Raw genomic sequence first — 71,267 nt, forward strand, 5'->3', positions numbered from 1 at the left:
CCATAAGATACTTCACACTCCGAAGCTATTTCCGACAAACTGATTCATGCTGTCGTCAGAAAGGTGTGTTCTAACATGTCCTCTGACAGCCATGAACATCTCCCTACAGAGAAGGGAGCCTCCTCATACAGTTTCCCAGCATGAGCATTTTCTCTGGTCCTGCCAGGACTTTGGCTCCCTCAAAGAGAGCCAGCACAGAGCTAGCCCTTGGGAACCCAGGGAGGCTTTAGAGTCCAGGTACCTGGGCACAGAGACACGCCAAGTACCTGGTACTGTTGAGCGTGTCATAAATTCCAAGGCCCTTCAAATAAGGGAGTTTGGGCCCCATAATCTAGGGCTTTGGTAGCAGGTTAAGGCTTCAAATTCCTGGGGGTTGATCCCCTGCCAAAAACTCCTTAACAGGTGAATGCATTCTGAGAGGGGGCTCTCACACCTCGGATATATGATCCATCCTCCTAGCCCTCCATCCAGCATTTTAAAAGCCTTCAGAGGGGATGGTGGCCATGGAAGAAAACTGGAACTTTGACCTCCCCTAGCCTTTGGGTCTTAGCTTAGGATCAAGTGACTCTTTGAAAAGCTTCCCAGGGGGGAGAAAAGCATTTAGCGGCTAAGCCGGAACAAAACAAAGTTCACCGAAACCAGACTGAGGAGGCTGGCCCAGGAGAGTTTGAACCGGAGACGGAGCCTTTTCTAAAGACATAGGGTGCACGCTTGCTTGGTACATGTCATAGGACATCAGCAGAATGCACCTGACATTTACAGGAAGTGTGCAGAACAGTCCGTGTGCATTTTAGTAAAGACGTCACACGCTTATCAGGAAGAAAGGGCTTTAGAAAAATCTAAGATCTACATATGAAGTTCAGAAGGGGATGGAAATTTGGAAACTGGATTTGCTCATTTCTTTTTAAAATATTGTTATTTTTGGTTAGCCACAACTCACAGATCCAAAGGTCCAGGCCATGCTAAGAAGGGATTCACAATGGTGGCTCACACCCGCTCACAGGCCTTCTCATTGGTTAGTCTTCCAGGTTTTCTCTGGGGAGATGCAAACAGCTCTTCACTGATTTCTTCCACAGTGAGTGGGGAGAAAGGTGGGTAGAGTTTAGACATGGTCAGAATTCTAAGTGGCCGAGATGAGCAGGTTATGTGGGCACCATTCCACCTGGTGGTAATCATCACCACTGAAATGGAGTCTTCAAGCCAGCGCAGAGAGGCAGGCCCGGTCCAGAGCTCATGAGTGATTGTTGGAAGTCATAGACAATTCTCCAAGGAACCAGGTAATGAGCTTTCCGTTCCAATTTCAATTTTTGGAGACTAGAAACTTTTGGTCTAAATCTTTGTAGAGTTCTGGAATAAATAGAACAACCTTTTCCAATCTAGTCACCCCCAAATCTCAGTGTTTGAGATGCTCCCCCAAGCTGTGTGGGTGGGTGTCTGTTGAGAACTGAATTCATGTGTGCTAAACACATGGTACTAATGGGTTAAAGCTCCAGAGCCAGCATTTGACTGGGTGCCTCTGCTATCAGTGGGAAAAAATTCAAGCATATATTCTCAGTATTCCAATGTATTATAAATATATTAATAAATTTCTCTACATATTTGCTTGCATAAAATGCATTTTATTCATGTTTTATATATTAGTAAGGATGTTACTATACTTGCATATTATTTGTGCTATGAAATTATGCAAAAAATATACAGTAAGAGTGAGGTTGACATGCAAGGATGTCTTAGTATGTTCTCAGAAGGTCATGACCTGATTCTTGGGGTGGGGGTGAACACCCCATTCCTCTAGAGACCACTGCTTCACATCCCCCAGCCCTGAGAGTGAAGTTCTATGCTGGTTTGGATTCTTTTCTTTTTGGTGGCCCTTCATGGAATGTTCTAGATTGCTAAAGAGGGAGGTGTAAGGGTTGGGTATTTGTAATGAGCCAGACACATTCTCAGCTCTTCATGTTCCATACATAAGGGTCATCCGACCTCTTATCTAAGGTGCCTGGGTATCTGAGCAGGGGTCAGGTGACCTACCATCCGAGGTACCTGGGCGGCTGAGCAGGGTCATCTGACCTATCATCCGAAGTACCCGGGTATCTGAGCAGGGGTCATCTGTCCTACCATCCAAAGTACCTGGGTATCTGAGCAGGGATCATCTGACCTACCATCTGAGGTACTTGTATCTGAAGTGGGTGATGTGTTACTTGGCACTCCTGCCTGCAGATGGGTGTGAACCCCATTGCTGACCTCCTTTGGGGTGTCCAGAGACTAGGAATGGATTTGAAGGCCAATATAGCAACATAGTATTTTATTTTGTTTATTTTACTGTGTAGGGTTATAAAAAGATTTATTAATTGATAATTTTAAATTATGTGTATATATGTGGGCCTATGTGTGGGTACATATTTGCAGAAGACCTAGGTCAGACCCATGCAAGCTCCCTGGTTGTCGCTCCTGTCTCTGTGAGCCTCTATGACCCCTGCTTAGTAGATTCTACGGGAGGTGTTCTCCTGGTGCCTTTGACCCCTCTGGCTCCCCTAATCCTTCCTCCCCTGTTTCCCCGAGCTCCACCTAATGTTTGGCTGTGGGTCTCTGAATCTGATCCCCTCAGCTGCTGGTGACTCTGATATCATCTCTGATGACAACGGGGCTAGGCACTGATCTGACAGACAGCAACATGCCATCAGGAGTCATTTCATTGCCTTTTCTCTTGTCAATGCTGTGTGCTTCTTCCCTAGTAGTCTGAGCCGTCCAGCTCCCAGATCCTGGCCATCTGGGCAGTGTTGGGCATGGCTTCCCTCTCATGGCTCCAGCCTCAAGTAAGACCAGATATTGGTTGGCCACTCCCATGCTCTGAGCCACCACGATCCCAGGACAGGTTGTGGGTCCTAGGTTTGTGGCTGGGTTGGTATCCTAATCCCACCAATGGGAACATAGTGTGACTGCAGAAGGTGGCCAGTTCAGGTTCCATACCCTCAGTTCCTAGGAGTCCTTGCTGGGGTCACCCTTACACAGGAAGTTTGTACTGTACTAGATGGTTCATATTTTTGCCTGGCAAGGATTTTTTCCAAGTTCATCTTTCTTTCTACCAGACTGAAAGCTGTTTCCTATGTTTTTATTTGGGGGGAGGGGAGTTCTTCTCTTTTTCCTTAATATGTACCTTGGACCTTGGATCTTTTAAATCCTGACTCCAGACTCACTTCCCGGCCACAGTTGGCTCCTCACCCTACATGCTCCTGAATCTGCCGATCGTTTCATCTCCCCATGGTGGGACCACTCATTTAATTGCTTGGAGTCTCCCAGGAATGTGGCTTCATGAGGACATAACCTGCATGGCCTTGTCACCTCTGTGTCCTCAGCCCCAGCATAGTGACAAATACCCCACATGTCTCTGTGCATATCTTCTGAGTGTGTGCACACACGGCTCAGTGCCAGGAACGAGCACGGTGTCTAAAGGTGAGGGAGGATTAAGGTCCCAGACGCCAGAACCAGGCTATCTAGGTCCATTCTCGACCCCTGTTGCTTTCCATCTGGGTGCCCTTGGGCCAGCTGCCTCTCTAGTTCTTTTTCTTTAGTAGAAAGGTGGCAAAACAATATGCATGTCAAGGATTATTACTAAAATCATGATATACATCAGGCTGATGTATACCATGAGCTTAAAACAGGGCCTGGCCTGTAGTCCACTTGGGAATTTCCTGTAGTGTCCAAATATTTCGTAGAAATTTCTCTCCATGGAAAGACAAGATTTCCGATTTGAGGAAGCAACAGATGATAATGGTAGTGCAAGGAATGATGGGAGCTGTGCTGGGAAACCTCAGTAAGGCAGAAAAAAGCCAGACATGACCTCGGGGGGCTGGAGGAGTGGCTCAGCTCTCCCTGTGGACCCCGCTTCAGTTCCCAGCACCCACATGGCTACACACAACCGTTTTCAACTCCAGTTCTAGGGAGTCCGATGTCCTCTTTCCGCCTTCAGAGCCTCTGCATGCACAAAGTGCACAGACATACATGTAGGCGAGACATCCACACACATAAAATAGAATAAAAAAGTAACATCAGGCCCCCAGAGAGGGAGACAAACATGGGTAAGACTATCTCAGAGAGTCAGTCATTTCACAGGAATTTATGATAGATTATTAATTTTGGATCCACGGAAGGAGAGTAAAGTATTTTCTTCTTTTTTCTCCTCTTCTGGACTCTCTACCCAAGACTCACATGAAGGAGTATTTTGGCACCTGGCTGCTGCTTTATCTAAGCATGATCTTAAGTCCTTTGACTTGCTGATGGGAAGGGGACAGAGTGTTATGTGAGACCAGGGTGATTTTGTCTCTCGCTAGGCACTGGGCAAAGTGGAAAAACTCTGAAAGCATCTCTACCTTCACGTTGAGCCATAGGAGGCTACACTAATCCAAATCCACGCTGATCCACAGGATGCTACACTAATCCAAATCCACATTGATCCACAGGATGCTACACTAATCCAAGTCCACGCTGATCCACAGGATGCTACACTAATCCAAGTCCACGTTGATCCACAGGATGCTACACTAATCCAAGTCCACGTTGATCCACAGGATGCTACACTAATCCAAGTCCACGTTGATCCACAGGATGCTACACTAATCCAAGTCCACATTGATCCAAAGAATGCTACACTAATCCAAGTCCACGTTGATCCACAGGATGCTACACTAATCCAAATCCACGTTGATCCACAGGATGCTACACTAATCCAAGTCCACGTTGATCCACAGGATGCTACACTAATCCAAGTCCACGTTGATCCACAGGATGCTACACTAATCCAAGTCCACGTTGATCCACAGGATGCTACACTAATCCAAGTCCACATTGATCCAAAGGATGCTACACTAATCCAAGTCCACGTTGATCCACAGGATGCTACACTAATCCAAATCCACGTTGATCCACAGGATGCTACACTAATCCAAGTCCACATTGATCCACAGGATGCTACACTAATCCAAGTCCACATTGATCCAAAGGATGCTACACTAATCCAAATTCCTCTGTTTGCATTTTCAGTTTGCAGTCAGCCAGAGAGGAATCGGGGTGTCAGCTCTGGGGTTTTGCGCATGGACGGTGTCTTAGTTACTGTTCAATAGCAATAGCTGTGGAGATGCCGTGATCAAGCCAGCTTACTGCTGTTTTTATCTAAGTTGTTCTATTATCAATAACAGCTTGGGGGTCAGATATTGGGGTATAAAACTGATAGATCACAGAAGGGAAAGTGACCTCAAACTTCTGAACACAGTTTATTGCTAGAAGAGAAACTAAGGACAGGCTATTCTCCTGGAGTATGAGCCTACATCCATGAATGCCCTATCATCAATGGCTTGGGCTCACACAGTTTCAAGTGCAATGGGAACAACCCTGTTACCTAGCAGGTATTGTGTTAATATGGCCTTACCAAAATGATATAGTTAATGAAAACAGCCTAAATACCCTAGGACCTGGAAATAGTTAAACAAACTATGGTATATCCATATAACAAAACACTTCTCAATTAGAACCAGAGAAATAACAGCAAAAAACAAGCTATTGATACATTTAACAACATGAATGGATATCAAATTCATTATGAAAAATGGAAAAAGCAGGATAAAAATATTCTAAGCTGTATGACTTAGATAATTTGGTTGCTATAACCTTAAAGAAGGGATCAGACTCATTTTTGGTTGTTTCCATATACACCTTGAGGGTCGAGTGGGGGTCCTTTTGCACGCTGACTCACGTCCGAGTATAACACACCTCTCTGGAGCAGTTTCTGTGACCTCAGCACAGTTGAAGGACTGGATTCCTTCAACCCTAATGGAGGTGCACGTGACCAAAGCACTGAACATTCTCTCCAGCAGAGGCAATTTGCACCTTCGTCTCTACCCCGGAAATGTGCCGCCCAGGCTTATCACAGGGTCCACACACCAAAGCAAAGCCCGAAAGAGTGAGAGGCAAGAAGTTAGCCGAGGGTAGAAAATACACGTGATGATTTGTGAGCTCAGAGTTTCTGTTGAAACAGGGGCCAATGCGATTCTGGGAAAGCGCAGCTTCCTCGTGTGAAGACAGGCTTAGAGGAAGCTTTGCGTTTTCGGTATATCGAATGCCTCCAGACTCGCGTTTTCGGTATATCGAATGCCTCTAGACTCGCCCAACAGGATTTTCTTCACATGTCATGGATGGGAGTGCGCCAGAAATGTACAGGCCAGCCGAGTCTTATAAGCCACATACTTATAAATATATTTAAAAAAACAACTCTACCCCATGTATGGTTGTGTTTGAAGAATCTTCATTCACTCATTTTCTCCTTCCTCAAACAAACAAACAAACAAACAAACAAACGTGTCCTTTTCCATCACATTGTTAAATTACTTGTAGAATCACAGATGCCTTAGCCACTTCTATATTGTAAAAACACACAAGGTAAAATTGTAACTCAGTTACATTCTTTACAACATGGCATAATGTCAACCACCTGTCAAAGTACAAAAAAATGATGTCACTTGATGTTTAGATGCCTTAAAGTTTTTAATGGAAGTTTTTATTTCTCAGGTGGGGTATAAACACTTGGAGTATTTGCTCATTGGCCTAAGTCACTGCGATGGTACGGTGGTTGATTTTTGGAGTCCGTGCTCCCGGTCTGGAAGAGCATGATTCATTACTACAAAGCCCCTGGAAGCAGACGTCAGGGCCCCAGGCTGCCCAGCTGGAGAAGAGCGCCAGCAGGTCAGGTCCAGGAACCATCTATTCTGACATGCTCGCCTAGCGATTCTGATGTCCAGCTGACGCCAGCACCCCTGAACACCAGCAGTCTGGAGAAGAATGTCTCTCCTTTGCAATGCCACAGCTCATGGGTTTTGATCACCAAGATTCTTGCTTTGTCCTAAATAAACGTGAGGTCAACAGTAGGGCCGCTTTCCCACGACACATGCAGGCTGGGAAACCGAGGGCTGGAGGTATAAAAAGGTCAGTGGGAGATAGTCAGGCTCCAGGTTCAGAGGTGAAAGAGAAGAGCAGCTGAACTTGTCCTTGCCCTCTGCTGAAACTTTCTGGAAAATTGACGTAATCCACTGCATTGACACACGTGTGTGCATGACGAGTCAGTGGGAGGTGTGGGCTCGCATGGAAAATGGGATCTTTTTAAAAAGTTTGCTTTACAAAATGCAGTCAGGAGTTGGGGAGATGGCTTGGTGGGAAAAGCTCTTGATACACATCTGTGAGCAGCAGGTTGCAGTGTCCAGGAAGCTAGGTGGGTGTGATGGTCCACCTGCAACCCCAGCACTTGGGAGGCAGAGGCAGGCTATCTCCAGAGCAAGCCGGCCAGCTGGACGAGGTGAGTGAGAGACCCTGCCTTCGTACAAAAGATGTGCAGAGAAAGACATCTGGGATCAACCTCTGGTCCCTGTGTGCATGCACATGTGTGCACACACACACATACACACACACACCTGAACCACACACACACACCTGAATACACACATACCTGAACACACACACATCTGTACCACACACGCACACCTGAACACACACACACACACACACACACACACACACCTGAACCACACATACACACCAGAATACACACATACCTGAACACACACACATCTGTACCACACACCCACATCTGAACACACATACACACACGGATTTACACATGTAAATATGTACACACCACACATCATACACGTGAAAATAATGAAGAGAAGTGCCTGAAAGCCCTTCAGAGGGTCAGTGTGCTGAATATTAAACATATATACTTATATTTTGAATCTTTCTTTTTGGTGAGGGAAGCTACCATCTGTGAGTCTGTAGAGGAGGCTGTGGTTGGGGGAATGAAGAAGCTACCCCACATCAAGAGAGGCAGGTGTCCTGAGCTGAGGCATTCAGGACACAGGGAATTCAGGAGCTGAGGCGTTCAGGACACAGGGAATTCAGGAGCCCAGGCATTCAGGACACAGGGAATTCAGGAGCTGAGGCATTCAGGACACAGGGAAGGGAACAGGTGTGTAAACCCACAGAAGCATTTCCTTGGGACTGAACTGGGGAGCATCCTCCCGACAACTTGGAGGCAAGGGACAATGACAGGTCCCTTAGGAGATTTAGCTGGTATGACTCCTTGAAATTGGCAAGACTCTTCAGAAAAAAAAATGCTCTCATCCCTTGAGCATCGGCTTTGGGTGGGACGGGGTATTAGTGGTTTCTACCTGAAGAAACCCCTGGGCTTGTGGGCCAATCCTTGCTGGGGAGACCCTAAAGGAAGACATGTAAATGCCCTATGCAAATATATGCAAATATTTCAGCAAGAAAAAATAAGGGGATGGTATCGAAATCTTGATTTATACATTCAACTCACAAGTTCTACCTGGGCATGAACTAGAGCCATTTGGCCAATTTGTGCTTGTCTGAGAGTTGACTGACCAGATAAATGCATAAGAATGTCAAGTGTTTGTATTTCCTTTTTTTAAATAATATTTTTCATTTTCCATGAGAGAAGCTGGCATCCTTGTAAAGCAGCAGTGTTTTGCTCTGCTCTCCGAGAAGAATCTTCAGTTGTGTAAATGACGGGTGTTTCAGAGGTGAGGAATCTGCCCTGCACAAAATGAATCCTCCCGCTCACTTCCAAAGCTACTGAGGCATCAAGGTGTCTTCTCTCGGAGACTGTAAGGGTGGCGTGGAGGGTGACTGGCCTCCTCCAACACAGCTATTGGTGTTTTTATCTGATGAACGATTGTAGGGGTCTCCTTATAGATCTTATGGTAGTTAACAACACCCCTGTCCTCTGCCACTTGGAACCAGTAGTGCCACCGATTATGACAACCAAAACCTGTGCCTAGACATTGAGTGTCCCTCAGCTGAGACCATTTCTTACACGGCCACCTGTTCAGCAGGTCAGCATCCACCTGGGATCCAGAGTTCTCTCCGGAAGGTGAGAAGGCAGCGGAAATGGGTTAGAGGATACTGAAGGTCCTTAAACAGGTAGAGAGAAATTACAGGAGACTGAATAGTTTTGAATATATATTAATATATAAAGTAAAATATTCACAGGTAGAGGTGGGAGGTAAAAACTGAGTTTCTGTTAGATTGTAGTATTGTGAAATTTCCAGAAGAATCATCACTCTTGGTTTTGGGGCCAAATGAAAAGGCACTGTGAGGGTAAGAGGCTTAAATGCAGACCCCAGGACCAGTCTTCATTTCCATTCCATCACCAGCCCTGCAGGTGACGGCTGCATTACAGCTAGGGCCTATGGTAGCCCTCTCTCCCCTCTCTAGATTATAGGTTATCTCTCAAGAAGAACTTTCTGGGAAGGATTTATAATAAAATCATGGAGGAGGGTCTTCTCTGCCCCTCCTCGTCCATCTTTCTAACCGTCCAAGGAATATTTGTCAGAATTAGATCTGTTCTGAGAGGAGTTCAAGGTCACGGGGAACAGCTCAAAGAACACAGAGAGCAAGGGCTCTGATGGTCTAGCTGGGTGTCTGGTGTGCTTCAGCGTAATTTGTACTCCAACCCAGGACACCACTGAGGGGGACGGGGTGTCTTGCAGTCATGCTGCGGAGACCAGAGACACCGTTTCCAGCATTGTCACTGGGTAAATGACAAGGGTCACCCCAGTCCGTGTGACTTTCCTAACAGTTATTACACAGTGCTGTCAGGATGTGATAGCATTGTTGTCTGAGACAACACTAGTAAGGTCACCAGCTAACAACAGCAAACTCTAGGCAAAGCGCTGATAGGTTATCAGACTCAAAGCTCAGAATGACAATGATCCTCTCTGGACCACCACTGTCCCCGAGGATCAAGATCTTACAGTGTTTCTAAGATAGGGTAGCAATCTGACCGGAGAATCTACCCGTTTTCCCTGGTTATCTTTTAAGTTATTCTACACAATGTTTTTTATCAACCTTCAAGATGATAGTGCAGATGCATTCAGAACTTCCTGATGGATTAGCCGACTCCAGGGTCCTGCTTCCGTGTTTAAGCCTATTAGGTACTGACAGCCATTGCTACCCGCTGGTGCTGGGGTTGAACCCACAGCCTTATGCATGCTAGGCAAATGGTCTACCACTGAGCCAGCTGAGCCAAATTCCCCCACTGAGCAAAGTTGAGCAGACAGAGGAGTGATTTTGGAGTCACTTGTAGGAGAGGAAAACTAGAAAGAAATTACAAGGTGGACTTTAGCTGACTCGTAAACAAACCCTACGGCCGAATGTTATAGAAACCATATGAGAGAAGCAGGTACTAGTGTGTATGTGTGTGTGTGAGAGAGGGGGGGGGAGGGAGGGAGGGAGGAAAGGACAGAGAGAGAAAGAGAGAGAGAAGGAGAGAGAAAAGGAGGAAATAACAGAGAGACAGAGAAGGAGAGAGACAGACAGAGAGAGAAAAGGAGGAAAGAAGAGAGAGACATAAAGAGTGGGAGGAAAGGAACAAGACAGAGAGAGAGGGAGGAAAGGACAGAGAGATACACACACACACGAGAGAGAGAGAGAGAGAGAGAGAGAGAGAGAGAGAGAGAGAGAGAGAGAGAGGAGAACAACCAGGTTTTGACTTGTTCTAGGTCTAAGACACCTTTGTAAGCTCAGTTGTGCACCGTGTGGTTACTTATCCTATGTGGCGCCTCACCCACCCACCAGGCTGCCACCTCTGTCTGATCTTCCCTAGTATTTAAACAGCTAATCTAGTGATGGTGAGTTCTTAACAGTGTGCAGATTGCTGAGTGGTTGGAAGCGACCTGTACGACCTTCACGACTGTTTATTGGTGTTTCTTTAGTGGCAAATATAGGACTTATCCCTTGCTAATAATTAATGCTTGTGCTGAAGTCGTCTCCAAAGGGAATAAATAGGTAAGGGTCTCTGTGGCTAGCATGTCTCATGACATTGTAAGAAAAATGGAGAAAAGTTGTTTTAAAAACTGGTTCAGATTGATGCATACGAATCTGAAGACGTGTGACGTGTGTACTTATCTATCCAACACATTTCTACCAGGATCCTAGTATGTGCCCAGTTCTGTTCTAGATAATGGTAACTAAGAACCCCTTATCAACATGGAAGCAGCATCACTGTGGGCCGAGACAGGCTAGGTGTAGATATAGTGTATGTCAGAAGGAGTCAGCTGCTATAGGACATGGACGGTGGAGAAGGATTCCGGGGTGCAGGAGTTGTGCTAGACCTCTTAGCAAAACCAGCAACAATACAACCGAAGCCGTGAGATTCAGTAGCTTGCATTTACAGGTCCGTCATCCCCAACAAAATGGGCTTCGTTAACCTTGTCTTTCTGGAAGGGCACAGAGGCTGGTGATAACCCAGTCAGGCAACAGGCTTGCCTGGGGCTGGGCCAGCTCCACAAACAGTTCAACCGGCCCTCTAGCTATCAGGACGTTGCACCCGGTTTCTTGAGTTAAAGTTTATTGAATATCAACTTACGTTAAGTGTGGACCCTCACTCTGCTGTCTGTGGGAGGCGCAGAGCACATTGGCTCTGTATTAAGAAAACTGGGGCTCCCAGTTTTCTAAACAGTGCAAACCCTAGTGACAGCTCTCCAGGGGCTCCTATCCACAGTCCCTGTTTACACTCCGAAATCCCCAACAACTTCCAACACTGCAAGCTTTTGCAAGACACTCACCTTGAAGCAAACCAGTCTGAGCGGAAATCATTTGAAGGTCAACTTTAACTGGGTGTGTGCATCTGAAGTTATGTACTTTTTATATTTATTTTTGGGTTTTTGTGTGTGCATATGTGTGTGTGTGTGTGATGTAATGCATGTGCATATATGTGCATGTACGTGTGTGCCCACACATGCAGAGGCCAGAGAAGGACACCACATGTCCGGCTTTACATTCTCTTCAACCTTATTCCCAAAGCTAGACTGGTGACCAGCAACCCCCAGAAATTCTCCTCTCCGTGTCTCCCATAGTTCTGGGCTCACAGGTACATGTGTGGCCATCACCTGACTTTTTAGGTGCTGCTGAGGATCCCAGCTCAGGTCCTCATGCCCGCACAGAATGTGCTCTTACATGCTGAGCCATCTTCCCAGAGCCTGGTTTTTACATTCCCTACAGACTGTGCTATTTATCTGTATCTCTGAAAAAAACTACCTTCCATATTTAATCACAGGGTGGTGGGTCATATGGGTCAAGAATATATAATATGAGAATTCACGCAATCATTTTTTTTCCAGAATTCTCTTTTCTGCAGTACATTTGGCTTGCAGTCTTTACATAAAGGAACATAAACATACGCCATTTGCTGTTAGGACCTTGCTGCTGTCCCTGTTCTTCCCTTAGAGACAAGCATGAGTGATGGATGTTTCCCTGCTCTGGTGAATGCAACAGGATTCCTTCTCTAGGTCTCTGGGGTCACAGAGGTTCTACCGGCATGTCCATTCATCTTACTTTGAGTGGTTGTTTTGTGACATCTCTTCAAAGCCGTGGCTTCTGTCCTACTTCTCCCTAGGTAGAGTTCAGCCTTGGAAAGAAGTGCCATCAATGTGGGTGTCATTGGGTTTCCATCTGTAATCTTGGTTTTGTACTTTCTTTGACAGAAAATCACGGACTGAGTAATTAATAAGGGCAAGAAATTGGTTGCTCATAGTTTTGGGGGCTGGGCACGCCAGTATCAGATATGTTAGCTTCTCATAAGTAATTTGTTGATGCATTGTCCTGCGGTAGAAGGTGTTTCTTATACAGGAAGAAAGGGCAAGAGAGAAAGAAAAGAGAGAGACAGAAAGACACTCACACAGAGAAGAGGGAGAGAGAGACAGAGAGAGACACACATACACTCCCAGAGAGGGGGAGGGAGAGTCTGTATATGTTTCCTCTCCTCTTCCTAAAGCCACTAATACCACCATGAGGTTCCTCACCTCACACTGATCTAACTGTAACTACTCCCCAAAGGTCACCTATAAATACCATTAAATGTGAAGCTCAAGATTAAGTTTTAAATACGTGGATTTTTCAGGGATGCATTTAAGCCTCATCTCTAGCCATCCATCAGAGATGGGCAATGGAAATTGGAAGGAAGAATTTAAGTGGATGGCTAAGTACCCTTTCAGAATACATCTCACTCTTGTAAAGACAAGAGAATCCCCTGGGTGTGATGGCTAAAACCAGTAAGCGCTGCCAAGTCCAACTGAAATCCTCACTGTCCCAGCATTTTAAGGCAGCTTCCTATTGGGTACTTGCATGCATGGAAGTCTTGGGTTCAATCTCCAGCATTTTATAAAGACTTGTCAAGATGACGAGTGTCTGTAATCTCAGCATGGCAGGAGGGTCAAAACTCAAGGTCATCCTCAGCTATATAGTGTGTTCGAGGCCATCCTGGGCTCCATGAGGCCATACCTCAAAAAAAAAACCCTCTTATTATATCAAGCAATTATCCTTTTATGTAAAAATTTCAAGACTTTTATTATGAAGGGATGTTGAATGTTATCGAATGCATGGTCTGCACCTACTGAGATGAACCCATTTTTCAAAAGGTTTATTTTATTTTTATTAATTTGTATGTATGTTATGTGTGTGGGTTTGTGCATGTCAGTGCAGGTGTCATTTGAAGCCAGAAGAGGGCATTGGATCCTCTGGAACTGGGAAAGTTGTGGAGCCACCTGATGTGGGAGCTAGGAATCAGACTCAGGTCCTCTGAAAGAGCGGCACCCGTGCTTAATCTCAGAGCCATTCTGTTGACGTGATGCATTGCATCTATAAATTTTCCTGTGTTGAATCATAATTGTAACTCCGGAAGGAAACCAGTTTGATAGCTGTGGATGACCGTTGTGATATGCTGTTATATTCAAATCCTTAGTGCTTTGTTAATTTTTCATCTATATTTATCAGAAATATTGGTCTGTAGTTGGTGTGCCCTTTGGTAAGAGGGAAATACTGACCCCATAGAATAATTTGGGGAGAGCTCCTCTCTTTCAAGTCTATGAAGTAGTTTTGAGAAGAATTGGTGGTTTTCCTTTTAGACATTAACTCGTTTCTCTTTATGGGGAGGTTTTCTGATGGATGATCCTGGGAGATTCAGAATTCCATAACTCTTCTTTATTTCACATCCTCAATTTTCTTTCCCCACCTTCTGTCCAAAACCCCTTCCCACAATATTGAGGCCCAAGCACTGGCATGACTTAGAAAAGATCAGTGGGCAGATGCAGCTTCTTGGCGTCTTTGGGAAAGTGAGAGACACAAGCTTGTCCCTGTTAAGAGCTCAGCCTGGTTCTCTGAACCAGTGGGAATGGGAAGGCAGCAGGCTCACCTCCTTGATTCCTCCTTAGGGTTTATACCTTTCTGTTTTTTGTTTTTGCTTTTTCGAGACAGAGTTTCTTTGTGAAACAGTCCTGAATGTTCTGGAACTCACTCTGTAGACCAGGTTGGCCTCCAACTTACAGAGATCCGCCTGCCTCTGGCTCCCGAGTGCTGGAATTAAAGCCCTGTGCCACCACCGCCCGCTCTTGGGTTTATTCCTTTGCCGGAGAATCACAGGTACAGGTGGGTCTGTTCCACTCAGTACCGGGGTGAGCTTAAGTCTCCTCCAGCGCGAGGTAAGGGGGTAAGGATAGGTAAGGTGAGAATTAGGTGCTGATGTATGTGATTGTGATTTAAAGGGCACTGAAACTTGAAGCTGTTCCAGAAAACGCCAAAGTGGTCAGGAAACTCAGTCTTTTCATTAAAATCCACAAAAGCCACAGGAAAGGCTATCATTGGCTAGATTCCCAGGCCACCCGAACAGGCTGGAGGTAGGGAAGACAAACCCCGCCCAAGCCCTGGGAGGGTAGAGTTGCCTCTGAGGACTACTGGTCAACTTCCAAGGCAACAGAGAACCAGTCCATTTCTTCTAAGGGTTCAAGAGGAAAGTTGCGTTCTTTAGCCTTACATCCTGGCCTGCGCATCAGGATTGGTGTCTGGGTACGAATCTAGAAGCACGAAAGCTGGAGGAAGAGACCAAAGATCTTAAATCAGGGGATAGGGACATAGCTCCTGAGGCCGGCTGGATTTCGCATCAAGCGAAACCTTCGACTCCAGAACCGGGGGTGGGGTGTCCTCTAGGAGGGGGCTTGGTTGCCCCTGCCACTCATCCCTGAGAAGTGTCGAGGAAGGGTGTTTCACCATGGCTGAGGCCACGGAGCCCAAGGAGATCGCTCTTGGTCCCCAGAGGCAACCTGAAGCTGCGAGGATTGAGGGTCTAGAAGAACCTGGGACTGCAGACCTGGAGGGGCGGGAAGCGAGCAAGGGAACTGCAGAGGCGCCCAGGGAGCAGGGAGCGGGCGCACAAGCGACTGCCTCGGGGAATGAAGCAGGAGGCAGTGGGCCGGACGGAGGCATCGGGGGAGCGCAGGCGCAGGACCCGCAGACTGGCCCCTGGACTGAGACTCCGGGCGCGAGCGGAGAGCAGGGTGAAGTTGAGGCTGCAGAACCAGACCCAGAAGGCGCCGGGGTCCTGCAGGGAGCGGAGGAGGAGCCGGTCGCCCAGCAGGTGCGAGAGCCGAGCCCTGGGCTCGGCGAGCAGGGCGAGGCCCGGGAAATCCCTGGGGCCGATCGCCAGCAGCCGGAGGACCCTACGAGCTCAGAGGCGTGGAAGGAGGTAGAGTCCAGTCTGGAAGAGCAGGGAGGCAGTGCACCAGGGTCGCAGATCAATACTGAAGCCCAGGGACCTGCAGGGCACAGCATGGACACAGATGCACCAGTAGGAGAGGCACAGGAGTCAGGGGGTGAGCACCAGGGTGGAGGGGAAAGCAGCTCAGAGCCCCAGGCTGAGGCGACTGAGGTCGCAGCCACAAAAGTGGAAGAGCACGACCCCAGGGAGCTGGCGGGAACTCCCACCGCAGATGCTGCGAGGGAATCGGGAGCCCTGGGGAAAGACGGGTCGGAAGAAGCAGCTCCCGAGGAGGCCAGGGTAGACGCTGGAGAGAATGGGAAGCAGGGCGAACTCCAGCAGGAGACCGGGGAGGAAGAAGCGAGGCCAGAACCAGGGTTGGAGGGACGCTGTGAGGAGGGCTTCCAGGAGAAGCTCCCCGACGGCAGCCCTGATGAGGAGGAGGTCAAATCCACCCGGCACGACCAGTCCCAGGCGGAGCTCAGCATCAACAACCACCTTACTGAGGAGCCCAGCGCTCAGGGCGGAGAAGAATTGGAACAAGTGAATGGCCGCAGGCAGAATGGCCCAGCGTCCGAGGTGGAGGAGCCGGGACAGGAGCACGACATCACCCTCTTTGTCAAGGTAAATCCCGGGCATCCCCAGGCCTAGGACTACCTTGTCTTTCTAATCTAGACCGGTGCAGAACCAAAACTGTGCACAGGCGCTTCCATCACCAGCCAGAAGGGACAGCTAAGATTTCGGAAAAGTTAGGGCTGTGGATGCAGTTCAGTGGTAAGCCTGAGCGTCTGCCTAGCGTGTGTGAGGTGCCAAGTTTCAACACCGCAAAAAAGTCTGCGGCACAAACCTGCAGTGTAAAGTTTGGGAGTCAGGTGTTCGAGGGTAGAAATGTTTGGAAGTCCAGTCTGGGGGTGTTCCTAGTCCCTTGTCCTGGACATTCTAACTGACCTTCTAGTCCCAAGGTTATTAAAGAATTAGGAGGAAAACAAAAAGAGACCCACCTTATTGGTCTTCAAAATATTTCTGCCAAAGGAACCTTTAGTCTTTGAAGTGGAAAAAAAAATGTGAACAGGTAGGTCCAACTCCAGACTTAACTCCCAGAGGCCCAGGGTTGCCCAACATTTTCAGCTGCAAAAAATATACTTGGTTTTGGCAGAGCAGATATGTGTGTTCAGGGGCCAGTGGAAAGCCCCTTATGCTGTCCGGTTTATTGAACATTTTAAGATTTGCTTTGGAAGAATTATAGATGCTGGAGATGACATCATGGTCTGTGTAGCAGGCTCCCCCTTTATTTGGGAAGAAAGCCCCGATTTCATTTGTGATGGAGCCTGTAGACACATGAGGAGGAAGTTTTGAGTGTAAACAGGCATTTTTTACAAAGCTTCAAAAAAAAAAAAAGGACAAAGTCCAGCAGTGGTTCACACCAAAAGCTTTGTTTAAAAAAAAAAAAACACAAACCCAAAGTTCCTCCTAGAACCTTTGGTCAGACCCCAGGAAGCGAGAGATAATAGGACGAAGAATGCGGTCCGTGTAGAACTCTAATCCTCTAGAAAAATCTTTCAAGCTTCTGGAAGCACTCAGGTCTAAACCTCCTTGACTGAGACTTTAATAAGTAAAAAGGAAAATGTTCCCAGGAGATCAACATCAGGATTTAGCCAAGCGTCTGGGTGGCTAGGATCTGTGTTTCTAAATGGTGAGATGGTTCTCACACTCTGCACTGTGTTAAAGACCCTAGGAGACGGTGAAGCATGATGGAGTCCAACCACATGCTGCAGGGACCGACTGCACGGGCAGGGTGACTGCAGTCTGCTCCGTCGGGGAAATTTTTCATTGTTCTGGTCACATGGCTGCGTGACTCCAGCCAACCTGCTTGGGTTGAAGTTAGGACGTGAACTGCAGCTCTGACTGCTTCCTCTGCTTCGCTGTCTGACCCTCTTTAATCTGTTTATTATAGAGTTTCAAGTAAACCCAACACAAACCCTTCGTGCCTCTGTTTCTGCCCTCCTTGCTCTCCGCTTCCGTTAGCATTGTGTCACCAATGGCACCACAGTGCTGGCTATAGGAAAGCACTCGTCACCAGGGCAGAACCATATTCCTGGTCCTCTGAGCCTTGAACCTTTGCACATATTTCACTCTCTGCCCGAGTAGGGTCTCCTCCAAGAGTGCCCTGACCTTGCCTCCTCCGCTTGGCTGTCAGCTGCGTGCAGGAGACCCTCTGCTGTGTTCATGTCCCTTTCCCTGGACAGATTAAATGCACCATTAATTACACCTCCAGTATGACTGCAGGTATGGAATTGAGGAACTGGCCAAATCCTGCCTGTCACTTTCTTGATGCTAGTTGTTTAATTTAGCAATAGTACGGGTACCTAGCCTCGGAAGCTATTAGGAAGTCTCAGGAAGAAATCCTGTAAAGCCTTGGAGTTGCACAAGGCTCTGCATTAGCATGGTGTCAATGAGCATGCGCACTGCTGCCCTTTCTCTCTTCCCCCCAGCTTTCTTTGATAAGGTGCTTTTCCCTCCTGCCATTTTTTTTAAGGGAGACTCCCTCTAGGTACTGAATTTTCATTTGCTAGAGATTAGAATGTTATGAAAACTCAAACAATGTATCTTTGTGGATATTGTGTTTGGTATAGGCAAAGGTTTGGGTAGCACTGAAGGAGCTCATCCATGGTCCGTGTACATAGGATGTGGGTTGGCTGAGGGAGCTTGCCCGTAGTTGGTGTACGTAGGATATGGGTTGCCCCGAGGGAGCTTGCTCATGGTCGGTGTACTTAGGATATGGTTGGCTGAGGGAGTTCATCCATGGCCGGTGTACATAGGAGGTGGGCTGGCTGAGGGAGCTTGCCCGTAGTTGGTGTCCATAGGATATGGGTTGGCTGAATCCAAACTCCCTGTTTGTCTTTACTCTTCTTTAAGAAAACAAATGGATTTCCCAACAGTGAGGTTGGGTAGCTTCTGAGGGTCACCTGAGATCTGCCTCATGTTGATAAGGCCTCTTGGTTTCTGCTGATCCTTCCAATCGTTCTCCCCGAGGAACAAAGAAGGAACAAAGAAACCCAAAGCAGAAACAACAAAATCCTTTGTGTCACTATGTCTTCTGGATTTGTCACATTGTATTGGAAACCCTGCCGTTAGGTCAGAATTACAATTTGTTACCAGTTCAGGCTTGTCTAGTTCTTACCCGGCCTCCTGCATGTGGACTCTGCAGTCCACAGTGACAGACTGACCATCTTTGTCCCTGCGTTAAGGCCTGTGCTTGCCGTGCTTTTCCTGGTGCCCAGCTGACCTGCTGAGTTCCCGGAGATGTTCTTTGAGGTCTGGCTTTAGGCTTCCCTGCACTGCACTTTGTCTGCATCCTGTCCATGACTTTTCCCCTTTTAGTGTTTTTCTTATTTTTCAAATACACTAGCTATAATATTTTATATGTTATTATACACAAATTTATTTAAATACAATTTATTATACTATGTACTAGATGGTATCCTAATGACCCGGACTAATAATCACAACTTTAAGTGGGCTTATAATTTTGGTCATCTGGTAGATTGTATTGCTCATGTTATGAGAGTTATCATGTTAATAACTTGTCATTTATTTTATTCTATTAATATACAATGATGTATTTTTGTAAAGGAGCTATGGCCATGTGCAGGATGTCAAGGAAGACTCCCTTGAGTTTTTGCTTGTCAAATTAATGGCTAATCATTAATTGCTAATCTTTTTTTCTTGCCTTAAAGAAGAGTTAACTAGGTTACCAAACTGTAGGGTGATCCCCAAATATATTTAGTATGAGAGATACTTGTTGTCGTCACTCAGGACTAGGAAAGAGCTTCATAACAGCACACGCCGGGGGTGGGGGTGGGGCAATGATCAACAAACTGCTTAACCACAGTGGTTTAATTCTCAGGGAAGTCTGGTTCACAACATTGTTTCCTCAAATCCGGCCTGTGTTCTCTGAAGCCGCATTAGGGCTGGGGAGTCTGAGATATGGCTTTCCTGGCAAATTCTACATGACTTAAAAATCTTCCATATGATCAGTGAATGGCCCTGAACTAGAGTCTAAGCATTCCCAAGTTGTATTTTCCTCAATCACATTTAACTAGGTCATACAGGTGTAATAGAACCTGTGGACTTGCCTGGACCATCCGATGTGGATTCCAAAAACAAACAAACAAACAAATAAAAAAAACCCCAAAAAGCCAAAGAAACTGAAATCTCATGAAAGTAAAGTAAAACTCAAGGAAGATGTGGCTCTTGGCTATGTCATCAGAAGTGCCAAAAATAAATAAGCTAATCAAGAGACTAACAAGTACTTCAACACTACACAGTTGGACGGGATTATACCAGGACCTGCTTCTTAGAGTCTACTGGTAGACCAGTAGGCTACCGCTCCCTGTGAACATTCCAGAGAGAACAAGTTGAGACCTGTCCTGTGGAACTTGGTCTCTAGGGAACCGCCGGGGAAGATTATTTTCCTCACAGTGTGAGTACTATGTGTTTGGAAGGAAAAGGAGCAACAAAGCACCTTACAACTCCCGTCTTTTCATTCTGTGTTTTCTTAGTCTCTTCCAAAACTGCTTTGAGAATGATGTACTCGTCATTGAAATGAGCAGTGTGGCTTAGCAGAGTGATATGGAGGATGAGAAATTTTGCTTCCCTCCTCCAACAGGACACAGTAAACATACACACTCTGCAGTGGGGTAGGGTGGGGATGGGTGACCATGCCCCCCACTAACCTGAATGAGATAGGGCCTACTTGAATGGACCCTCCAGCTTGGCCCTGACACTGACTCATGCTCCTCCTCAGTGCCTGCTTTCTGTGATGATAGATGAGCACCCAGACTGATGGTTTCAAGGTGACTAATAGTGAGAGAAGCAAGTTCTATACACAATCCTAGCCCCCCACCCCCACCCCAGCCCAACGTGTCCTTTGGAAGAGGAATAGGCTGTGTTCCCTCTGAGGGCATCTTGGCTGTAGGGCCATGGATGCTGCATTCCCACAGCACCGAGCAATTGCGTCTACCTAGCAAAGTCTTCCAGTAGAGCTAACCCGGGTGACTGATGTTGGGAAGGGCACCAGGAGCTGTGTGCTCAGTAGCAGTTACAGGGGGCTGAAACAGCTTCTTTTTTCCTTATACAAGCAACAGGATGCGGCAGTTGGCAGGGTTAACAAGAGCAGGGTCTGACAATCTGCGTCCCTTCTCCCTTTGTCTCAGAAAGACGACCTCTCTCACCTCCATCAGACCTTCACTGGAGAGTTCTGACACAGGCCAGCAGCCCTCTCCTCAGGCCCACTCCTTACTTCTTTTACCTGGAAATGGGTTTCCCCTCTGTCCCTTTGGCTAGAGCTGGCTGACAGCCCCTGCCCGTCCAGACCTTTCCAAGCCACAGGCCAGTGAGGAGACAAGTTGGTCCAGTGTCTGTACATCTGAAACCCAAGACGAGCTAGTCACTTCTACGTGGTTGAAGATATCAAAAAAAGAAGAATATTTTAGGGCCATGAGAAGTAGATGAATTAAGAATTCATCAGCACCTATAGAGGCTTTCAGAGCCAGCCATGATTATCCCCAAATGACCTGTTTATGACCGCTCCTACTCAGTGACACCAGAACTGAGCCATTGTGACGGACACTGTCGAACTCAAAGCCTAAAATAGTTACTGCTGGATCCCCTAAGAAACAGTTTGCTGACCTCTAGGGATACCAACTCTGGGCCAGTGCCTGAGGTAGACACGTCGCCATGTCCACAAAGCTGGGGTTGATTTAGATGCAGAAAAGGGAGCAGACTGTGGAGAATAAAGGACCCTCAGGTTCTACTAGTGTAGCAGGAAATATATATATGACAGTAAGCATCTCACATCGTGCTAGAAATTCATTTTCTGCACAAAGTCAAGAGTTTTGATTTCAGTAAGGTCAGAATAAAACACAGCTTAAGTGTGTTCATATACAAACCGGAGCAGGAGGTGTACGTAGTCTATGTGGCTCTTCCGTGAAACATACTCTGCTTTTTCTTTTTGAAAAGATAAAAGATAAAAATTAGCATAAGGGAAAAAAGGAACATAAAATCTATAATACAATGAAAAACAAGTCTTCTTCCATCTCTGAGTAAGAGCTTTCCAGCTTATCTCCCTAGAGATAACTATTAAAGGTCTTTCCAGAGACATCTGGTGTGCATACCAAACTCGTATGCAAATCCCCTCAGATTTGCTCTTAAGAGCTTTGGAGAATTATGCCAATCCTTGAACTCCAAATACTTTTTGTTCAGAGTCTCTTGGGCACAGGAATTCTGGAACTGCCAGGGTGGGATGTAGTCAGGCTAGGGTGAAGGACTGACAGAGGCAGAGAAGCTCCTTCCAAGATGGCGGACTCACTTGCTTCTTGGTAGGAGGTTCAACTCCTCATCACGTGGTACACTGTTGTGCTGTGTTTGGGTCTTCCAGCCTGGCTTGTGGCTGTCTCTAGAACAGGAATCCAAGGAAAATCAAAGAAAAGGCCGTAATGCCTTTTATGGTTTCATTTCACACAGTACTGTGGCTGAGGACATAGCTCAGTTAGCGGAATATCTGCTTGGCACGCTCAAAGTCCTGGGTTTCATCTCTACAGCCACATAAACTGAGCCTGGGAGGTGGAAGCAGGGAACAGAAGTTCAAGGTCATCTTCCACTACATACCAAGTTTGAGTCCTGCTGGCCGCATACAAGACCCTGTCCCAAAAACAGAAGGGTGACTTGTAAGTTATTTTACCCATCAGACTGGAGTTACCAAGCCCACCCTTCAAGAGAGCGGTGCCACACACCACCTTTTCAAGGGAAAGTCAAAGTCTTTGTGGATACCTAATTCAAACTCAATTCTATTTGTATTGTCTCTTATGAAACACATCGCTTTATTTCAGTATGTTAGCAGGTTCTTAGAAATCATCCTTTATGCTTGTTGAAAATGCCCTGTTATTGTCATGATGGATGTACTCTGTGATCAATCCTTCATGCGTATGCAGGTGTTTCCCTTTTGTGATACTCTAACCAGCACTGTACTGAACATCCTTTCAGTCAGGTAGCAACACCTGGAAGTTAAATTTTTAGGACTAGCATTGCCAGGAGAAAAGGGATGTGTGTGTAGCCTGTGCTAACCTTTACTGATGTTCCTCTTCCAAGATGAGCTATGCAAGTTCCTCTGACATCTTGCCGGTACTCTGCTTTCCCCATGGCCTTCCCCACTCAGGTCCTGAGTTATCAAACACTTTGACTCCGGAAGATAGAAATTATGGTGTTATTTAATTCAGGTGTCTGTTTATGATGCAGTCGGTGAGGATGTTTTCCTGTGTCTGAATCTCCTGCCTCCTGCTCCCTGGGGCTGATTGTATAGGTCCTTTGTCTGATTTCAAATGGGCATGGGTTTTATTCTTCCTGATTTTTTGACCTAAAGGAATCAGATGTTTGTCTGTCTTCACATGTGCCCTGCTTCCTTTCATGGGATGTTTTGGCTGTGGACTGGGGTGACCTGTTCTCTGGTCATGTCTTACCATCGGTGCTTGGGAATCAGGGTAGGCTACTCTGGCCTGGATGTCTCTCACCTCATTTGCTGCCAGGTTTAAGTTCTCTCTGGTGTGCTATACCTTGTTACTTCTTAAATGTCTAGGGGTTCCCTCTTCCACCCTCCATGTCTTCTTTTGGTTTAAATCAGCAGGAATGTTTGGCAAGCAGAGGGGTGGGGGTTTGGGGCGGGCACCTGGAGACAACTGGCTGCATGTTTGTTGTTTGTGTTTTGCTCTGTTTTTGGATGTGGGATGCAGCAACCCAGCAGGGAGAAATCTTTACCGGTATTCTCAGTCTTGTTCTCTGCAGGACCCCTCCTGCATTTCAAGCCACAGTAGGTTGCAGGGATGAGATAAGTGACCAGAGCAGGGCAGCTGCTGCTCCCATCCCCGAGGTTGAGGTACACACAGTGTTCTGATGTGGTAATGGAGCAATGGCCAAGGTATTGGGTGCATCACAGCCATCGTGAGTGTTGGAGCTTCCCAGAACAAAGGTGTTCTTGGTCTGGATATGCAGAAAATTAACACTTTTTCTGATGCCTTTGGTGTCAGGACCTTGGAGGCCAGTTCAAAAAAAGCTGGGAAGATGCAATCTCCCCCCCCCCCCCCCCCGACTTCGTTTTCTTTGTTTGAGCTCCAAGCCGAAGGCCTTCTACTCTGCTCCCATGTACAATCAGGCTGCACGAAGTTTTAGGTTGCGCTCAATGGCTTCTCAGCATCATTGAATTCCCCAAACAGAATTCAATACTCAAGAAAGCTCAAAGGTGGCAGCAATCAGATATGAGGGGCCGGTCTTCGTCCACTGACATTTTAACCGATGTATTATGACTCGGAGTTGTAAGTGGCAGCCCTAATGGAAGAGTTGCTGCAGATGCTGGGGTTGCTAAGGTGAGGACGTTGTTCATAGCTCTTCCTGTCACTAAGTGTAAGAGTACAGCTCCACTGCTCACAGGAATCACTGGAGCTTTCTGGTGTGTTCAAGTTAGTCAGGGGCTGAGTCGACGGGTTCTCATAGTATGGTGGCTTAGATAAAACTCTGTACCCGGTATTTTATTTAGGCCACCACGTAGCTCCCGAGTCATGCCATAGAAACTGATTAGCTTTGAACGCTCGGCCTGGCTTAGGCTCCTTTCTGGCTCGCTAGCTCTTTCAACTTAGATAACCCTTTTTCTCTTTATCTACCTTTTTCCTCAGGGATTCTTACCTTCATTTCCTTCTGTATATCTCACTTTCATTGCTTCTCCTGTCTGTCTGCCTCTCTGTCTGTCTGTCTGTCTGGTGGCTGCCTGGCTTCTGGTCCCAGGCATCTCCCCTGTTCTTTCCTTTCTTCTTTTCTTGTTCTTTTTCTACTGGAGCCCAGATTTCTTCTCCTACTGTTTCTTTCTGCCTGCCAGTCCCGCCTACCCTTTCTCTGCCTAGCCATTGGCCATTCAGCTTTTTATTAGACCAATCAAGTGCCTTAGGCAGGCAAGGTGGAATAAAAGCAAAATCTTTACATAATTAAACAAAGGCAGCATAAACAAATGTAACACATCTTTGCCTGGTTAATATTCCACAACATGACTCTGTATTCTGTAACATGCTGGCCACTGAGAAATAGGATTTGGTTTTCCTCCCTCTGAATCTGATTTGACTTTTTTGACCCTCATGCCGACTGGTATAATATGACGCCTACAATGCTATAGTTGGTGATCCAGGTTAGGTCTGGGTGCTTCCAGGTTTTTTTAGTTTTTAAATTCTCTATAGTTATTTTTTTGCTTCTTATTCAAGGAATTGAAACAAATGCTCTAACAGATTGCAAAAAGTAGCCATGGAGTGTTACTACAGTGAACCACATGAACAAGAGGACTCAAGGGCTGTGATTAATGTCGGGGTTTTCTTTTCTGGGGTTCAGGAAGAGCCAGAGTTTGGCTTCTAAGGGCTGTATCGTAGGTGGTTCTCTGTTTTGATAGATGGTCTTAGATTATGCAAACCTTTGCTCACAGTACCTGTCCCTTCCCAGAGGAGTCTGATTTCAGTACTATGCAATCCAGTTATGCAAAAGCATAAGATAAATAAGCATGAGGCAAATAGGAGATTCCCCTAAAGGCTCACTCAGATGACACAGTTTGTCTCATATACACACCTCTGAACCAGTCTAAGCTGGACTGGCCCATTACCTGTAGTTCCCATGTTTGTTTTAGGGTGCTTTGAGTAGCTATGAGGCATTATCACGCAGCTGTCAAGGAGAACAGCTTACTTCCATTGCTAGAGTCAGATATACATGTGCTCAGTGCAAGTATAGATGGGTTCAGGTGGGGTCCTAGGTTGCTAAGGGGTTGCTAGGCACATTGTTCATGAGAGGTATGTACATTATGCTCAGGTAAGGTCGAAGCTGCCAGATGCTTTGTTAGGAGGCAGATGTGTGCACAGCCCAGGCCAAGCATAGCCCCAGGTTGCTGTCCCCCAGCGGCTGTCTCAGCGTGAGGTCCTTTTTACTGCTGAAGATTGTGTGGCTCCTGGCTATTTGCTGGTGACCCTGAGGTCAGCATGCTGGAGAGACCCCCTTCAGGCAGTCCATTTGATGGTATTGGCTGAACTCAGCCTACAGCTGTGTCCACAAGGCACTGGACACTGTGTGAAGCCACATCATCTTTCCCACGACTAACCCATGCCTGGGCTGAGTACCAACCAGCTTAGCAGTGCCATGCGGGGTGCAAGCATCACTTGGACAACTGTGTCTAAACAACCCGGCAGGACTGGCGAGGCGACTCAGAGGGTAAAAAGCACTTGCTGTCCAAGTTGGAAAGCTGAGTTGGATGCCTGGGTCCCACAAGGTGGCAGGAAAGAACCAGCTCCTGTGAAACTGTCTCCAGACTTCCATGTGCATGCTGTGGCACGCGTGCAGCTGAACACGTAGGCACACATACTGTCTCTAAAACATCATGAGAGCTAACAAAACCATCACTTGAGATTCCCAACTCTGGGATAGCTTGTGACGTGGCAGTTGGTGATAGGTATACGTAAGCTCATATCTTTTCTAGACTGGTCAAATATGAGCAGATAAGAAGAAAGGGCCCAGATGGGAGGGATGGAAGGGGCCAGGGCAGTAGCAGGCGGTGTGCAGAAGCGGTGGATCCCGTCACTCTCTGTCTTTCTATTCGGTTTCTACATTTTCCCCTCGCAGTCAGTCTGGGGACTGAAATACGCTGTCACTCAAGAGCTTAGTGTGCAGGGTGTGTAGCTGCGTTAGCAAGCAGGCTTTCAGGACAAGGTGTTCCTTTGTTGTCATAATTCCTTGTGAGAATTTTACAAGGAAATAAGCTTTTCATCTCCATGTAAAAGCTCCGGCTGGTATTGGGCCATATTATTAACTCAGGATTAAAAATAGCCCTGCATTTTCTGAGTTTAATTCACATAAGGAAAAAAATGTCAAGGGACATTTTATTTGTTCGCTTACTTTTCATGACTTGATTTTACTTGCTGTGACAAGGAGCACCGGCATCACTAAGCGTTTGAAAGCTGAAAACTATGTGGTTAGGCAATTAAGCTATGTGGGTCAACTCCTTGCATAAATTAATCATTGCAACAGTTGACAAGAATAAATACTATACACAGTTAGACTACATTTAGGATGAGGGGGCTGTTTGAAAAGTAACTTCTGAGTTTTGTAGTCTTGAAATCTAAAGTGTATTTAGTAGTGGGTTAGAGTGCTGTTGAGCGGAATCAGTTCTGAGTTAAATGGGGAGGCGGGCTTTCGTCCTAATAGAACAGAATTCCCGATTAACCTGCAGATACATTTGACCAACAGTGAGGGGACAAAGCACTGGCTCCCCTCCCTACTGGGACTGGCTCACTGTGCAGAATTTCATTTGAGAAGGGAAAAAAAGCCCACTAGATTTTTATTTTTGCTGAAATAAACCTTGCGTCCCTTAGAACAGTTTTCCCTTTTATGATCTTAAGAGAAGTGTGATTCCTGATATATTTGTGTGGTGTCACTGTCAAACAAGGCAGTGAACAATACCGAGGGTGTGTGGGTGGCCACTTGAGGCCACTGTGGCTTCTCTTTATCCTCCTCAGGTGGCAGGCGCCTGCCCATCTAGCTAGTAGCTCCTTGCAGAGGAAGGAGCGTCATCTCTGCCTCTGGGTTTGGTTGCTTGTTGCTGTCCCAGCTGGGGCAGACAAGGGACAAGAGGGACACAGAGCCAGCCAGGTGGTTTCTGTTGTTGTTTGTGAGGGTCCCATCCCCTCTCTAAAGAAGCCGGAGACTTTCCAAGGTGTCTGCAGACATCTTTCTGCGTCATGCCCATCCTCTCTTTCTCCACTTCAGGGGTCTGCTCGGGTTACCTACAGCGGCCCCACCCTGTTTCTCACTGCTGGGGGTACAATGGAAACTTCAGCAGAGGGAACGGGGAGGGAGAGCGTAGGCCTTGGGGGTGGGTCTCTCAACAGCAATGCCATGGCACAGCTTGCCCTCAGTCTGCCTGGGAGACTCACAAATAGGAATTCCAGAACACGAGGGAGAGGAATCAGGTTCTGAGGTCTTCGATGCCAGCATCTCCGCAGAGCCCGGTATTTATTTCATGGTCTCGGCAAAGGTGTTCTTGTCCCCTCCAGCAATGGTGAGCTTAGTTGGCGGATATGACGGTATGTATGATATTATAGTTGGGGTCCCATGCTTTTACCTCACACTGTCTGTTGCCGTCCTAAGGGTTTGTATGTGCGTTGGTGCTCTGGGGCTCTGTACCCTCCTTGATCAATTTTGGGTTCGTTTGGACACTGACACAAAAGTTGTTTCTTTGGATGTTATCACAGAAGATGATTCTGTATGGCACTGTCTCCATGAAAAAGTCAGTCTGTGGATTCTGCTCACTCCACTCCTGTCGGATTATACCCTCTGCGAAAGCATGTGTCCTCCTAAGAGGCTTCCATGGGTGTTTCCCTCTGAGAGTTTAAGCCTGAAGTCCAGAGCTTCAGGACTCTAAGCCTGCGGCACACCTTACCCTGGGTGACTAGCTTTTGGGTTTGTTAAATTTGATAAAGCTCTTGATGCTTGCACTAACAGTGTCTGAATAGGCAGATGAAAAGAATGATAAACATTCCTGTTCTTATCTGGTTTATTCATAAGGACAAGTTCACAGAGTGTGTGTTTGGCTATGTTTCTCAAACATTCTCCACTGTGGGTGGGAGCTCTGGGTGTTCTTAAGAGGACCAGAGACCCTGTCAGGAAGAGTCTCAAACACAGTCCAGGTGTCCTCAAGGGGACCAGAGACCCTATCAGCAAGAGGGGAAAGCATGTCAAAGTCCGGAAGCGGATACTCATCTGGTGGGCTTGCCCTCTCCTCTGGGGCTGTTGTCATTGTCCCCTTGTCCTTGAAGATCTGTTGCTGCATCAAATGTGTTGGCAGATGTCTGTCCAGAGCCCGTGGAGGAATGCCCAGAGCTGTGGTTACAGACACTTGTGAGCCACCATGTCAGTGCTGGGAACTGAACTCTGGTCCTCTTGGAGAGCTTAACCACTGAGCCACCCTTCATCCCCTGAAACTTTATTTTTAAAAATATGGTGTGTTTCTAAAACAATGTAGGCCCAAGGAAAGCTTAGCCCCTCACTCTTGTCCCTGAAGCCTGTAGTAATAGGAGTGGCGGGGCTGCGTCCCCAGCACCCCGGCCGCCCGCACGGCTAGCTTTACCCGAAATAATTACACGGACACTGTATTCTTTTAAACACTGCTTGGCCCTTTAGCTCTAGCCCTTACTGGCTAATTCTGATATCCGGATCAACCCATCTCTAATAATCTGTGAGCACCGGTCTGACCGGGAAGATTCTAGCCTACGTCCATCCTGGGTGGGAGCTTCATAGCGTGTGTCTGCCAGGGAGCGGGGCATGGCATCTCTGCTGAAGCTTCTGCTCCCGAGAGGAGAGCTGTCGAGTCTGAGCTCACTTCCTCTTCCTCCCAGCATTCTGTTCTGTTTTCTCCACCCACCTGTGTTCTAACCTATGAGGGCCAGCCAAGTAGTTTCTTTATTTTTTTTAACCAATGACCTTCCTCCATCAGAAACCCCCTTGTTTATTTGTTTCTCCCTTTCTTTCTTTCTTTCTTTCTTTCTTTCTTTCTTTCTTTCTTTCTTTCTTTCCTTCCTTCCTTCCTTCCTTCTTTCTTTCTTTCTTTCTTTCTCCCTTTCTTTCTTTCTTTCTTTCTTTCTTTCTTTCTTTCTCTCTTCCTTCCTTCCATTTTTTTTTTTGAGACAGAGTTTCTCTGTGAAACAGCCCTAGCTATCCTGGAACTAGCCCGTAGACCAGACTGGCCTCAAACACACAGAGATCCACCCACCTCGCCTCCCAAAGACTGGGATTAAAGGCGTGCACCACCACCTTTCGGTGTCCCCTTGTTTCTTCTGCCTCTACCTTGTTTGCTCTGGAGGGAGAGGACAGAGCTGGGAGCAGGGCGTGGGTTTGCTGACTGTCCCTGTCCTTTTCAGTCTCATGCATCTCCAGTTGTCAGAGACCCACATATATTATATCCTGACCAAAGTTTTCCCTCCCTTCTCCACTCCAAGTCCCTCCTCTCTCTCCCAGATCCACTGCTCCTCCATTTCTCTTCAGAAAAGAGCAGGTCTCCCAGGAGTATCAACCAAACATGGCATAGCAAGTTCCAATAAGTCTAGGCACGTACCCTCGTATCAAGGCTGGACAAAGCAACCCAATAGGAGGGAAAGAGTCCCAAAAGCAACTGAAAGAGTCACAGATGTCCCCACTCTCACTGTTAGGGGTCCCTCAAGGACACCATAACACATCTGCAAAAAACCTAGGTCAGACCCATGCAGGCTGCCTCTTCAGTCTCTGTGAGCCCCTATGAGCCCTGACTAGTTGATTCTGTGGGGGCCATGTTCTTGTCATGTCCTTGACCCCTCTGGGTCCGACAATCCTTCCTCCTCCTCTTCCGAGGATTCCCCGAGCTCTGCCTAGTGTTGGGCTGTGGGTCTCTGCATCTGTTTTCATCAGTTCAGGATGTAGCCTCTCTGATGACCACTATGCTAGGCTCTGGACAGCCCCATTCTTTACTGAGATGGTTCCAGTCCTGAACCTAGCACCACAGATGTGTTTTGAGGGGCACTACTCTCAAACCAGCACAGACTGGGTATGAACATGTCCTGTGGTGTGCCCGTAGTGGCTGGGGCCGTCTCTTGATACTGGGACTGCTGGATATTTTCTTCTCTGTATTTGCTTCCTTAGATTCGGTAGAGGCTTTCAGATAATAGTCTGTGTCTGTGCCTGCCATTTCCTTGGAGGCCTTGTCATTTCAGATTTCCCCTTTCCACAGCACGAATGCATTCTCTTCCCTACAGCCTGCTGCACAAACACATCCTGCAGCTTTGTGAGCCACCCCAGTGCAGCTAGCGCAGGGAACATTATGGCGGTGAGACAAATTCAACTTCCTAGTCCCATTATAAAAGACGCTTACACTGGGGGGTGGTGATGCACACCTCTAATCCCAGTACTGGTGAGGCAGAGGCAGGCGGATCTCTGTGAGTCTGAGGCCAGCCTGGTCTACAGAGTGAGTTCCAGGACGACCAAGTCAGTTACACAGAAAAATCCTGTCTCGCAAAACCAAAAGCGGAACCAAAAACAAAACAAAAACCAGAAGACTCCTAACATTATTTTCCAGGCCTGTATCTTGCTGGAACACGAGAGGTTTTGAAGGTCCCAGTAGGAATATCTGCAGAGGTGTCCAACCTTCTGACATTGTAATGTGATGTTGACATTCACTAACCTGTTGGCTATCCTGAGACTCCTGGGGACTGAAAGCCATGGCTGGATATATATTTTTCCAAACAAAAGATACTTCAGGGGGTTGAGGTTGGCATGAGCTTGGTCCTTTGGTCCAATTCTCAGCCTCTGTGGGTAAGAGCACAACACTGACCCCCCACCTGTGCAGCAGCCTCTCGACTCCACCATCCGACCACGTTAGGTTGCCACCACGTCGCATTTCCCTCAAGAATGGACTCCATGTCTCCCCTCTGTGGTCATTTGCTGGTTCTATATCCCAAGATATTTGCAAGTTGTTCTGTGCATGAAGCGAGATTTTCCCACTTTCTCTAAATTCCAGTTTCCCGAGGCTTTTTAAAATAAACACAAATGGAAATAATGGGGATTTTTGGTAAGTGGGCTCACCTAGGTTGTAGCCAGGACATGAAACAGATGGTTTGGAAAATGGCAGCCCTCTCCTTGCACGGTGTCAGTGAGTCTATTTGTATGTGGAAGTCAAGGTAGCTCAGCCTGATGCAGGGAAGCTACAATCACTGTGTAGTGCGCAATGAGTTAGGGACATGAATCTCTGGATGCCTAGCTTCTACCCCGCTTTGAAAAGGTGAGTCTGTGCGTAGTGTGTTCCTTGCCTGGGTTTGGGTTTCAGGCAACCGTGTCAAGCTGATCCCAGGTTGGGAAACCCTGAGACAGGGTCAGTCCCTCTCCTCCTCCATTCCCAAGGATGAGGGTGGGGGCGGAGGGTCTGCCAAAGAAAGCAGGTGACACCGGGAAGACTTCCTTCTAGCCCGGGCCGTGTGTTGGCCTTGGCCAGCTGGTTGTGTTTCTCCTTGTTGAGCAAGCAGCTGATCCCACTGGGCCTTGGGCCAGAGCCCTTCTCCTTGTGTTGGTCAAGCCAGGCCAAAGTTGGAAATGGGGAAGGCTAAAGCTTCCAGATAATTCGGTATTGTCTGAAGTATCCTGAAATGCTCCATTGAACTGTCAATGCATACAGAGCAGTGCTGTGTTCCCTGACAAAGAACTTTGAAGTTTTGTATATTCATCATCCTAAACCACAGCCCTTGAATGTAGAGATTTAACTAGCACAAGCTGTTGAGTGACATCTGACTGCTCAGAGTGGAAGAGTACTCCTTCGGGACAGAGTTCTAACAACATTTGGTGATTTCCCCGGCCCCATTTCTAGGTACCACACTTCTTTTGTAAACGTCACAACTAATTTTCTGCTTTGAAAGCTTGCCATCACCTTCTGGTACGTTCTACATGACATGACCTCACTCATGGCTGGTTGACCTCTGCACCTTCTCACCAGCAGAACCACAGCCTGGTTTGCTCCCTGAGCTGGTGAAACCTGGCATTATGGTTTAGTCAAACAGGCTTGTTTTAAAGTCTCTGCGTGTCTGCAGACTCGAGGAGGTTGACACAGCCTCGGTGTCTGAAACATGAAGCTGTAGATAGACTTGACGACAGAGCCCTGTCTCCCTCTGATGTCACCAGGCTGGGGTCCCACCGTGCACCCTGCTGTCATCTCATTTTGTTAGAGCAGCTCATTTATTTTTAGGTTTTTGTTTTTATCCTTGTCAAAGTTCCTCATTAAATAAGACAACTTCAGGATAAACTAATTACCCAACTGACTTGACGTGGCTCTTGTTCTACTCGTGAAAACAAAGGAAAACTAGTCAAGGACTATGCTGCTCATGTGCCCCATTAAGTACTTCAATCCCAGGAGTGAATGAGCAAAAGAGCTCCGTGCTGCTGGGCTGTGCTGATGAGATTGCTTTGTGGTTGTCCTTCAGTGTCGGTGACCAGCTGCAGTCATTACTACACGGTCTCAAAATGCCGCTGTACAGTTTGGACAGAAACTGCTGTGTGTGTCTCTAGAGAACGAAATCACCGGGTTTTCCCACTCCCACCTGTGGGAAGGTATGGAAGGGTCCCCCACATGGACTTGTTTGCTGTGTGTATGCAGAAGCCCCCCAAGACCGTCCTCTCACTGGGACGCTAGACCCTTCTGTCAGTTGTCCCTGTGGAAGATGGCCACTCTGGACCATCGTCTGTCTTTCTGCATAGTTCGCTAAGATTCAGGCTTGCAAACCATGGGAACATGTTTTAGGTAAATTCTTCTGAATCTCACAGATTTTATCACAATGTAGGTGATCATTGCCTCCTACACAAACTGTTAACCACAGAGCATTGGTTTCTAACGTCTTTTCAGGCTGAAAAGAAATCATTCCTAAACTCACACAGCCCAATCCCTGTCCCATGTCACTTCCCTTCAGAGCCCTTCAGAGACTTCTGAATTACTGAGGAACGGAAGTTACTGTAGAAACGCCAGCTACCAGAGGCTAAGACTTCATACACTGGTCACTGAAATCAGCCAGAAGTCCTTTGAGGCCCCGGCACCTTCCCCCTCTGTTAACAAGAAGCTCAGGGACTTTCATCTCCATAGTACTTGAAACATCACATAGGGAGAGAGAGAGAGAGAGAGAGAGAGAGAGAGAGAGAGAGAGCAGTACCCCCACCCCTGCCCCGCCACCGCTGTGGCCAGAAGCTCTTCCTGCCTGAAGGACTTGTGACTGAGGAAGGGAATTCTGAACACATCGAGCAGGCTGCATTTGGAGACACTCTGGTTTCCATCACAGGGTACTCCCTGCCCGGCATATGGCGCGTCCCTCTGTGCTGCTCACTTGGCTCCGCCCCGCCCTGTCTCCACTCTCCAGTTTCAATGAGAGCTGAGAAATGATGAACAAATCAGGAATTGGTATTTTCCTAACACTCCTGCTGGTCTCAAAGTCAGCATGTGTTTTTAATAGCATGCTGTAAGGGCCCAGATGTGTTTGGGATGGGGTGTCAGCAGTGTGGAGGACAGAAAGACAATGTCCTCCTGAGGCTCTCTGCACAATATGGAAGGGTTGGGTAGGGAGACATTTTGTTCTAGTTTTCCTAGACTTTCTGGATTTATTTCTTAGTCTCCTTTTCCCTATGTGTCTGTGGTATAGACATGTGCATGTGTGTGGTGTGTGCACTTGCCTAAGGTGCCATGTGTGGTGTGTGCCGTTGCCCTTGGTGCCATGTGAGGGTGACTTCACCCATGGTGCTGTGTGGGAGCTGGAGGCAGTCATCAGTGGTATCCCTCATGGTCTGAGAAGTGTACGTGCTCACTGAGCTTAGAGCTCACCGACCTGACTGACCATCGAGCCCCTAGGACCCTCTCACCTCTGCCCCAGAACTGGGGTTTATATGTGTGAATAGAGTCCCCGATTGTCATGTGGGTGCTGGGGACCTAAACTCAGGTCTCTATGCTCACAAAGCAAACATTTACTGACTGATCCATCTCCCCGGCCATAATTTTTTTTGTTTAACCCTGAAACCCTATGTAGAAGGACATTCCCCCAAGTTCTGGGGACATCTGGGTGATATAGCTGCCTAAACGGGTTAAATCCTAGCTACGTTTTCAATCTGGACTATCTTCCCCAGGACTGTGCTGAGTCAAGAGATACGCGTGAAAGTATATATTCTCGCCACTAGGGGGCACCAATGCCCTCCCGAAGCTGTCCCTGTGGCTGTGTCTCAGAGTGCAGACTGTGAACCCAGCTAGGGAAACTTCATCTGCTTCCAGGGAAGATGCGGAGGAGCTCACAGGCCTCCTGCGTTGACAGCAAAACAGCCGTGGGAGTTCCGGAGTTCATACAGAAGAGCGGGCCTCTCAGCTTGGAATAAAGGAAGCTTGCTGACCTTCCTTGGCGCCTATGGCCACTACACAAATCCCTGGAGTGGCTCCATGAAGGACGTTTCTAGAAACAGGCTAAGCACCCGCCGTGTCATAGGTTGTCCCTCTTTCGGACTTACTTGTGGCTCACTTGTAAAACTGTCTCAGGCAAAGGTTTGGATTTCCGATTGGAAGTCCAGCAGTAGACGCTTTCTGGTCCCCTTGTCACAGAGTCCCAGAGACTAGAAAGTGTGAGCAGGCCTGGCTTGTTGTCTTACAGCTTTGCTGAGCACATGGCTTCTGGCTGGCATCAGAAGGGCTGGTTTCTTCTTAGGCTCCAGGGGACTGGCTACATTGTTTCTTCTCCTGCCGCTGGAGGCCACCTGCTCTCCTGGCCTCCCGACCCCCTCCTTCAACACCTTAGAGGAAATAATTCCATCTCTGACTGGCCTTTCCTGGTGGAAACCTTCCTCACAGCAGCTAGGGGAAGGCTGCGCTTTCAGGAACCCACACAATTAGACTGGACCATCTTAATCCTTCAGGATCACACCTGTGGCTCAAAATTCCCCATGTGGGTGGCATCCACACATAGTAAGGCAGCGTGTTCAGAGTTGCTGTAGTAAGGCAGCGTGTTCAGAGGTGCTGTGTTAGGATGCTGGCGTCTTTAAATGGTCACACACACACACACACACACACACACACACACACACCCGTCTATTTTACTAGTATTTTACTATAATTGTCTTTGAGTTTATTTCCCCTCGTTTCTGTCATTGTCAATCAATGGTAGAGAGAACAGCGGTCAAAGCCAGTTGGGGAGTATTTCCCAAAAGCCTGGAACTGAGGACAGCAAGGGATGCTTTCTCGGCTATAAAATGGGAAAGGCACTCTGAAAGGTCTGTGTTAAGGAGTGGCTCCTCATGCTTCTACTGAAAATTCTCTATGGCTAGTGTGGGCAATGGTTTTACCTGCCTTTAAAAAAAATTCAGATCCAAACTTCTTGGCTAGTGACATGAAGCCCGCAGCACGGGGCTGTGGTAGCCTGGGACGGAGCAGACTCCACAGGCAGCCTTAGGAGACTTTGCCCTGCCTGCCCTGTTGCCAACAGAGAGGAGACAAAGGCCAGGGCTCACAGCTTTCCTTGCTTGTGATGCCAGCCCTGCAGGGTCAGTTCCCACACCCAGAGGGTGAAGCCTCCATGTTAATCAAGCAGGTCTCCTTGTGCTCCCAGTGTGGGGGTGGGGTAACAGAGTCACCCTCATTGCCCTCTTCGGGCTTGTGAAAGTCTCCTGGTGAGGGCAAAGGATACATAAGAGATACATCATTTACGAGCCCCAAAGGCCCACCAGGCCAGTCAGGCATCTCTCTCCCACTGTTTCAGCACACCGGGTGGTATAGCCAGGGCCGCGTCATCTCCCTCTCCAACCAGTTTTCGCTGTACTCATCTGCTTCCAATATGTATTCTCTTCTTGTCGCTGGGCTTCTTATGAGTCACCTGCAGCCCTTGTATAACAGGGATGAAGAAAGCGATCCAGAAAGTGCAGGCATTTCTGGAAGGGCTCTGATGAAGGCGGAGGAAGGGGGATGAAGGCAGAGGAAGGGGCGGGAATCTTCCCCATTGCCTAGCATGAGATGAACTGGCTAGGTGCTTCAACACAAATCCTGTTGCGTGTGGCCCTGGGCAGGTTCCTCTTTCTGTATCTTTCTGTATCTGTAACTTTCTCGCCTGTAAATGGGGATAGTAAAAATAAATCTGTCCACCAAAGTCCTTGTGTTGGTTCGGGTCACTACAAGAATCGATTGTAGTGATATAAGTAATATATTTCAAGCAGTGAACGGGACAGAATAAATGCTGCGTATGTCTAAGTCACTCTTATGGTTAAGGTCATTGCCATCATGTTCCCTTTCGATATTTCATAGTGTGACTGTTTAGTTCTAATCCCATCTGTAAAAGAAGGGGTGGGTGTGGGCTTCTCAGGGCCATGGGTGTGTTGTTTTGAGGAGACGATCTAGCTATACATTTCTGGAATGGAGGTGGGAGCTGTAGCCTAAGCTAAGCTGTGGCTGATACAGGTGATTTGCGCCCTGGCTTCCTTAGAGGAGACACCCACCAGCACTGCCTGTTTCTCACATCTTGACAACTGTGTAGGGGACTCCTGCAAGCTTTTCCTGCTCAGCCCGGACACAGATTCTGGTTTTAATTCAGGGAGCCCCTCAAGGATCAAAGAGAAATGGAGGCCTTTGTTGAGAGAGACTCTGGGTTTTGAGAGCAAGTAGGGCCTCGTTCCAAGCCCGCTTGTGCCATGTCTTTTGACCAGGCGTTTCTGTACTGCTCTGAGGTGAGCTGTGCTGCAGGTGTTGGCTGTCTGATGCCTTGCCTCCTCTGTCCAGCTAAACAGAGGACAGGCCCAGAGCGGGGTGGGGATGCCTGGAGAGCTGGCTGTTGGTTAGCTCTATGCATGCCTGGGCTGTTTATCAAGGTCCTGCCTCCTTCCTGTGTCCTCCGTGGGAACTGATGGGTCCTCGCTGGGGTCTGGGCCACCTCCTCAGCATGATCGGCTGTGGAATCTGGTGTGTCCTTCCGTGTGGATGTTCTGTGGGGGCGTGTGGAGGCCGGCTTCTGGGTGACCTAGGAGGACTTTAGTAACACCTTCCCCTCCTCAAAAACAAGCATCTGTCCAGGTGGTAGGGCGAAGAGCTGTCCTGACTTGCCTGGAACTTACAGGGGTGAGAGACTAGTGATAAACTCAGGGTGCTCCTGGGCAAACCGGGTGAGCTGACCCATGCTTGGGTTGCCCTGGTACTAACCCAAGTCAGGACATGGACAAACCTTTGCTGAGCATGGTGTCACATCTCCCCTCGGGCTTGTCAGCCAGGCCATGGTCCAGGTGTGCATGGCTCTGCACATGTCCTTACTGGACCCTGTATCAGAAGGTCAGGGTGGCTCTCTGACTGGAGTACCAGCCTGGAGCCCCACCTCTCTGCTTCCTGACTGAGGATTTACTTTTTTTTTTTCTACTGAGGACATTTGAATTTTCCTTTAGAGCAGGTCTGGGATGGATAACTTGTTGAGAGAGAGAGAAAAATCCGTTTCCCTAAGGAGGACGTGGGCTGGCATGAAAATCACGCTAATTGAGGCTTGTTACAAAGTACCCTAAATTCCATAATTGTCTGTTCTGGGCCCAGGTTTGGGAGAGCAGCGATGCTGCCGCTGATAATGACAATAATAGCTCCCTTTACTGGGCCTGCGAGATGCTTAACATATCAGTGATTTTATCCCTGCTTCCCGCGCACGCACACACACACACACACACACACACACACACACACACACACGAGGTGAGCACATGTGAACGCGTGTACGCACACGTGTGGAAGCCAGAGCTACCTCAGCTGGAACCGCAGGTGCTGCCCTTGTTTGTTCAGAATCTCTCATTGGTCTGGAACTTTCCAAGCAGTCGTTCTGGCCTGCCGGGGAGTCCCAGGGACCTTTTTGTCTGCACTTTGCAGCCCTGGGATTACAAGCATGCGCCATCATGCCTTGCTTTTAGAATATGTGGGGTCTAGAGGATCAAACTCCGGTCTTTGTGCTTCCAAAGCAAACTCTTTACACCTTGACCCGTGAGCCCAGACCAAATCTTTGTTTTTAAGAGGCCAAAATGAGGCTCGAGGAGAGCAAACATGTTGACTGCGGCTGCGCAGTTGTTCAGCAGTCGGGCTAGCGTCTTTCGACGGGTTGGCTGCGGCTGCGCAGTTGTCCAGCAGTCGGGCTAACGTCTTTTGCTCCCCCTGCTCCATTACCTCTTCCTGTTCCTTTTGATCATGTTTCAGAGAAACTTGGCGTTGCGTAGACATGGAAATGTCAGGCTAGGGAGACAGATGGCTCAGCGGGTAAATGCTTGCTCTGCAACCACGAGGGCCTGAGTTCGGAACCCAGCACCCATGTACAAACCCGGGTACCATCTGGAACTTCAGCACTGTGGGATGGGGACAGACAGATCCCAGGGGCTCAGTGAGAGACCTTGTCTGTCTCAAGATAGTAGTGTGGGAAAGCCACTGAGGAGGGCATCCAGTGTCAACTCCTGAGAGAGAGAGAGAGAGAGAGAGAGAGAGAGAGAGAGAGAGAGAGAGAGAGAGAGAGAGAGAGCTAGAAATAAGGATCAGGTTGAGTATTGTCATTTTTTTTCAGAATAGTAGAACAATCAACATGTCTCAGATTCCAACACTGCAGCATAGGCCCTCACCTTTGCACCAGGAGCCTGGGGCTGAGGTGACTGGGAAGACGCTTTTGACCGTCACTCAGGTCTCTTGCCGCCTTCCTCTTCCACCTCCTAGTCTCTTTCCTGTGGTAGATGACTCAGTGTGTTTCATTTCTTTGCAGTGAACATGTGTGGGTTTTACACAGGCCCAGAAATTCATAACTATTGACACAGCAGGAGCAGGGTGCTCCCCTGGGGTGCACTGGGCCAATAAAGTCACTGCAGCTAGTCTTGTCCAGGCACTATTGAGGGCTCCTCTTTGCTGGCAACTGCTAACACGCGTGAGAACGACCGGCACCAGGGACAGGAAGGTTCCTGGCTCTAGAGAGACCTAAGGCCTCCCTGAAAGACCCAGCGGGACAGTCCCCATGTGTTCTGAAGGGTCCCCACCTAGGATGGAACCATCTTGCTTTTAATGTTCTGCGGAGCAGAGACACAGTGGGATTCAGATAGGATCCGTGCTCGTGTGCTCTGTCTCTTTTGACCTCATGAGTGATGCTGTCCTCCATGTTCATATGTAGTCAGAAGGCCCTGAACAGTGGCAATGCTGTCTCCCATATTCTGATGTAATCAGAAGGCCCTGAGCTGGGGTGATGCTGTCCCCTATGTAGTAAGAATGCCCTCAGCAGGAATCATGCTATCTCCCATGATTTGATGTAGTAAGAGGCCCTCAGCTGGGTTTGGGCCCTCAACACTGGCCTGCTCAGCCTCCAGGTCTATGAGAAATGATTTTTATTTGACATTCATTACCCAACTTTCGGGATTCCATGACCGCAGAAGAAACCCAACAATGGCAGCCAGTTCTAGCTGCTTTTCTCCCTCAGTACCCTCTGAGATGGCTCTGATCTCCGAAATCAAGCTTACCTCTGATTATTACCTGTTCTGAGCACCCACTGTCTCTATTTAGCCTAAAGTCCCCCTTGTACACTGGGTACAACAGCCATCGCTTCTTACTGTCGCTCTTCAGAACCCTGCAGAGGGGCCATAATTCCTCTCCGATCCCCCACCTCACTCCGAGCCCCTCACTAACCCGTGTAAGCACCAGGAGACTTCGCGTACCCCGTGTGCATATGTCTCCTCTCTCCTCATGCTGCATCCGGGCATCAGAAAAAGAACAACAGAGACATCACCTCATTGTTTCCTCATCTCTCCTCAATACCCCAAATTGTTTTTTATTGTATTCTGTAGGAGTAGAAAAATTGTGCTTATATTAAAGGACTTGCTTGACATTTAGACTCATGTAGAAATGTCTAGAAATGAGGTAGAACCAAATAGTTGAAAGCGTAATCTGGGGGTATATGATCTTCCGCGTGTGAAGCAGGGAGAGGGCGCTGTGCTGGGAGCCACCAAGATTGCTTGAGGGTTGTCACCCGTGAGACCGGAGTCGGGAAGTTCACTGGGTCCTCTGAAAGCAGCAGCTGCTGTCACCACGGTGGAAAGCGGCAGGGTGGCTTCCAGGTCAGTGGTTCTCGCAACCCCCGTGGGGTTTGCATATCAGATAGCCTGCATAATGCATCTTGCATTATCATTCATAACAATAGCAAAATCACAGTTATGAAGTAGCAACGAAACAATTTATGGTTGGCGTCAGCACAACATGAGGAGCTGTGGTTCAGGGTCGCAGCGTTAGGAAGGCTGAGATCCTCTCCTCTAGGGCGTCAGAGGTCGTTCACTTAAAAGAGAAAAGCTTAGCGGTCGCAAGCAATTCTTTCCACAAGTTCTGGGCGAAGAGAGAGTGACGGATTGGTAGGGCAGTGTTTGGAGGTTCTGGGACAGAGAGGATCTGTTTCTGCTGCATTGCTGGCTAGCGCCGGCCCACACCATGGGTTCCCCTGAGTAGGCACAGGCCAGGGACCAGCAGTTATTGCATCCCCAAGGCCAGGGCAGACACCATTCGCAAAGGCAGCTTCGGAGAACAGGCCAGAAGTGTGCCTGATCGGCTCCAAGACCTGCCATCTAAGATGCCCCCAAAGTGCCCCCCCAAAAGGCAAACATGATTCTGCTCTGGCTTTTCAGTGTCTGAGTCTTTGCTGAAAACGAAAAAAAAAAAACCCACTCCAATTTCTCAAGCTGCTTAATTTGATTTAATCAGAAATGTGGACCTACAAAAACGTCCCCTGCAGGCTGAGAACCCTGCTGAGAAATCTCAGCCCAGAGTGCAATTAGCCAGAGAGAATTACCAACATTGGGAAATAAAACTCTGTGTGATAGAGCCTCCCAATTATGGGACAGTGTCAGTTATTCACTCGAATATATATGTATTTATCCCATCATCTTGTCGGGTTAATGATACAAGCGAGGCGATCCACTCCCATTATTGCCCAATAATGGACCACGGAGATGGCGCATCTTCGCCTTCATTTTTGCTGGCACCTCCTAGCGCCGAAGCGCATTAAAGTAATAAAATTAAGCAAGGCGTCCCTGTCCCTCCCACCATGTTCCCGTAACCCCCTCATTTGCAGCAGACTGAGCTAGAAAGAAAGTTTTAGAGCAATTTAAGATGAGGCAATGCTGGGTATGTAAATGCTGTTTTATTGGCAGTTTGGGCAGCTAGCTAAGATGCCTGGCAGCCTTCGGTTTATGGGTTCTTCTGGGTTGGGATAACTCAGTGTCAAGGCCACAGGGAGGGAGCATGGGGAGTTAAACACGTCTTCTTTGCACCATGAGCTTTGTGGCTGCCAGGACCACTGGCTCGCCTTCAGACTGGGTGTTTCAGCCCCTGCAAATCTGAGATGGAGCCTGCTAAGCTTGAGGGGGTTTAAGAGTTTTTTGTTGTTTTGTTTTGTATGTATGTGTGTGTACATGCATGTGTAAGTATGCACATGTGTGAACACCCATGGAAAACAAAGTTTACTGTTGGTGTCTGTTTCAGTTGTTGTCCACCTTGGTTTTTCCAAGCAGGAGCCCTCGTTGTCCCTGGAGCTTGCAATGAGCCCCGCGTGTATCTCTCTGTCTCCATCGCCTTGGAGCGTGGGCCACTATGGCTTCCTTTTACATGGGTTCTGGGGATTAAACTCATGCATGCATAGCAAGCATTTAGCTACTGAACTATCTCTATGATAATTAACCCCAAAGTTGTTAAGGAGTTGAATGATAAAAGTAGTTATTATGCTTTTAGAAATGTCCTGTTCCTGAACCCTTATTCCCACCAGAGGCAGCAGTGGCTGGGGTTGAGGAAATGGCGAGGACCGTTCCTAGGGCAAACACGGGTGTGAGCTGGGAGCATCAGAAAGACAGCAGGGCAGGCCGCCTGTGTAACCCGATTCTCCAGGTGTTGCCGTGGGAGACAGTGAGGGGCAGCGAGGCTTCACAGATGGGACACATTGTCACGTGAACTTCAGACACACTACAGAACGGAGGTCCAGGACTCAGCAGGGTTTTGCCCCATTCACAGTGAGCTGTCACCAGGCCCGAGGGGCAAGAGACGAGAACCATCACCTCACTCCATGGAACCTCCAGATGTTATTGTGCTCAGTGGAGCTATTATAAAAATAGGAGGCTTAAAAGTGGGCGAGCAAGTCAGGGCTGGTCAGACTGCACATCCCTGTGCTTGCTCTCCTCTCCCTCGTCCTCCTCTGCTGGTCTAACTGTGCCCAAACCTGCAGCAGGTAAGAGAGTGGAGGGCAGTCTTCCAGGCACCAGGGCTGGGAGTCTCTGCAGCTCATCCGTGGGCTTCAGAACAGAGCGAGAAGGAGAGCAGGGTGACAGGTGGTGGGGGGTCCCTGCAGGTGTCCTCAGGGGGTGGGGTTCCTGCAGGTGTCCTGGGGTGGTGGGGTCCCTGCAGGTGTGTCCTCAGGGGGGTGGGGGTTCCTGCAGGTGTGTCCTTAGGGGGGTGTGGTCCCTGCAGGTGTCCTCAGGGGGGTGGGGTTCCTGCAGGTGTGTCCTCAGGGGGGTGGGGTTCCTGCAGGTGTGTCCTCAGGGGGGTGGGGTCCCTGCAGGTGTGTTCTCAGGGGGGTGGGGTCCCTGCAGGTGTCCTCAGGGGGTGGGGGGTCCCTGCAGGTGTGTCCTCAGGGGGGTGGTGGGGTCCTGCAGGTGTGTCCTCAGGGGGGGTGAGGGTCCCTGCAGGTGTCCTCAGGAGGTAGGGGTCCCTGCAGGTGTGTCCTCAGGGGGCTGGGGGTTCCTGCAGGTGTGTCCTCAGGGGGGTGGGGTTCCTGCAGGTGTGTCCTCGGGGTGGGGGTCCCTGCAGGTGTGTCCTCAGGGGGGTGGGGTTCCTGCAGGTGTGTCCTCGGGGTGGGGTCCCTGCAGGTGTCCTCAGGGGGGTGGGGTTCCTGCAGGTGTGTCCTCAGGGGGCTGGGGGTTCCTGCAGGTGTGTCCTCAGGGGGGTGGGGTTCCTGCAGGTGTGTCCTCGGGGTGGGGGTCCCTGCAGGTGTGTCCTCAGGGGGGTGGGGTTCCTGCAGGTGTGTCCTCGGGGTGGGGTCCCTGCAGGTGTCCTCAGGGGGGTGGGGTTCCTGCAGGTGTGTCCTCAGGGGGGTGGGGTCCCTGCAGGTGTCCTCAGGGGGGTGGGGGTTCCTGCAGGTGTGTCCTCGGGGTGGTGGGGGTCCTGCAGGTGTGTCCTCAGGTGGTGGGGCTCCTGCAGGTGTGTCCTCAGGGGGGTGGGTGTCCTGTAGGTGTGTCCTCAGGGGGGTGGGGGGTCCCTGCAGGTGTGTCCTCAGGGGGGTGGGGGTCCCTACAGGTGTGTCCTCAGGGGGTTGGGGTTCCTGCAGGTGTGTCCTCAGGGGGGTGGGGTCCCTGCAGGTGTGTCCTCAGGGGGGTGGGGGTCCCTGCAGGTGTGTTCTCAGGGGGTGGGGGTCCCTGCAGGTGTCCTCAGGGGGGTGTGGTCCCTGCAGGTGTGTCTTCAGGGGGGTGGGGGTCCCTGCAGGTGTGTCCTCAGGGAGGTGGGGGTCCCTGCAGGTGTGTCCTCAGGGGGGTGGGGTCCCTACAGGTGTGTCCTCAGGGGAGTGGGGTTCCTGCAGGTGTGTCCTCAGGGGGGTGGGGGTCCCTGCAGGTGTGTCTTCAGGGGGGTGGGGGTCCCTGCAGGTGTGTCTTCAGGGGGGTGGGGGTCCCTGCAGGTGTCCTCAGGGGGGTGGGGTCCCTACAGGTGTGTCCTCAGGGGGGTGTGGTCCCTGCAGGTGTCCTCAGGGGGGTGGAGTCCCTGCAGGTGTGTCCTCAGGGGGGTGTGGTCCCTGTAGGTGTCCTCAGGGGGGTGGAGTCCCTGCAGGTGTGTCCTCAGGGGAGTGGGGTTCCTGCAGGTGTGTCCTCGGGGTGGTGGGGTCCCTGCAGGTGTCCTCAGGGGGGTGAGGGTCCCTGCAGGTGTCCTCAGGGGGGTGGGGGTCCTGCAGGTGTGTCCTCAGGGGGGTGGGGGTCCCTGCAGGTGTCCTCAGGGGGGTGGGGGTCCCTGCAGGTGTGTCCTCAGGGGGGTGGGGTCCCTGAAGGTGTGTCCTCAGGGGGGTGGGGTTCCTGCAGGTGTCCTCAGGGGGTGGGGGTCCCTGCAGGTGTGTCCTCAGGGGGTGGGGGTCCCTGCAGGTGTGTTCTCAGGGGGGATGGGGGTCCCTACAGGTGTGTCCTCAGGGGGTGGGGGTCCCTGCAGGTGTGTCCTCAGGGGGCTGAGGTAGTGCAGTCTTCCAGGGTCATATGACAGGGATTGTAAAGAATGCTGGAGGGCTGTCGCCCTTGTCAGCCACTGGACCATCAAAAAGATGTCACTGACTCTACCGGGGGAGTTTCCAGATCCTTGCCTTCTAGGCAGAAAACCAATGTCGGCTGCAGGAAGGGAGTCCTGGGCTGGGGGGCAGGTATAGAACCCAGACATGGAGCGTAGGGGACTCAGATGCAGCAGTCCGAGGCAGCTTGGGTGGCTGGAACTTTCAGAAGCTGAATTGCCACCATTTCTGCTCCAGCAGGAATAGGAATATCCATTTGTGGGTGTTAGCTTACTATTTATTTTTTCGAGACAGGGTTTCTCTGTGTAGTCCTGGATGTACTGGAACTCTCTTTGTAGACCAGGCTGGCCTCGAACTCAGCTCTGCCTGTCTCTGCCTCCAGAGTGCTGGGATTAAAGGTGTTGGCCACCACGCCCAGCTTGTCTGCTCCCTGTTTTGCCATTGATAGCCCCTCCAGGTGACTCGCCTTAGAGTGCTCTTGGCCTTTTCTTGTTTTGTTTTTTTTGAGCCATTTTTTCTTTCTTTTCTTCACGGTACAAACAAGCTACTGACTTTCTGCCCATGCCTTTCCTCTGCACGGCAGTCCTTCCTTCTCAGTTTTGTTAGGACACTATAGTTGGCAGTAATAGACCGCACGCATGGAATGTGGTCGTGTTCTTGTCGTTAACGAGTAAGCGCATGGTCATGAATTCTAGCGAGGCACATTAATCTATCTTCTGTTGCTATACCCAAATACCTGAGCTTGGAGACAGCATAAAGATTTACCTCGCAGTGCCAGAGACTCACAAGCATGACATTGGCTTCTGCCCAGCTTTGGTGAGAGTCTGACAGTGGGCAGCATCGCAGGGCAGGGGTACAGAAGTGATTGTGTAGTAAGACTGGAAGTCAAGGATGGGTGCGGTGGTGCATGCCTATAATCCTAGCCCTGGAGGGCGGAGGTTGCAGGAGCAAGAATTTAAGGTCATCTTCAGTTATGGATGAACCTGAGACCAGCCTGAGTGACATGAGGTTCTGTCTCAAAACAAGCAAATAAGAAACGGCCAAACACAAGAAGCTGGTATGGTCTGGCACCAATTTTTTTTTGTCTTTTAAATAACATCTTACTCTCATGAGAATCACTCCTAAAGACCAGTCTGAATACATTCCCAGAGCAAAGTTCTCCATGACTTTGTTACCATCTACTAGGTCCCAGACTTTTTTGGACAAATTTTTAAAATAAGATTTATTTATTTTTATTTTATGTGTGTACCTGTCTGCATGTATATGGACTATGTACACGCAGTGTCCATGAGGGCCAGTAGAGGGAGTCTGATTGCCTGGAACTGGAGTTACAGATGGTTGTGAGCTGCCATGTGCCTGCTGGGAACTGAACCCAGGTACTCTGTAAGAGTAGCCAGTGCTCTTAACCACTGAACCATCTCTCTAGCCCCAATCCTCATTTTGTTTCCATTTAGTGTGTGTGTATGTGTTTGTATGTATACGTGTGTGTGTGCACATCCCCCATACCACACCCATTTCTAACCTCTTGTAGACCCTGAGTTAGATGGCCTCAGAAGGCTATGTATAGTAACATGACCATTGATGAAAATCCGCAATAACTTGTGTCCTCTGTGACTGCTGACACCTTTCATTGTGAGGTTTGGTCAAATAAAGATCTTTTTTTTCCCACTCTCAGGCTGGTTATGATGGCGAGAGCATTGGAAACTGCCCGTTTTCTCAGCGTCTCTTCATGATCCTCTGGCTAAAGGGTGTGATATTCAATGTGACGACAGTGGACTTGAAAAGGTGAGATGGGCTTCAGTGTTGTTGAAATAGTTGGTCCTAATTCCCTTTGTGCAGCAACATACCCTTTCATGCATACAAGCACACACATACACACGCACATGCACTCATGCATACACACACACACACACACATACACACACACACTCCTGCACTCATGTATATACACACACATACACACACATATACACACACACTCGTGCACACACACATGCTCATGTATGCACACACATACACACAAATTTGCATGTGTATGCATACACACATATGCACATACACACACTCATGCACATGTATGCTGCTAGGAACAATTGGCATATAACGGCAGGTTTATCCTTAGTCATAAGCCTGGAATAAAGACTGAGCGCTAGCCAAGTGGTAGGGTTTACATAGGACTCAGGGGCTGCAGGAAGGAGTAGGGGTTGGGGGCCAGGGAGAGCTTGCTTTTCCTGTTGCCCAGAGGCTGTGTGACTCCCAGGAGCCTGCCTGAGCACTGTTCCTGGTTGACAGAACTAGAGAGCTAACTTTCCCACCTCTGCAGCCAGAAAGGGGGTCCAGCGGGGTGAGCCCATCCATCATTTGTTAATTCCTTCTAGGCTCTGATTTCCAGGAAGCCACCTTATTAATTCAGGGACCACTTTGAAATTCTCAATGGTTGTGTCTCTTTTTTATTGTTTTTATTGAGCTATGCATTTTCCCCACTCATCTTCTTTCCTCTGGGCTGTGTCTCTTAAATGGTGAGGGCATGACTAAGCCTTGGCCATGACTCCGAATGCCCAAGATCATCCATGTAGACCACTCTTCCCTCCTACCTAGGAAGCCTGCAGACCTTCAGAACCTGGCTCCCGGGACGAACCCTCCTTTCATGACTTTTGATGGTGAAGTCAAGACCGACGTGAATAAGATTGAGGAGTTCTTAGAGGAGAAGTTAGTTCCCCCAAGGTAGGCCTCCTAGAACTGATACTCACAACTTTGTTGGTGCTTTTCTCTGTGGTCATGCACAGACGCCAGAGGGAGCAGCCAGATTAGCTACCTTGAGTCAAGATGGAGTCTGCTTCTTGGCTGGTTTCATTCCTGTTGCTGTGAAGAAAATACCCTGACAAAAACAACTTAGGGGAAGAAAAGGCCTTTTTTTCTCAGAGCTCCAAGTTGCTGTCCGTGTTTGCAGGGTAGGATGTAAGCCAGCCACATGGCATTCACAACCAAGAGCAGAGAGAAATGCATGCTGGTACCTGATACTTGCTACTATTATCCCTGCCCTACATAGCTCAGGACCTCCTACCTAGGGAATGGTGCCTCCCACAGTGGACTGGATCTTCTTGTGTCAATTAACAGCCAAGTCAAACCCACAGGCCAATCTGATCTAGATGGTCCCTCAGCTGAGGCTGTTCTCGCAGGTGATTCTAGATTGTGGCAAGCTGACACTTAGAACCAGCCATCACAGCTTCCCCTTTTGTGCCCCTGGCTTGGCAGTCAGGACAATATGGCAGCCAGGGAGGAGGTGTTATTGCTGTGCGGGATAACTGTACCTTGTGTCTGCTACACAAGAGTGTGGACCCTTCAGAAACCCTCCAGTCAAACACCTTTCCTAGAACAGGGAGGGAATTAGGTCAGGAACAGCTGGTTGACCCGTGTCCTAGAATTTGTTTTGCCAGAGCTTGATACAACATAGTTCTCCCAAATCATGTTTTTTACTCAACTTTGAGATTCATTGTTTACTAAACCAGTCCAGGGAAGCTTGTCATTTTAATATCTGCCCAGAGAAAGACGTTTTCCTCCACTGCATTCTCCTAACCAGCCTTTGTCTGTCTGTGACCCTCCAACTCTTCAAGGTACCCTAAGCTGGGAACCCAACATCCTGAATCCAACTCAGCAGGAAATGATGTTTTTGCCAAATTCTCAGCATTTATTAAAAACACCAAGAAGGACGCAAACGAGAGTAAGTATTCCTCTTCTGGGTTCTGTTTCCACATGGTCTTCCACAGGACTGCTGGAGAGACCCTGGGCATCTGGTTCATTTCACAGAGAGTACAGATGGAAGTCTGCAAACAAGGAAATGCCCCACCTTTATCTTTGCATGTAACTTTGGAGAGACTGTTTCTAATGGTTGGGAATCCAAAATATAACACTATTAGGGGGAGACATTTCAATGTCTGGCTGTTCCTACCTGCAGTGTGGAACTGTGCCTCTGTCACTCACTACCCCGACATAGGCGTCTCATAAATATTTAGAGGAGTAGCCGAGTTGGGTTCGGAGGGATGGCTTAACAGTTAAGAGCACTCTGTTCTTGTGGAAGACTGGAGCTTAGCTCCTCGTCCCTGTACTAGGTGTCTCACAATGACCTGTAACCCCAGATCCAGGGCACCGGAAACCCTCTTCTGGCCTCTGAGAGCATCCATACACATGGTACAAACAGAGATACAAATAAACACAAAATAAAATTAAAATATCTTTTTAAAAAACACAGACCAGTCCTAGAAGCAGCACAGGTGTGGAGATGGAACAGGGAGACCAAGTTCTGTTGCGGCTGTGTCCTTCTGGTCTTCTTGCTGCTCAGAAAGTGGACCCAGCTCTCTCCTAAGGCAGACCATACACATGCAGCCGCTTGCATGGCCCATCCATCTCAGGCATCTCCTGCCTTTGCGTTTCAGTTTATGAAAAGAACCTGCTACGGGCCCTACAGAAGCTGGACAACTACTTGAACAGCCCGCTGCCAGATGAAATAGACGCCGACAGCACAGAGGATGTCACCGTTTCCCGAAGGAAGTTTCTGGATGGGGACGAGCTCACGCTGGCCGACTGTAACCTCCTACCCAAGCTCCACATCATTAAGGTTTGTCTCGCCTCCTGACACCTGGGCTGAGTGCATGAAGCGGGCTTTGTGGACCTTTGTTCTGACTTGCTGGGGCCTGGAACACAGACGTGAACTTAAAACTAGCCGTTTCGGTTCAAGGTGGCTGAGCTGCAGTGCTTAGGCACACAGAGCCATGAACTCCAGGTGTTCTTGTGACAGACCTGTGAAGGTGCCCCTGACCCATGTTCTCCCTGATGTTCTAGGCATAAGGAAGAAGAAACAGCTCAAGGACACTCAGGGCTTCCTTGCCTTTTACCGTATGAAGTTTGGGGATGATGTGTTCTTGACAATTGCAGGGATAAACGTTGTTCTGGGGGTGTCCTGCCAGTTACTAGCAGCCTTCCACTGCTAAGAGCAGGCAATAGCTGCTTGACTTGGCCTCTTCTGTAGCGGGTACCCTGTCTTCTTAGGCAGGTACAAAAGTCAATGGTCATACACAATTAGAATTGTTTGAGGTTTTTTTTTAAAATTTTTTTCATTTCTGTTCTGATAGGTCACCTGACCTAGTAAATCAGAACACGGTTGTAGTGGCAACCGTGGTGATTCCCAGACTTCTGAATCCCTTCTCTCTCGTCCCCTCTCTGTCATGTGCAGGTATCAGTGGCTAGCACCATGGCCCTCACCGCTAGGTGTGTGAGCCTCAGATGTCCAAAGAAGAAGCCCGTGACTTGCACTGGGAGATCTTGATTATTATGAAATTCTCGTTAGGTCCAGAGCAGGAGCAGGAGCAGGAGCAGGAGGGCAGGGGTGGGCACAGGGAACACAGGGAACACAGGGAATACAAGTCAATGCCATGTTCCAAGTTCGTGTGTGATTGCCTGGAGAAATTGCCTGCCTGGTTCCAAGCGTCCATAGTGGCTGCCTGTCAGTCGTGGCCACTCCACGTCATAACGCCGTTCTCTTCCTGAGCACCGTCTTTCTGCACTCTCTCCCAGCCTTGGCTTTTCCTCCTGTCTTCCATGTTGGGCTTCAGGGAGGTCTACTTGAGATGAACATTAGCAGTCCTTTAAGTGAATGTCTTCGTTAATAGCCTCGTTAAGGTCCCAACACCCAAAGTCTAACAAAAGCTTCTCAACTCTCCAAAACCTAAACCGGGAAGTCATTTTCCAATGAGTATGCCACTGTGTTTGGTTTTTTTTATGTCATTCATTTGCTGGGAATGATATAGCATCACAGGTAAGTGCAGGGTAAAGAAGGAATTATCGTTGCTCTGACAAAATGCTTGAGAAAACTGATGTAAGAGCAGAGAGGTTTCTTTAGGCCTGTGATCTCAGAGGGACAGTCGTGATCAGCTGGCTCTCTTAATGTCAGGCCCGTGGAGAACAGTGTGGTTCAGGGAAGCAACTCACTCTGTGGAGGCCAGAGAGCATAAGAGGGAGGATCAGAGAGCGTAAGAGGGAGGACCAGAGAGCACAAGAGGGAGGATCAGAGAGCACAAGAGGGAGGACCAGAGAGCACAAGAGGGAGGATCAGGGAGCACAGGAGGGAGGACCAGAGAGCAAAAGAGGGAGGACCAGAGAGCACAAGAGGGAGGATCAGAGAGCACAAGAGGGAGGATCAGAGAGCACAAGAGGGAGGACCAGAGAGCACAAGAGGGAGGATCAGAGAGCACAAGAGGGAGGATCAGAGAGCATAAGAGGGAGGACCAGAGAGCACAAGAGGGAGGATCAGAGAGCACAAGAGGGAGAACCTGGAGAGCACAAGAGGGAGGACCAGAGAGCGTAAGAGGGAGGACCAGAGAGCACAAGAGGGAGGACCTGGAGAGCACAAGAGGGAGGACCAGAGAGCGTAAGAGGGAGGACCAGAGAGCACAAGAGGGAGGACCAGAGGGCACAAGAGGGAGGACCAGAGGGCACAAGAGGGAGGATCAGAGAGCACAAGAGGGAGAACCTGGAGAGCACAAGAGGGAGGACCAGAGAGCGTAAGAGGGAGGACCAGAGAGCACAAGAGGGAGGACCTGGAGAGCACAAGAGGGAGGACCAGAGAGCGTAAGAGGGAGGACCAGAGAGCACAAGAGGGAGGACCAGAGGGCACAAGAGGGAGGACCAGAGGGCACAAGAGGGAGGACCAGAGATCCTAAGACTGGGGACCTGGAGAGCACAAGATCAGTGACCTAGACTCCACTTCCTATTACCTAATCCACTATAATTAACCAGTTGTTGATGCTATCACCACCAGTTGGGGACAAAGCCTTCGTTATAAAAATGTTGAATATCTAAAACACAGTAAAGAACATGAGAAATATCAGAGCCACAAAGCACTAATCACAATGTGATTTATTCATATAAAAAAGAGGTGGGTGGAGAGATGGAGATGCTATGGTTAGAAGCACTTGCTGCTCTTGCCAAGGACCAGAGTTTGGTTCCCAGCACTCATATATAGACAGCCACAGCCACCTGTAACTCCAACTCAGGGCATCCAACACCTTCCTCTGGCCTGTTCAGCACTTGCATTTAGACACACATGTATGTAAACTGTGGAAGGGTGAGCTGCAGGGTTGGGAGTGGGGGTGGGGGCCTAGGGCAGTCATGGTGCTAACACAGGACTGAGGAACAAAGCCTTCAAAGCCATTTAGCACTTATGACACTCGGCTATTTAATGATCTTCCAGGACAGAGTACTTCTGAAGGAAATGAGAGTCAGACCAAGGGAATTATGGTAAAACGCGAGAGTGGAGAGATTTATAATTTATTTCCCTTCCTGAAACCCACTGAAAATGGTATTAAAAATAGAACTGGCTCATCTTCCACAGGACCACAGCAGAATGGCAGGCTAACCACAAATGAAAAGAAAGTTGAGAGACAGGGCTCTTATATATGCATCTTTTCCTTTACACCCCAAGAAAATTGTCCTTGATCTTCAAATTTGAGTTTATTATTGTTTTTTTCTTCGAGACAGAGTTTCTTTGTATTGCCCTGGCTGTCCTGTAGACCAGGCTGGCCTTAAACTCACAGAGATCCACCTGCCTCTGCCTCCTAAGTGCTGGGATTAAAGGTGTGCGCCACCAACACCCATCCAGAGTTCTTTAGAAGTAAATACTTTGGTCCTGAAATATCAGAGATCTTTGCCTACAGGGTGGGCATGCGCTGGCAGTGAGGGAAGAGTATATAGAACGCTTTTGGGTTAAATCTCTAAAAAAACAGCCCTGGAGGATTCCGCAGAGATGATGTCCTTTCAGCCTATGCCCAGCTCCTCCCCAACTGGGGCATCCTGGAGGGACATGGGACAGAAGGAGAGAAAGGACTGGCATGTTTTGTGGCTGCCGAACAGAAAAGAAAAGAGCACCCTAAGGTGAAATTTAACTGATGCTAACCCCCACCTTCAGCCCTAACTCTAGCTGTAACATGTCCCTGAGGCAGGATAAGGCCAGAGTTTCCCAAGCATGAATACTGAGCTTGCTCTCACTCTCTCCCACATGCTCTCTAAGCAAATGGTAGCTCCAGTGTGTCTGCCTCAGAAAACCATGACTAGATACAAGGCAGGATCTGCACGGGGCCACTGTAGGGCTAGAGATAATGGAAGTAGAGAAAATGATGAGGCTGGGCCTGAAAAAAAAATCACCTCAAATCAAATGAACAGGTCCCAGATGTTTATGTTCAGAATTGGAGAAGATGGAGAAAAGGAAGGAGAGAGAGAAAGGGGGAGAAAAAGAAGAGGAGAGGGAGAAGAGAGGAGAGGAGAGAGAAGGGGAGGGAGGGAGGGAGGGAGGGAGAGGAGAAGAGAGGGAGGGAGAGGAGAGGAGAGGGAGAGGGAGGGAGAGGAAAAGAGAAGGAGGAGAGGGAGGAGAGGAGAAAGGACAGGGTCTCACGGTGTGGTTGGGTCTCCTCAACCTGAAAGACAGGGTCTCACCATGTAGTTCGGTTTCCTCAGCCTGAGAGACAGGGTCTCACTGTGCAGTTGGGTCTCCTCAACCCTAATGTTGCTTTCGAGGTCCTGCCATGTTTAGGAAAGACATTCCCAGAACCATCAGCCAGAGACACGTTTGGCACTTGACTAGCTTCTGTAGGAGAAAGGACGCCATTGAGACCTGCACCATTCCTGTCCCTTTTCCAGTGCTGCGGCAAAGCATTTGCAGCAGGGACATGCAGAAAAGCCTGCTTCAAGAGCATGGGTCAGCACTGGTGGGCACCTGATGGCTTCCCAGTGTAAGTGTGTGTGGGAGATGGCCACAGCTGAGACAGGAAGTGATCATGCCTGAGACAGGAAGTGACCATATGGTGAGACAGGAAGTGACCTTATGGTGAGTCAGGAAGTGACCATATATGAGAGAGGAAGTGACCATATGGTGAGAGAGGAAGTGAGCATATGTGAGACAGGAAGTGACCATATACTGAGACAGGAAGTGACCATATATGAGAGAGGAAGTGACCATATACTGAGACAGGAAGTGGACCATATATGAGAGAGGAAGTGACCATATGGTGAGAGAGGAAGTGACCATATGATGAGAGAGGAAGTGAGCATATGTGAGAGAGGAAGCATCCAGACTTGCTCATGTAGAGTAGACTTCCCCACAGAATTAACCAGAGTCCTTTGAGAACCGCTTCAGTCTTTCCTGAAGGCGTTTCCCCAATGGTGTCCTCTAAAGTCCTGCTTCTTGAAGGTTCCATCACATATTGTCCCACTGAGACCCAAGTTCCAACATGTGACCCTTTAAGGATTGCACTCAACGCACAGCAGGCAGCCAGACGATCACACTCGATAATAGCAGTGATGACACAGATAAACAGTAGAAGCATCTACAGCGGGGAAGAGATTCACAATGGCCTCAAGTGTCTTCATGACATCAAAAATTAGAAAACTGGCATTGCCTCTGGAGAGGAAAGGGAGGCTGTCTGGAGGATTATGAAAGAGTTTTATATCCCAGCTATTATCCACCCAGACACTGGCCTTAGCAAAATAAGCACTCCTGAGCAGTGAAATTGCTCTATGATGAAACACTCAAATGGTCATGAGAATAAGAATCCGAGACAGATAAGGTGTGTATTGGAGAAGGCTCTTAAGAAAGAGGGAAGCCGTCTTGCCCCAACTTAGAGCACAGATATTCTCAGAGGACACTATCACAGAAGAGTGAGATAGAGAGACTCGGGCTTGGAGAGACCTAACAACAACACATACCCAACACACAAGGCTTTGCCTTCGCTTCCTTGGTTTCCCTGTTCTTATTTGTTTGGTGAACACAGGCTTCAAAGGCTGAGAGAGAGAGAGAGAGAGAGAGAGAGAGAGAGAGAGAGAGAGAGAGAGAGGTAATCATATTTTAATTAAAAATAAAATAAATTTATAAAAAGAATCGGAAGCTGGAAATTCAATAGGAGGGGACAAATTCTTCCCATGAGTCTCTTCACTTGGAGTTGCAGCCTTTTCAGCGGGGAACCCAAGCTGATGCTAGCACAGAGACCAAACAGCAACTTCAGGGGCAGAGCAAATCAGGATGTGGGAAACCTGGATGTTGTCCCAGGCACAGGTGGAGGAGGGGGTAAAGGAGAAGAGCCAGAAAGGAATGGAGAGGAAAACACCCTTCCTTTGTCAACACCAGGAGCCAAACTTGATAGATACTATTAGGGGACCCAGACAGAATTACCCACGGCCTCGGAGCTGCTGAAAGGGAATGCGTGTATGAACGAGCACGCACACACAGGAAGCAGAGTATCACAGGGCATGTGGGCGGGAGGTGGCTCAGTCGGTACAAAGCTTGCAGTTCAAACGCGAGGACCTGAGTTTGATCCCTAGAACACACGTAAAACAAGACAATGCCAGGCATCGCGGTGTCTGCTTTTAATCCTAGCGTGGGAAAGTAGAGGCAAGAGGATCATGGGGTCACTGGCTAGACAGTTAGTCGCATCTTCAAGTTCCAGGCTCAGCAAGAGATCTTGTCTCAAAAATGAGGTAGAGGAAGGGGGATTGGGGTGATGGCTCAGCAGTTAGACCCTTGTGCTCCTGGCAGAGGCCTTGAGTGTGGTTCCCGCACCTGGCAACCACCTGTGACTCCAGCGGCAGGGGCTGGAATACCCTCTTCTCGCATCTGCACGTACGTGTGCACACATACATAAGAAATATGTCTTTAATACAATGAGGTGGGGCAGGAGGGATGGATCAGAGGACAGGCACACTGGCTGATCTTCTAGAGGGCCTGAGTTCAGCACCCATGTCAGGCAGCTTACAGCTGCCTGTGACTCTAGGTCCATGGGATCCAACACTCTCTTATGGCTGTCACAGGCATCTGTACTCACATGCACAGCCTCCACATAGATGCATGCATGCATACATACATACATACACACATACATATATACATACATATAATTTCAAAAAGTAAATTCTAAAATAAATTTAAAATGTAGTTAAATTTTAAAACTTGCATGCCGTCATATGTAGGTCCACAGTCACATGGAGATGTACACACAGAAAGAGAAATGATAAAAGCAATAGTCCATGTGTGACAGGCAGGCATTCAGCAAATATTCTCGATATTATAATATTAAAATATCCAGGCCTGGTGGTGCTGGCCTGTCCTACCAGCTGCCTGTGAGCCTGCTGGGAGCAGATGACCAGCTCAACCCTATTGGGTTACAGAGTGATGCTGAGGCCTGCCTGGATGAGTTAATAAGGCCCCGTCTCCAAACAGAGAGAGCCGGGCTCAGTGGTGGAGCACTTGCTTAGCTTGGCTGAGACTCTTGGGTAAGACTTTTCAGCAAGGTCAGAAGCAAAGCAGGTGTCAACCACAGAAATGAGCACCCTTGCCATGAGCATCCTGAAGTCTGCATGCAGGTGAAGAATGCAACGCCATGCCAGAGGCGTTCTAGAGGTTCCTTGGTCCTAATTTGCTGCCACACTGCACCAATGCTGCTGGCTTCACAGTCTGATAAGTGAATGCTAAGATCTGATTTGTGCTGAGTCTCCAGTGATGTTCATCCCAGCATCCCAGGGACAGTGGAGAGGGAGGTGACGCAGCAGAAATGGCCATTGTAGCTCTGGATATCTGTGGCAGATGGAACTGTGTTTCTCCCTCCCCAAGCACGTATTTCCCAGTCCTAATCACTACTACCCCAGGATGGGGCTCATGTGACATGTGGGTCTTTGCAGTTGCAATGAGTTAAGTTGAAGGTACAGTAGAGAAGGCTGGACTTGACTCCAATATGACTTGATGCTGTCCTTGCTAACTGGGATTTAAGACAGGACACCCAAACACCATAAGATGGCATGCAAAGATTTAGCTGTCCTTCCACAGACAAGAGCTGCAAAGAAACTAAATGGACCTGAGACAGATTCTAACTCGGAACCTTCAGTGGAAGCATAGCCACGGTGACATCTTGACTTTAGATTCCTGGCTTCTGGGACTATGATGGAATCGCTTACTGTTCTCAGGTTTTCCGGTGCAGGACACTAGCGAAGTCACACACATCCCTCCCTCACCGCTGGACATTGTCCTCAACGTTGCCCCCATCTGGCCCTCTCCTGACCAGGAAAGCATCTCACACTGCTGATTTCTTAGAACTTCCACCCACTCTGACTATTCTTTTTGCTTTCACCGTCTCCATGGTGATGAGGTCACGCTATTGTGTTCATGCATAAGTCCTTTGCACTTGGTAGGCTCATGGTTGAGCAATCTGCTTAGGGCAGAGTGACGGCCTTCTGCAGAAATACCGTACACAGATGTTAGGGGTTGCTGGCGGCCACAGCAAGCAGCTAGGAGGAAACACGGTTGATTCAAAGATCCTGGTGTGGTCCAAGATGAAGATCTGTTGTATGCCTTCAAGCCCCACATGACACAGTAGCGGATACCCTACCATGGCCTTGCCACAGGCACAGCGAGAAAGTCACTGGCCTGTGGCCCACACGCGTGGTGGATCCCAAGGGCCATTTCTGTTATCTTGGTGGACAGGACTTCAGGATCTTAGATTAGTTATTATTATTATCATTATTATTATTACTATTATCATTATTTTATTTTGACAAAATCCCTGGCAAAAGAAGCTTAAAGGAGGAAGGCTTATTTTGGTTTATAGTGTGATGGGGCTGATGCCATCCCGGCAGGGAGGGCATGGAGGTGGGAAGGGTGAGGCTGCTGGCCACACTGAATCAGCCGTTAGGGCACAGAGTGTGGTGGGTGCTGGCACTCAGCTCCCTATGCCTTATAATGCAACCCAGGCCCCCAGCCCATGGAATCTTGTCTTCTACAGTTTGGCTGGATCTTTCTACCTCAATTGACTCAATCTAGAAAGTCCCTCACAGACACGATCAGAGGTTTGTCTCCTGAGTCTAGATTCTGTCATGGAGAGATTGCATTTGAGTCCTGTACCTCTGTCACCTTGCCTGTTCCCAGGTGTCCTAGCAATGTTTAAGTGCCACCACGGGCAGCCTAAATGGTCACAGAATGCCGCCAGGCTCCAGGCTATACACCTTCAAGGGATGGGATTGTCTGACCTGACCTAGGGAGTTGCCTTTCCCTTTTCCTCATTATTTCCTCTTGATTTTCAGATTGTGGCCAAGAAATACAGAGATTTTGAGTTTCCTTCCGAAATGACTGGCATTTGGAGGTACTTAAACAACGCCTACGCCCGGGATGAGTTCACTAACACGTGTCCAGCTGACCAGGAGATTGAGCACGCGTATTCAGATGCAGCCAGAAGGATGAAATGATGTTGGGTTGCTTCCTGTCTTTTTCTCAGATGAGTGAGCGAGGCTTCCTGGAGAACCTTCTCTGCATCTTCCCAGAAAGGGCTTCTGCAAAATGCCACTGCAGGATGCCCGGCCTTGCCATTTGCCTGCTCATTCCTCCGGCTCAGCTATGCTAATGTATGCCTTTGAGATTCAGTTCTCCTGTAATCCAAGTTTAGGGCGATCTGTTTTGTGCTCTGTTTCAAAGCACAGTGGCATTGACTTCCACCTCATCCATTTTAAAGAAGTTAGTCTTTCCTTCATAGTTTTGATAATCACATAGATAGCTTGGTCTTCTCTTCTTACATATTTGCTTAAAATGAGAGGGTGTTTTATATTTATAATACTTTAGAACCATGTTAAAGGATATGAAGAAGAAAGCAAAAATCACCTAAAACTTATGCTATATAACTTCTGATAACATATTAGTGAATATTTCTAGAATTTTCAGTCTTTCATGTATGCCTGTGTGTGTGCACGCACACACATACACATGCACATCACATAATTTCATTCATTCGTGGTGCGGCATTTGTAGGAGGTTGATGAGGGGGCCTCTTGATGCCTTGGTGGTCAACACAGGAGACTTAAAGCAAAGATATTGTCCCTTCCGAGCGACACAAGGACTGTAGGTCCACCTGAGAGCCAAGGGACAGCCAGAACTAGGATGATGGGACCAGGGTGTCCTCTCTTGCCCTGAAGATTCTGTGGACTCTGAGTCCAGGAGAGGTGTGGGGAAGAGGGTTCCCCTGTGCCCTTTGTTCTAGCTTCCTTCCTGGTTCCTTCTCTTCTCTCTTCTCCCGAGGAACTGTGTCTTCACAGGAGCTCTTCCAGTCAGCGGCAGCTTGGAGAATCTTCCTGTCTGATGTCATGTGAGCCTATGATTTTTGCTCATGGCAGTTCTTTAGTGAGGAGGATGTGGTTGAGGCTAGCTCACCCATGACTACTTTCTGTCTCATTCTGAAGCCAAGTAGGAAAACTAAATTCCAGAATAAAACCCAGAAAGTCCAACTCTTGAGCAATTTTGGAAAACAGTCCTTTAACGAGGAGTGGAGGAGTGTTTCGTCTACTGTGGCGTTCCCTCCGTCATCCCCGTGGCCACCTTACCTCATAGTGAGGCCCACGGGCAGGCTGCTTGGCTCCAGCCCAGGCAGGGATGTGAGGTCGCTTAGATACTCTGCAAGACTTCTCAAGTTTGTCCCTCCACAGTCACAGGTCCTACAGGAAGCGTCTCTTGTAGCCTTGGCTGAGAAGTACAGTGGGCGCTGGAATCCTCGTACATAGTCTGCTCAGTGGATGATTTGTTTGGATGCCTTAAAGCAGTAAGATCCAGGACTGGGTGGAGAATGTCTTGTAAGGACACAAAGTCCAATATGGAAGCTGCTTCATTTCTCTGTTTCTTAGAAGCTCTGGCTTCAGCCCAACAGTTGGTTTCTTTGTCACGGGAAGGAGTCGTGTCTAGCCCTTGTCACCGCGGCCCATATTATTTCGTGCCTCTTTAGGAGTCAGTTTCTAGATCCTGCTTTTACAAGGTGGCTTTCATACTTGGTTAATGGGTAGAAGTTAGGGTGTTAGTCCTGTTAATTTTGTTCTGTTAGATATTAGGATGATCACCAACTGTGTGCCTTATAAATTAAACATTTTCAATCAACATTATTGTTTTTCTTTATTGTTTTTTACACGTTCTTTTCACGTGTGTGTGTGTGGGTGATGTGCCTACACGTGTGTCTTTGTGTTTGCATGTATGTGGGTGCCCATGCACGCACAGTGAATGCATGGGAGGCCTGAAGACAATGTCAAGAATCTTCCCACCTTATTCTTTTGAGGCAGGCTCTCTCAGTCTAACCCAAAGCTCTGTATAAGTTTATCTTACTAGACAGCTTGCTTTAGGGATCCATCTCCACCTCTGAGGGTGGAATTACAAAGTGTACCACCATGTCTACCTGACATTGACCTGTACTCTAGGGAGCTGAACCCCAAGGCAGCAAGCCCTTTAACTGCTGAACCATTTCTAAGTTCCAGTAAAAACTTTCAAGTGAAACTGCCCCCCTTTCTCTCTGTCTCCCCTCCACCACCAACTTTCCCATTTATATTTAAAGGATAAAATGAAGGCTATCAGTGTCTTTCAAAAAGGTGAGATCAAATCTAAAACAGAGGTTGCTGGTGTTTGGGTGACACAGATAATCCATGTGTGAGCTGTGAACCAGAGACATGGCACCTCAAAGAGGCCTGAGCGGATATATGTGACCATATATATGTGTTCAGGTGCCTGAAACAGACATCTGTAGCTCATTCCATTTAGACGGGTTGCTATAGGAAGGTGACTCCTTGGGGTAGTCATCCCCAGTCCTGGTCCTTGTTGCAGCCTTACTACCACCCTGCTCTGCCTTGAACTCCACCCTCAGTCCTATCCCAGCCCCGCCTCCAGCTCCACCCTCAGTTCTATCCCAGCCCCGCCTCCAGCTCCACCCTCAGTCCTATCCCAGCCCCGCCTCCAGCTCCACCCTCAGTTCTATCCCAGCCCCGCCTCCAGCTCCACCCTCAGTTCTATCCCAGCCCCGCCTCCAGCTCCACCCTCAGTTCTATCCCAGCCCCGCCTCCAACTCCCCCCAGGCCCACCCAAGCCCCGCTCCCAACCCCACCCCTTACCCCTGAGTCCCACCCTCGGTCCTACCCTATACCTTCCCGTTTCACCCCCAGTCCCACCCCAGTTCCACCTCCAGTCCCACCCCACCCCCACCTCTGCCCCAACCCAGCCCTACCCCAGCCCCACCTCAGCCCCAACTCAGCCCTATCCTAGCCTCACCCCAGCCCCAACTAAGCCCTACTCAGCCCCACCCCAGCCCTACCCTAGCTCCACCCCAGCCCTACCCTAGCCCCACCCCAGCCCTACCCTAGCTCCACTCCAGCCCTACCCTAGCCCCACCCCAGCCCTACCCTAGCTCCACCCCAGCCCTACCCTAGCCCCACCTCAGCCCTACTCAGCCCTACCCTAACCCCACCTCAGCCCTACTCAGCCCTACCCTAGCCCCACCTCAGCCCTATTCAGCCCTACCCTAGCCCCACCTCAGCCCTACCCTAGCCCTACCTAAGCCCTACTCAGCCCTACCCTAGCCCTACCCCAGCCCTACCCTAGCCTTACCCAGCCCTACCCTAGCTCTACCCCAGCCCTACCCCAGCCTTACCCAGCCCTACCCTAGCCTCACCACAGCCCCATCTCAGCCCTACCCAGCCCCACCCCAGCCCCACTCCACCCTACCCCAGCCCCACCCTCAGTGGTGAAATCACGCAGACTGATTGTCTGTAGCTTTTGGGATGATACAGCTCCATTCTCACTTTTAGTTGTTGAGAGCTAAGGATTAGAAAACAATTTTAATATTTTTATTAAAGCCAACTTCCCTCTGACTACAGACCTTCAATAACACTTTGGGGAAAAGCCCCACATGGTTACCCTTTCTAGATCCTCCCAGCCGATGGAGATGGGAGAGCGGTCAGCCTGCAAGGCCTCCGCTCCCTGCTCGTAGACCACTGCATACATGTGCACTCACACACACATGTATATTGCATGTTCACCATCCCATCACAAACACATGCACGTGTGTACTTAACACCCGCACACATACCCATGCACATTTGCATGCACATACACTTGCACAGCCTCCCCCAACTCCCGGAGCGAGTGGAACTCAGGGCTCCCTTCAGTGTGTGCCACCGTGACTGAAGGCTCATTCCCAGCAGAGCCCCAGCCTCCCCCTGGTCCTCACTTCCAGTGGTTCAGAGTTATTCTTAGAATAACTGCCTTAAAAATATGAGGGTACCCCAGCCCTCCTTCGCTTTTACAGTAAACGGGATAAAAAATGCTTCATTCTAAGGATGTGTACTTCACGATTCTACAAATGGACAAATTAAGTGATAAACTTACAGAATGACAGGAGTTCAGCTTTTCCTCTGAAGTCAGTTACCTTTCTGATTCATCTGTCACCATGGTCTGCGTGTGGTCTTTTTATTGTGCTGGATGGATAGTTGTGATCCCTGGCTACTGGGACAGGCTTATCTGGGACTTGCAGGTCCAGTCTGTCTTCCTTTGTCCTCTGTGTCCTTAGGAGGCCACCGGTGCTGCTGTAGCCTGGCTTGGGCAATGTCACTGTGGTCACTGCTGAGGGTTCAGCTTGAGTTTTGACAGCTGATGTTCTGAATGAGACTGTATAGTCAGAGAGAGTCCAAAGCCACCATTATCTGGCCAAAACTATTACAGGTGAGTTGGTCGTGGTCCAAGGACATTATATTCAGACGCAGTAAGATGCACACGCGGATGGCATGAGGAGCCATCTGTTCAGAGTAAGGCTCAGGTCAGAGCACTAATCGAGTCTTATCTCACACACTGTTCATTTCATTGATAACCAGCATCCCCTGTCCTAGATCACCTTTGGTTTCCGGCTCTTCGGTGGATTTAACTACCTTCTGGGAAAGAAACCATTTTCTCTCTGAGGGTGCTTTCTACTCTCACCTCATCCCCAATCCTCCCTACAGTGGCTTCCCATAATACTCTTGGTGATGGGACAAGGACCGTGGCACCAAGGACTGGCCTAGGATTGGCCACAGTCCTTCAGATCAACTGGCTCTGTTACCCTGACAGAGTGTCTTTCCAAGTGGTTGCTTCCTGTGAATCTGGGTTAGACGTCTTTCTGGAACTTTGAGTTTCTCTGTACCAACACCTACCACGGCCCTTCCAATCTTCTGATGCCTACAGGCTTCAGAGTAATCTTGTGATAATCCCAGCACCCAGAAGTGAGTTAGTCCATTCTGAGAAGCAGTCTTGGTTTGAGAACAGGAAATGTCTTCCAATGACGTTAAGGTTTTCACTCGCTTATTTGATTTCCCCATTCAGGGATTAAGCACTAAGAAGCTGAGCGTGTTTCCAGCCCCTTTCCCAAGAAGGGATTTTGAGGCCATACTGAGAAAACAAAAAAAACAAACAATAGCCAAATCCTGAGCAGACATAAGGCCCTAAATCTGAGCTGGGTGTGGTGGCTTACCTGGAGCCCCAGCGCTGGGGCAGCCAAGGCAGATTGATTCCTTGGGGTTTGAATCTAGCCTGGCCTGCAGGCTCAGGCTTTGCCCCCCAAAGAAAAGAAAGTTCTCTATAATCTACAACACATCTGGCTGTATGCCAATTAATCTTTTAAAATTTACTATTCTGATTGTCTATTGCCATTAAACGCGAGTTGTTAGAATGGGTTGAGCATGAATTATCAGGTTTACAAAAAAAATATTGGGTCCTTCATCACATAGGTGGGAAGCATTTAGACTGAATTCTTGGCTCCCGACAGCACAGGGACGTTGTTTGAGGTGGTGGCAAGGCTTTGTAGAGAGGCTCCACAGGAGACCGACAGCTTGATTGGGAAGCTGTCTTGTTCGGCTTAGACACACTATTTTCAGTTGTCTGATATTTGTAAGAAAAGGTGATCAAGAATAGTCTCCCTAAAGCCGGAGTCCAAGATCTACGCAAGCAAGCCAAGCCAGTCTTTCCTTCTCACCAGTAGGTGGCACTTCCTCCCACCCCAAAGCCTCCTCCACCCTCCACTAGGCTGGACTTGAAGTACTGGCTGACCATTCCAGCCTGATGTGGACATAGGTTTGAGACTTCATCTAAACACAGTCCGGGCCTCCGGGTATCTTCCTAGGGGAGTAACCTGTCAAAAGGTGGCCTTGCAGGGCCAGAGAAGAAAGTGTGGATTCACCCTGTTGGTTCCAAGAAGCCCACCCCCCAAGTATCGGGTTGTTTTCTCTGGTGGACTGAAGAATGGCTGTGGGAGGGGGCATCTTGCTCAGTCCCGTGATTTTCTGCTTTGTCACGGCAGTGTCAGGGACAAGAAGCCTGTGGTGACACCCGACACCAACACAAGAGAAATGGTGTCTGATGAAATCAAACATATAGACGGCTGATTGTCTGGCAGGAGATTCAGGGGCATTTTCATCAATCTTAGGGACACAGAGACCCAGCTTCGGGACTTATGGGCATCCCACCGGCAGAAGGGGCCTCATCACCCCACATGTGATGTCTCTCATTGTCCAAGGGATGTCCCAAGAGTGTCTGCCTCCATAGCCCACCCTACCCCACTCTCTTTCCCCTCATAGGCAGGGGTGGATGAGGCAATGTCTCACATGTAGCTGGGAGCCAGGCTCATCATCAGCCATTGGCTAGGTGCCCCCTGAGGTTATCTCTCGTTCAACTCTGACGTCTGAGTCCTGGATAGCATCATATGGTGTAGTGGTGAAGAGCATTGCTGGGGGAGCTGCAGGTGATGCAGATGGCTGTGGTTAGCTCTGAGTACGTGCATACTCATGCACACACACACATACACACACACACACATACACACACACACACATACACACACACACGCATCCTTACGTAGTGTGTTATAAAGTGTTCTCTCAAAATTTGCAGTGATTTAGAGCAGCAGAATGTGACCTTATTTCAAAAGAGGATCTTTGTAGATGAAATTATTTAAATTCCCATGAGGTCCTATTGGTGAAGCTGGTCCCTAAATCCAGCGTCACAGATACCGTCGTAAGAAGAGACACTACACAGATACACACAGGGAAGGGACCGTGTGCAGGTGGGGTGAGAAGCTGGAGGGACATAGTAGAAAGGCTGGGAACTCTGAGGAAGGCTGCCCCCACCAACAGCTGGAAGAGGCAAGGAAACATCCTTCCCCAGAATGCTTCCCGGGAGCTCGGCTCTGCAGATACAGGAATTCAAAGTCGAGCCTCCCGGTCAGTGAGAAGGTTACACATTTTGGATGACTGAAGCGCCACCCACTGACTCCAGATTTGTTACCGAATCCCCAGGACAAATTCCAAGTAGAGTTCGGCTTGGGTGCCTGTGGGAAAGAGCTGTACTAGTTCCTCTATGGCTCGGACAACTGTGGGACAACCGGAGGAGGAAGGGTTTGTCAGGGGCATGCTCTCAGCAGTACTGCAGTTCGTCACCGTGGCTGGAAGGCCTGAGGCCCGAAGACACCCCAGGCTGCAGCAGTGGAAACACAAGGCAGTGCATTACTTTGTTGTGGTAGTTAGGAAACAACTACAAGAAGTGGAGCCGGCCTGAAACCCTCAGGTCTACTCGGGGGCTCTACATCTGCCTTTCAATCCTCGTGCCTGATGGGGTGCAGAACAGTGCCAGCAACTGAGGATCAACTGTCCAAACACACATGAGTGGGGGGACACCTGACATCCGGGATAGCCACAGCTGGCCCCTCCTGAGCTCCACTTTCCCTCTCCCGCCAAATGTAGGGATTGCATGGCATCACCTCTGTGTCTTCTCAAGCTCTTCAGCGCTCAGCTCTGACTCGGACTGATGGGCTCAGCCCCAGGGATAATATTTGAGAACAGTGCCCAAGCACAGAAATGCATACTGTCTCTGTTAGTCACTGCCTCGTTGCTGTGACAAATATTTGACAGAAGTCACTGAGGGGCAAGGGTTTACTTTGGCTCCTGGCCTGAATGCACAGGGAAGTCATGGAGACAGATACATGGCAGCTGGCCCTGCCGCCTCTGGAGTCAGGACACAAAGCAGGAGCTGGATGCTGGCGTTCAGCGTTTTAGTGAGTTCAGGACCCCAGCCCACTGGACGGCCACCCGTTCTCACAGGCATCCCTGGAGGTGTGCTTCCACGACAAGCTGACAATCACCACGTCCATCAGAGCTTTCACACCAGGGCAGGTTCTTGGCTTGGCTATTGCTCAACCACCTGCTATAAGAAGTCTTGGTAGACATTTTGCTTTCTGAAGGGGCCACTCCTCACATTTAGAGCTTGTGTGACATCTGTAACTGGAGGAGTGGTGTTGACTCACCTGGTGCCTTCTGAGGAGGTCAGCAGTGATCACTCCCAGCGAGGACAATGGGGCCCTTTCCACAGAACACCTCCCTGACCATCACCATAGTTTTCAGTGGTGTAAGCTGTAAAAGTGGCCCCCGGCCCTGCAGGTCCATAAGGAGTGGCACTGTTAGGAGGTGGGGCCTTATTGGAGTAGGTGTGGCTTTGTTGGGGGAAGTGCTTCACTAGGGGGTGGGCTTTGAGGTCTCAGAAGCTGCAGCCCAGGTTCAGTGGCTCACAGTCACAGGAAGACCTGCTGCCTATGGAGAACTCTCAGCTCCTTCTCCAGCACCTTGTCTGCCTGCACACCACCGTGCTTCCCGCCATGATGGTAATGGAACCTCTGAAACTGTAAGCCAAGCACAGTGAAATGTTTTCCTTTAGAAGGGTTGCTGCGGTCATGGCGTCTCTTCACAGCAATAGAACCCTAACTAAACATCCCTCCATTTACACCTCAGCTCGCTTCACCTCACCAAAGAACCAATCACACACATGCTTTGAAAAGAAGTATGGCCAGAACACACAGTCGTGGAGAGATGCTGGCATGTTGTCCCTCCGTGGCACCTAAGGTGACAGAACACACAGTCGTGGAGAGATGCTGGCATGTTGTCCCTCCGTGGCACCTAAGGTGACAGAAAACACAGTCGTGGAGAAATGCTGGCATGTTGTCCCTTTGTGGCACCTAAGGTGACAGAACACACAGTCGTGGAGAGATGCTGGCATGTTGTCCCTCTGTGGCACCTAAGGTGACAGAAAACACAGTCGTGGAGAAATGCTGGCATGTTGTTCCTTTGTGGTACCTAAGGTGAAGTATTTGTTTTTGATGGTGATCATGGTGTGAGTATGCGTGTATGTGTGTGTGTGTGTGTGTGTGTGTGTGTGTGTGTTGCATACAGAGGCCAGAGGAGGGCATCGGGGACTCTCCTCTTACTGATCTCTGACTTATGATCTAAGAGGAGATCTCGTTGAACTGACAGCTTGTTTTGTGAACTGCTGAGCTATGCCTGCCTCTGCCCTCTCCTCCCCGCTGCAATGCTAGGTTTACATCTACAGGCAGCCGTGCCTGGTGGGTACTGGGGATTCAAACTCAGATCCTGGTGCTTGCGTAGCAAGGACTCTTGTCCAGGGAGCCTTCTAGAAGTAGCTGTCTTCCACACCATGTAACAAAGACCACATGCTTACCGGCTTTGCACACACAGAACTGGCCACAGACCTAAACCCCTGAAGCTGAGCCCCTAAATCTTTCCTGTTAAGCTGAGTTTTCCCCCAAGTGTTTTGTCACAGTGACAAACTTGACTAATCTACCAGAAGTTGTTGTGTTCCATACCTGGCTGTCTTTTCCAGGGCCACAGAGGTCAAAGGAAGGTATTGGCTGAAGCTGGATTCCTATACATGGTTTGAGGTTAGCTCCTGGTGTCTAAATTGCTTCACCTCTCTGCACGCTTTCTCTGACTTACAGTCTGTCCCTTCAAGGGTTCATCTGATTGGTCAGCCAATCCAGTGGACCCTCCTTCGCAAACAGCTGAGCAAATCAAACCTTTCCAGAATGGAGGCCCTACCTGAGTAGAGACTCCACTGATTAGGAACTTTCATTGTGTATTCCACCTCCTTCCCGTTTGTCCTGTCACGTGACCTGATCACAAGAAGGATGCTATGTCTATTCACAGTTCCCACCCAGCCTCCAGAGTAGGGGGCATTTTACCAGCCAGGGCCTGGGATACCAGGAGCCATCTTTTGTGATGATCAGGCTACAGGAAGTTTCCATCAGCAACACACAAGCCCTGGTTGAGGTCAGCAGAGGTTGCATTGCCAGACCTCTTCGGTGTTCCCAAGCCAGGCCATGGCATCAGATGTCTGCTGCCTATCTTCCTGGCAAGCAGACTCCAGACTTTCTTACTGTTTCTCCTCAGGCTCAAACACCGTGGGGCAGGAAGGGCTGACATTCCCTGAAGTTCACTTGACCTGGTTCCCAGGTTCCGCTGACAAAGCAAGTTTGTTGACCTCTGCATCTTGGCACTAAGTGTACTTATTTGCTCAGGGTTTTTTTCTGCCAAAGGGTGGGGAGAGAGGGTGGAGCTGAAGGAAGGATATTTTGCAGTTGGTCAATAAAGGGCTTTGTTATGACTTCGCTCCATGTTGAACAGGTGGCCAAGTGTCTCAGTACAAGGTAGACATGATTCTCTTTAGTCCTCCCTGAATTCAGTCAAAGGCAGTTCTATAAATTAACAACAACAGCCAAGATAAGGCTGCTGTTCCTTTAATAAAGAAAGGTTCTTCTAATAGAGCATGGTGGATACCGCACACGAACATCGGGGCACAAAGTTTTCTGTAATCTCTTGGGTTTCAGTTACTGAGATGGTCAGCTTTGATCATCAGCTTGACACAGTCTAGAACCACAGGGAAGAAAGTCTCTAAGGGCTAAGGGGCCTATCGAGACTAGGTTGACCTGTGGTCATACATGTGACCCGTGGACATACATGTGACCCGTGGACATACATGTGACCCGTGGATATACATGTGACCCATGGACATACATGTGACCCGTGGACATACATGTGACCCGTGGACATACATGTGACCCGTGGACATACATGTGACCTGTAGGCATTCATGTCTATAGGGCATTGTCTTGGTCATATGAAGACCCAGTCTAAAAGTGGGCAGCACCATTCTGTGGGTTTGGGTCCTGAATTGTCTAAGAGCACAGAAAGTGAGCTGAGGAGAAGGCATGCATGTACCCATCCCTGTCTGCTCTATGTCATGTGACTGGCGCTTCAAGTTCCTGCCTTGACTTACCCACAATGATGGATTGGAACTGTGAGCTGAATAAGCCTCCTCTCCGTAAAAGTTGCTTCTGTCAGGGTGTGTCGTCATAGCAACAGCAAAGCAGAGCACTTCCACATTTGGTAGGTTTATGTTATGTGTGGTTTTAATTGCTTGATTATGCATGCAGATGGGTCATGTGGTGCAGATCAAGGGACGAGAGCAGTAAAGGCAATAAACTGAGTTCTCTTGGTTCTAGCACATGGAGAAGTCTGAGGCCTTCAGCACTGAAGCCAAAGGGAAGGAAAATCTATGTCAAAATATAAGCACTAAGGTGGTGAACAGGCTCTAGTGGATAGGATAGCAAAGCGAGGCCTGCTTATGCCATGGTTACCAGGGCAGATGTGATGCTGACGGAAACCTAGTCCTCAGACCCTGGGGCTCTTGGTGCAGAGTGAGGGACTCAGAGAGTGTCATCTCTGTGTGTCCTATCTCTGTGACACATAATTGTCCCTGCAGCCTGAGCAGCTATGTCATGACTTCCCAGCTTTCAAAAGAGACCTTTTCCAAGGAAATGACAAACAAGTATTATTGGGAAAGACTGGAAGATGGCTGTCTTTCTTTGGTTGATTTGGCTTCCTTGGGAAATTGCATTATAGTGAGAGATATCATTATTTGTTTAATTATATTATTATTTTAAATGGTACTGCCTACTCTTCTGATTCTTGGATTTTTATATCCTGGGAACGCAATGAAGTCTTAGTTTTCCAGGCAGGTTGGCTTTGTTCTCAGACATGATTTCCTTCAGTCACGTTGGTCGAGACAGCAGTCTCCTTAACAAGAAATGAAGGCATAGTCTTAACCACAGTGTCTTCCCAGATGACATGCTTGATGCTTTCATCAGGGAGCACATCTTCTGGGGACTCTAGGGTTTCCTGTTAATGTGGTTGTTAGAAAGACACACACTCCAATCTTGTTCTGACAGCCAGACACAAAGAAATGCTCCCATGATCTTAGGAGTTAGCTTGGCCTCACAAGAACTCTCTAGAAAGCAGCAGTGGCTTGCTGTGAACCGACTGCGCTGGAAGAGGTGTGACATTTGCCTTGCCCCCAGGACATCTTGATGAAGAAGCAGCTCATCTCTCAGAGACATCTTGGGGTTGCCCTGTCTGGTAGGGCCAATTAGACTACTGGTTGACTTAGGAGCAGTGATCGCCCTTCTGAGAAAGAGATCGTTTCTTCCTGGCATTTCAGAGATGTCTGAAGATCCATTTCCCTTTTCTAAGAGAGAAGCAGGAATGGCAGGGTCACTCACAGGTAAAACCTGAAACACTTACTACAAGGGCCACCACCTTGATGCCATTGCAGAGCCTCGAATGTCCAGTTACTGTGACATCTCTGTGCTTTCTGATAGCCACGGGCTTGGTGTTACCGTGGTGAATCTCTGCTGTAGGAAATGTGGCAGAAGGTGTTCCCAGGGGACTCAAAGGCGGCTGGCCAGTCTCAGTGTCTTCCAAACGAACAAATACTAAGTCATCTAATTCTTACCTAAAACTCAGAACATCATTACCAGTTAATGCCTGAAGCTAATTTTTGTGGAACCATGCATCACAGACAAGATCAGAGGAATGACAGTTCCCAGAGAACCAGCCCTGTCTTCCACTCTCCCCATTCCATCCTGAGACTTCACGTGGTCCTTTTATGCCAGCACATGTGTGTACGGCAAGATCAGTGACATCAAACAGATGTGGGTTCAGATCCACTCTTCATGAGAGGAATGGAGAAGGAAGTTGATGCAGATGAGAATCGGGGAAGGGGGGGTAGCACAGCTAGGAACAGTGCGATTACTCAACACTTAGATTTTTAATCAAGGGATCTTGGTAATGAACAATATATCCTTTGTTGGGCCCAAAAAGAAAAATGCAAACCAGAAGCCAGTAGAGATTTAGTAAACAGAGCAATCTATAGGGCCCCGGAGGGGCATATGTGCACAATGGTTGCTTTAAACTCTGCTAGAGACAGGCTTTGGTTCAATGGTCAATGCCAGTCCCCTTTGGCGGTGTCTCACAGTGACCCAGGAGTCAGCGCAGAACATTTTGGATTAACTTGGATGATTAATGCTCACAAACAGTAGGGCTACAGTCTTTATTGTGTTCACTGAGCTTTAAGATAATAAAAAGGCTTATTTGGGACAAAATCCTTTGGAAACCCTTAGAGTTGCCTATGCGTGTCTTCAGGTGAGGAACCTCAGTGTGGTCACCACAGGCTCTGGAACTCCCAGACAGCTGTCCACATTCCTTTAAGGACAGCCACCTCTAGACGGTTCGTTTCCCACCGTCACTCTGTTGGTCTGCGCTTTCTTTCTCTCTGGGATCCAGACAGTTAATTATGACTCAAGATGACTGGGCACGGAGCTGATAGCCTTGGGCAAGTTATTTAATTTTGTTGAATTTCAATTTGCTCCTCTGTAAAAGATCTTTCCCACTCAGCTCTCGGAACTTTGATAAAAATGCTCATGAAAAATGCAAGAAAACACACAAAACTGGTCAAAAGCAGTCACCAGGCTTTCTCCCTGGGTACTGGGATAGGTTTTTGTATACAGCATTTTTTTTACATCAGACACAATGGATAGACACCAAACACAGAGGGGGATATGGATTTGAACAACTCCTGAAATGTGAAGAAATAGGCCACAGGAGGCTGATGGGAGCCTCGTAGGCAGGGAGCTGGGCAGAAAGTTAGGTCACTGCTGGTTGGACTTAGGATAAGCCACCTCTCACTTCAAAGTCACACATCTTTCCACTTTGACTTTGCAAGAAGACACGGGAGTGGAATAATTTTGACTGCCAACAAAGCAGCATTG

At 48.8% G+C, this 71,267-nt stretch overlaps 1 protein-coding gene across 2 annotated transcripts; it reads left to right on the forward strand.

The window, feature by feature from the left end:
- The first annotated feature begins 14,795 nt into the window (after nucleotides 1-14,795).
- Nucleotides 14,796-59,410, forward strand: Clic6 (chloride intracellular channel 6). 2 transcript variants are annotated; one of them, XM_075960483.1, is made up of 6 exons: nucleotides 14,796-16,213; nucleotides 46,142-46,251; nucleotides 47,065-47,190; nucleotides 48,081-48,187; nucleotides 48,900-49,081; nucleotides 57,580-59,410. In XM_075960483.1, the coding sequence occupies exons 1-6, from the start codon at nucleotides 15,104-15,106 to the stop codon at nucleotides 57,739-57,741; spliced, it is 1,797 nt and encodes a 598-aa protein (XP_075816598.1). In that variant the 5' UTR covers nucleotides 14,796-15,103; the 3' UTR covers nucleotides 57,742-59,410. The 2 variants fall into 2 exon arrangements, with proteins under 2 accessions (XP_075816598.1, XP_075816608.1); XM_075960493.1 differs by lacking the exon at nucleotides 47,065-47,190 and having other exon boundaries at nucleotides 14,968-16,213; nucleotides 57,580-57,851.
- The last annotated feature ends 11,857 nt before the right edge of the window (nucleotides 59,411-71,267 follow it).

This window comes from Microtus pennsylvanicus, chromosome 1, assembly GCF_037038515.1.
Source record: "Microtus pennsylvanicus isolate mMicPen1 chromosome 1, mMicPen1.hap1, whole genome shotgun sequence".
NCBI classification, from domain to species: domain Eukaryota; kingdom Metazoa; phylum Chordata; class Mammalia; order Rodentia; family Cricetidae; genus Microtus; species Microtus pennsylvanicus.

Bases quoted from the DNA above. Each gene is read 5' to 3' on its own strand.
- Clic6 (XM_075960483.1), top strand. From the start codon at position 15,104: ATGGCTGAGGCCACGGAGCCCAAGGAGATCGCTCTTGGTCCCCAGAGG. The intron at 16,214-46,141 runs GTAAATCCCGGG...TCCCACTCTCAG, and splicing joins ACATCACCCTCTTTGTCAAG to GCTGGTTATGATGGCGAGAG. The intron at 47,191-48,080 runs GTAGGCCTCCTA...CAACTCTTCAAG, and splicing joins GAGAAGTTAGTTCCCCCAAG to GTACCCTAAGCTGGGAACCC.